The sequence below is a fragment of the Aphis gossypii genome, unplaced genomic scaffold, assembly GCF_020184175.1.
Source record: "Aphis gossypii isolate Hap1 unplaced genomic scaffold, ASM2018417v2 Contig00717, whole genome shotgun sequence".
NCBI lineage: Eukaryota > Metazoa > Arthropoda > Insecta > Hemiptera > Aphididae > Aphis > Aphis gossypii.
The window spans coordinates 1-51,825 of NW_026083246.1; the positions used below are offsets into that span (position 1 = coordinate 1).

The following is a 51,825-nucleotide window of genomic DNA, read 5'->3' on the forward strand; positions in this document are numbered from 1 at the left end:
TGACAATAAAAAATTAAAATGTTTATATTTACCTATATAAATAGGTTTACAAAAATCAATGATTTTGTTTCTAATTAATGCAACTGCTTTAGAGTTTCATTGTAAGTTATACAGTGTTTGAATGTTGACTGATTTATCAGTTTTTGTAAACGACGATCACTAGACACCAGTTCCATTTTTATTCTTTTCCGCATAGACTCCATGGTTTTCCCAAAAACCGCATTATTAAAAGTTTGAAAAAGTCTTTCTCAAAGTCATTTGCTGCTTTTTTTCGCATCTCTGTGTTTAGTGCTATGTATGGAGCCAGCCATGGCGATTGTTAAACTGAAGTACTCTATGAACTTATAATAAAAAATAATTATATTATAATGTAAAATAAAAACATTTATACATTACTTTTTCAACTATGAGCCATTGGCTATAGCTTGTTGGAGGTTTCGGTAATGAATAATATAGTTTTTTTTTTTCGACTGAAGTGTTGCCATGAGTTTTTTAACTTTTGAACCAGCTGGGATACCGTTTTGTGGTAGGAAAAGTAAGTCGTTGTGTTTATATCATGGAGTTCTTTCAGATAAGTAATGTCAACTTCATATATCCGTCCGATGGGTGATGTATCGTTCAAATCATTCAGTCTTCTAGCTTAGGTTCAACCCACTTAAAACCACCATAGGGCATGTGTTGTGACATTGCCCAACCGTACAGATTATTACCTAAAAAAATAAATTTATTTTCATAATATTTAATTATATATATATATCTAATCTTGATAAATTAACCATGATTTGGACTTTGTTGGATCATAATCTGGCGTCTTTTCTAATATTAGCTTTAGCATACCTCATACTTGCTTGTGTCAAACCACCTCGAATTCCTATAAAAAATGTATATATTATATATGTAAATTTTATATAATAATTATAATACACTTTTCAATCATCAACAGCATATCATACTCTGTGAGTAACTCTAATTTGACTCCGGTATATTTTAACATACAATCAAAGGAGAATCCTGGTGCTGTATAGTAAAAAAATGGGTCCAAACAGTATGTGGTTAAACATAGGTCTCTGAAGTTCTCAAACACGTCAGCCAACAATAAAACATCAGTTTTCAGATATAGATCACTGTATTCACCCAAAGTCTTGCATCCAAAGTGATTTCAAACAGTTTTTGCATGTTCATAATCTTCTTCTTGTATATGTGATTCTGTTAGTGTACTGTAGAAATCTGCTTTCTCTGGTAATTGTTTGCTCCAGCTTTTTCAAAACCATCCGTATACTCAGAAGGGTAAACACCTTTACGAGTAACGAGTGGCAAGTCTGCGGCATTAAAAGTTTAGCTGTTTCTCTAAACTTTCGAACCCTGGTGTTAATAAATTTCCGAGAGTGTTGATAAACTTGAAGCCATAAATCTTAATGTGTCGATGAACCGTATTGAAAAGTTATTGGAAACGTGTTTTGAAAATGAGATGAATTTTTCTTCACTGTTTGGTATAACAGAAATTTTTTTCACATCGAGACCGAGTTCAGTTACAATAAAATGTGCATCATAATTCGATAAATGTGAAAAAAACATGGTACAAAATTTGGTGTTTGAAGCTTGAGGTTGCAGGTATTACACAATGTTTGTCGAAATTTACCCGATAAGTGACAGTGATCAGCAACTTTATGGTTTCCCACAGAGAAACCGTTTTTACATAAATTACATGTCTTACATAAATTATGTGCTTGTTGTTGTTCTGCAGTAAAGGTTTTTGTATGTTGGTTTGTAGTAATTTTTCAATGTTTTCTGCTATTTCAACGATACTCTTCACAAAATGTTCACCCACATTCTGATTATCTTCATCGCCACGAAAAATTATAGGTGAAGTTGGAATATTAAATTGTTCAAGCATTTCTGCGGGAACGTCGTTATTTGCTTTAACTAAAACCATAACTCATGGCCTCGGTTTTTTGAATAGCTTTTGTATTATTTCCACATTTTTCATCTGATTTTTTTAATAGTGCTTCAAAATCTGCATATATAACTATCGGATGTCGTTGAGTTTTTTTCCATGCGTCGAATTCTAACATCGATCCAGGAGCAGGGATTCGAGGTAAAATTGGTTTATGTGTTCCGCATATTAACTTGTGTTCTTCAAATCGTATGCGCTCATTTAATTCGTATTTATTAATATTTAGAGGTTCGAACGATGTAAAGCATCGTTTACAAATACAGCACGTCCATTATGTCGGGTTTTCTGTGATCGCACAAGTCGGGAAAAATTAGAGATGTAGGTAAAATGAGAATTTTCATCGTCGGTTATTAGTAAAAGTCGAAATGATCTGTTTTTTTCTCATCTACCACCTTCAGTGGAAACACTTCATATTTTGGAAATTTTTGGGGTGGTTGGAAATGTTTTCAAGTCCTAAACATTGACAGTTACATTAGGATTATTTTTTCAAAAATGTTAACCTGATGTAATTTTGTTGGGAACGTGAGATCAGAAAAATTATATTTTTCTTCGTGCGTTTATAATTTTCAGCCACTTGATTTTTGTTATTTCCCGAAACGTGTTTTGCTAATATAGCCCACTTGAAACACTGTTGGTCTGAGTTTTGCGGGTTGATTACAGCTTTTTTTCTTTTCGATGAAGTCCGGTAACGGAGTATAAGAGGAAGCGCTCATAGGCGTATATTTATATACGCCTGATAATAATCCGTCAATACACTGTAGCGTATAACCACTTCCCTTGCTAAAATATTCGTCTTGCTCAGCCATTAATTTTATAATGCCTTCTTCAACAATTTCCCGTACACCAGTTTCGGAAAAAATTGGTCTGGCTGAGGTCTTAAATGAACGGTTCTCTGTTGAATTATCAACATTCGGAATATTGTACGTAGCTTCCAGCTTTAAATTAAACTTGATCGGATGTTTAGACGCTTGTGATTTTAGTAACTCGATTAATTCAGATTTAATCGAATTAAAAAATTCGATATAGTTTTGAATATTTTCGAAATTTTTCACATAATACCATACGACTTTTCTATTTGCAGAAGACGAAATTTCGATAAAACCGGGAGACTGTACAAGAAGTAAACGTGCTTTTTTAGCATTTGCCGTTTCGTTTGAATTTTCCTTATGATATGAGCGCTTATGACCATTGCGAGATTGAACTGAAAAAAAATTAAAATTGTATTAATGAGAAAGAAAAGATAAATTGTTGTTAGAAATATAAACGTTTTAGTAAAAATACCTGAAGAAAAATAAAGAATTTAAAAATAAAATATTGGTGACGTGTTTATCATATGGAAAATACGATTTTTAAAAATATACATTAATAAAATGAAGTAGGTATATTATCTATTATTACTTACATGTATATATATATATATAACAGCAAAAACAAATATGATATAGACCTCAGTTATAGTAATAATACACAACGTTCTTTTGTATAACATGAAAAAATAGTAACAGTTATATAGGCTGGTGTTCGTAATGGTCTATTAAGATCTTTAGATAAATAGTATGCCTATTCGTCTAATTTCTTTGGGAAAAAGAAAGAGTGCAACACATAGAAAGTAGTAGGAAGAATAATGCTCGAATCTTCTTTGGGAAAGCGAATGAAGTTAAACATGGGTTTAAACATAAAACATCAATGGTTAGGGGAGAAAATGGAAAAATAGCAGATGAGTTCAAAAAAATGTTTAACACACTTTTAAACCAACCTAGTGAAGGGACAATTTTAGAAGAACGTGCAACAGTAGAACAAAACATAGAACCACCATCAAGAGCAGAGGTAGAAGCTGGTATTGAAATGCTCAAAAGCGGTAAGGCAGCGGGAGAAGATGAGATATTTCTGAATGCCTTAAAATGAGGACAACAACTAATAAACCAGCTACACAACCTAATTACTTAAGTTTGGGAACATGAAGAAATACCAAGATCGTGGCGTACATCAGTTTTATGTCCTATTCTTAAAAGAGAGACCCCATGAATTGCAAAAATATAGGGAATCTCCCTTTGAACACGTCATATAAGATACTGTCTAATATTCTACTTACTAGAATTAAACCCTATTTACGAGAAATTATTGGAGATTACCAGGGAGGGTTTATGACAAGGAAGTCAACCCAGGATCAAATATATGTTATTAAGCAAATGATCGAAAAAATTCATGAATTTGACAAAGATATACACCTCCTTTTTATTGATTTTAATGCCGCATGTGATATGGTGAATAAGAGAAACTATGGAGCGCTATGTGCCAATTGGGTATACCTGAAAAATTTGTAAGACTAGTCCGAGCTTGTGTACAAGGATCAAAGTGTAAAGTGAAGTTCGGAGATGCCGTATCGGAGGATTTTGAGGTGGTGACTGGGCTTAGACAAGGTGATGCCTTGTCCCCAGCTCTTTTCATTTAGCATTGGAATCAGTCGTAAGAGATACCCTAGTAACAGCAAGTGGAATAAAAATTGGAAATGACATACAACTAATTCTACTGCTGCCTATGCAGATGATTTAGTGTTAATGGCAGAAAATGAAGAAAATCTAAAGGAGACAACACGAAATTGCTGGAAAATGGAAAGAGAATAGGATTAATTATAAATGAGGATAAGACAAAATATATGGTCGTAACTAGGAATAACCATAGAGGGGGACACTTGGATATTGGGGAATATAAGTTCGAAAAAGTAGATGATTTTAAATACTTAGGAGTGGACATCAACAAGGATGCAATAGCCATGAGGAAATAAAGATTAGATTAGCATTGGCAAACAGATGTTTTTTGGATTGGTCCCGCTATTTAATCAAAGATATTATCATGGAAGACAAAAATAACCCTTTATAAAGTACTATTAAGACCTATAGTTTTGTATGCATGTGGGACGTGGGCCACTACAAAATCGGATGAACTAAAATTGGCCACCTTCGAGCGGAAGATATTAAGGAGAATCTATGGTCCAAAGACAAACAACGAAGGAGAATACAAAATAAGAACAAATCAGGAGATCCAAGACCTATACGGAGAACCGAATATTAACTAAATTTAAAAAGTAGTAGGCTGAGCTGGTCCGAACACGTGTGGAGATCGGAGGGGCCAATTGGACAGGTTATGAAATGGAAGCCAAATACAAAAAGGCCTAGAGGACGTCCTAGACAAAGATGGAAGGATAGAGTGGTCAAGGACTTGAGGGAACTTGGAATAGAGGATGGGGAAGAGCTGGCAAGAGACCGAGACAGGTGGAGGCAAGTGGTTGTTGCGGCAATGGGCCTGAATGGCCTGTAAACGCCTAAGAAGAAGAAGAAGTATGACTATTTATGTTTTTATTGGTATTATATATTAAATGTGTAAATGTTTTTCATAAAAAAAATAAGATATTCATGTTTTATTATTATATATATATTATGTATAATATGATCAAATATATTTATTGAAATATCGGTTTATACTTAAAAATATAATAAATTAAAATTATTATGTATGTTTTAATAGCGTTATAATAATAATCGTATGGAAATATTTACAATTAATATTACTACATAAATTTATCAAAATTTGAACAATTTATGAACATTTTCAACATATATATATATATCATCTTAACGGGATTAACTATAATTATGGGATTTATCAAGATTTTATCTAAATTATTATATGTTTTCCATGATTTTATACAACTTTGTATATTTTATTAATTGTTCTATTTTTATAAAATAAAATAAGAACCTATGTTATATATATATAAAGTATGAATAATATATTTACCATCATGATCGTAAACTTGTGCAGCTGGTTTAAAAAAATCTTGAATTTCTCGCTTGGTTATGGTTGGTTGTTGTTGGATTATAATATTTGAACCTGAAAATAGTATTATTTATTTTAATTTGATTATGAATATTTATCTAATAAATTTGTAAATTTTTATTGTGAAAAAAAGTACTTACGATGTTTTTCTTTTTTATGTCTGATGAGGTTATCTCTTGGCGTGAATATTTCTGAGCAAATACTGCATACGATTTTAGTGGGTGATTCGTGTGACTTGGCATGTCTATGTAGATTTTTGATCAATGTAAATGCTTTATCGCATACACTACACGAAAACATGATTATGTTTAAAACTGAAGAACACTAGTCGAACTCGCGAAACAACACTGTACCCTTCAACGAATATATGGGTAATGAATTATAGAATTATACTAATAAATTATCAAGATACTGTGGTAAAATAAATAACTAATAAGGCGATCAGTGACGGCGCGAGTCACTTCGGCGAGCACAACTCCAAAATATACGGTAGGTACCTATTATTAAGTATACGACAATATTGGACTTCAATAACTCTGTTAGTTTATTTATAACATTTAATTATTTTTCCATATTCATTTTCATAAAATAACTTAATGGAGTATATTTATTATAGTATTGTCAAAATCGAATAAATATAAACCAGTAGTTCTAAAACTGGTAATTATTCGAGGAAATTCTCATAGTGACACTAATAACGGTTTAAAATCATTATTACCTATGTGAAAATAATGAATTTATAATTATAATAATGATAACATTGTAACGTCAAAATATGAGAGTAGAATATTTTAGCTACTATTGCATATAGGTAACAATATTAAATTAATTTAAGTGTATTTGGACTGAACAATAGTAGAATTTTACTTCATATACCAAAGTATCTTCTTAAAATCTAGATACCTGTTATAAGTTAATATTAAGAGGACGTCTCACCCGTAATAATTAGCGGTGAAAACAGATCTGCGAAAAACAAACGAAATGCTATTAAAAAATGGTTTTAGAGTAAAACTACCTATTATAAAATTTATAGAGCATAATATTTAGAAGACAACCTCATCGGCGTTTTTTGAAATACGAATTATTAAAAAAGTAACAGTTGTTTAAAAAATGTAAAAAAAGAATGCTTTTGTGCCTTTTATAGCGAGCTGTTTATTTGATATAGAACAAAATCCCGATGAAGTTGTCTCCGAAATATTGTGATCTATAAATTTTATAATAGGCATTTTTGCTCTAAAATCGTTTTTTAATGATGTTTTGTTTGTTTTCCGTAAACATGTTCACGTTGTTCAATTTAATTTTTCATTGCCGTAATGTGCTGCCACCTGCGTTCCGCCGCGGTGACGGTCGGTCGATGGTTATTGGACGCTTCCAGAAAGACTGGACTAATTTAGTCAATATAGAAGTCATAATAATTATACGACTACTAATATAACTATATAAGTCATAATAATTATTTATGACATTATGATTACTGACTACTAACAGCTGTATTTTCAATAATTTGTACACAAATAAGACGTCATATTCAATTTATTTTCGATTTACATTCTACACAACCGACACAATCATTGCTCCTGGGTAATTCGATGTGGGTAATCACATAATTTCTTTGAGATTTTCGTGTCATCGTGTTCAAATTATTTTTGTGAATTTTTTTTTTTATAATTATTTTTCATTTTTAAACAATGGTAAATAAAGAAAATAAACAAAAACGGAAACGGTCATCAAAAAAAAAAAAAAAAATAACAAGTTCTCTTGCACTACGACGATGCAAACAAATAAAGTAAGTATGATTTATGAATATTATATTATATTAGAAAATTTTAGAAATTTAAATACTTTCATTGTCTGTTTAAACGTTTATAGTAAAATAAAATATAATATTTCAGGCTCTACCCGTTCAATAATTAAATTAAAGTAATTCTAAAACGAAAATAATTCTAAACGGGGGTCAGTAACAGCCCTCCCTCCCTTCACTGTAGATGTCAATATATTAATATATGAACTTCAAATTTCTATAAAAAAAGTGTGAATATGTATTTTAATAATTATTAAATGGCTGTAAGACGTTAAGGTCAAGTTTGTGAAATATTGTTTTGAATTTTCAAGTATTTTGTCCACGCGAATATTTTTGTATCAACATTTATTAAATAATTGTTTTTTTTTATTAACATTTTTCTAATTTTTTGTTAAATTATACACTATTTACAAAAAACCTTCCATTAAATTTTCAATCCTAAAATATAAAAAGTGAACACTATGAATTTTTACAACAAAACCATTTGCCAATGTTCAATGATGAATTTCAAATGCTCATAAAATTTAGTTTGACTTTCCGGTAAGTTTTTTTTTTTTTTAGAAAGGTAGGAAAACCTATGGAGAATATCTTATCAAATTTTCAAATCTTAGACCAACTAAAAGAATTGTATGAATTTCTTAATAAAAAAGTGCTAAATTTCGTGATTTTTACGTATTTTTCCAAATTTCTAACTTTAGACGCTGTAGGTACCTATAACTTGCCCATAAAATAAATTCCAAATTAATCAAATCCGATTCATTATGTACCTGAATTACCCAATCATTCATACAATTTATTTTTAAGTTTTAACATAAGTCATTAACGGTATAAACTATTAATATTAGAATATAAAGTATTTTATGCATTTTATTGTCAATTTCAAGCTCTGATGTCATAGTAAACGATGAGGTCCACAGTAATATACCAAATAGAATTGTGACGCAATAAATGACGCAATGATTTATGAACAGAGTGGTTCTAGCACAAAATATGTAAACAGTAGTACAATAAATTATACAGATGTTTACCAATCGATTGATAATGATTTCCAAAGTTACGAGTATGATCACAATTTATATTATAATATCTACTATTTATTGTTTATTGTATTGTATTAATTTCATGATAAATAATTTGTTTTTATAATTATATAACAAATTAGTTCAACAATTTTGTCAAATGTATTACATGAAAGTAATTCAAGCAATGTTGAAAAAAATTTGAACCTTGATAACAATCGGTAAGTTTAATATTATTTTTTATTTCAAACAGTTTATTTTAATAATTAAATACTAAAATATTAAAAATGATTTTAATAATTAAATATTAAAATATTAAAAATGATTTGTATAATTAAATATTATAGAAAAATTATTGCAGTACTGGTCGTAGAATTATTGATATATTTTATATTTTTCAACAAATAAAAAATGATATTCACGATGGTGGATTTGGGTGCTCTTTTATAAACTCAGAGTTAGTCAAGGAGATTCGTAATGGATATTACTGTGCATGGTTATTTAAATGCTCAATGTGTAATATAACTACCAAAATCGAATCAGAAGAAACCGGGAAATATATTGAAGTGAATAAAGCAACTGTTACCGGTACCATTGGAATTGGAATTGGTTACTCCAACTTAACGAGTTTCTCAGCTATTGTAGACATACCTTGTTTTTCTAGCAATACATATGGTAAGCTATTCGAGCAAGTTAGTCAAAGAATTGAACAGACTGCTTGGGAACAAATGAGATTGGCAGGAGCTGAAGAAAAAACGTTTGGCAATAGAAGCTGGAGATATTGATTCAGATGGTACACCGTTATGCATTGTTGTAGCTGACGGTCAATGGGGAAAACGCAGCTATAAATCAAAATATGATGCGTTGTCAGGAGCTGTAAGTATATTGAGAAATACATTATAGGTATACATTATAGGTACAGACTACAGAGTAATCAATTTAACTGACTACGCTCATTATATCGACAATTATTGACTTTTTCAATTTTTTTTTCAAAATTTTAGGTTTGTGCTTTTTATTTATTAACTATAATAGATATACTGGTATTATATATACATAATAGTTCAATATTACGCGATAATTTTTACTTGTGTGTAAGGAAAAAAGAAAAATTATTAAGCCCCCCCCCCCCCCAAACGAAAATTCTGGGTGCGCGCCTGCTGGGTATTCAAAACACAATATAAATATATTAATTATAATGTTTATTAATTATTGAAAACAAATAGGCCACAATCATTGGTTTTCGCACAAACAAAACTGTTTGTAGGAATAAGAAACCGGTATTGCTGCATTTGTGAAAGAGCTCATGCACTAAAGTTAACTGTCAGAGATCATAAATGTTTTTTTAAACAAGCTTCGACTGGAATGGAAGCTGATGGTATAGCTGAGGGGATCGTAAGAAGTGTCGAATTACATGGTTTGAAGTTCAATAGATTATTGGTAATATTATAATTATTAAATTGTAAATATTAAATAAAATTAAAAAAAAATTAAAGGTGACGGAGACAGTAGTGTTTCGAAACGATTGTTGGAGTTAGTTCCCTATGGTTCTAATCAATTGGTTAAAAAAATTGAATGTCGAAACCACATTTTAAGGAATTACAGTACGAAATTATCAGCGCTGATTAATGAATTTATTGAATACATTTATATATAATATATTGCTAAAACTATTTAAGCTAAGAAGAGCTTAAATTGGTAAATAGATGATCACTGTGAGCTAGGAGCGAGCGAGCCGCGTATTAGTACGTAAGAAATAGATTAGCATTGAGCGACAATCTACGTTACGGTGAACTGTATTGTTATGATACGTTATAATCGATTGTCCTTAAACGAGTAATGTGCCTCTTCCACGATTACGACGCGCGGACCTAGGGGCGTGGCCTGCCGTGACGGCGGCGATATGGCTAACAACGCCATCTCTTGAGCGTTGTATGTCTACACGTTTCAGTAAGACGTCCTCTTAATAGTAATTTTTTTTTTTGTATAGAATGAAAAAGATAGTGCAAATTTAAATGGAAAATCTGCAGAAGTAATTGATCACATTATTCAGGAACTCCAATTGAATGCTGATGGAAATGTAAGTATTACATACTAAATATATAGTTAATTACTCAACACATTTAGGCTGCCGTCACACTATTTCACACTATTTCACCGAAGCGGCAAAAACGCTCCCGTTGTCCGGTTTATCAAAACACATTGTTTTAAATATAGCACATTACATTATTCCGTCAGAAGAGTTACGGTCGTCTGTCGGCAGGTTTCGACCGGATCATGATGCGTTGGAACAGGATGAATAAAAAGGGAAGGGAATTAAAATTGTTATCGAAACACACAATTTCATCGACACTTATCACATTACAACGTTTTTACCGGTGCGTTTCGTCACTAATAATATTGCAAAAACATTTTGCCAATTTTATACGCTGGAGTACTCACCTAAAACACATTCAAAATGACTTTTGGTACTGACAAATTTATTCAGTATATTCAAATTGTAGTAAGCCGACGGAGTCGTCTCACTATTTTTCTATTTTAACTCATTTACATATACTACGAGGTTCTGCACATTTAAATATTTTATTATCATACTCGTAGCGATACGTAATTAAATTTGATGGCAATTTCCAAGAATCAAAGCGTATGGGAAAATACAGCCACAAACAACTTTTTCTTGCCCTTTTGACAAACAAGCCATGCACATAAATCATAGATGCGCACGCCTTGGTATAATAGCACAACAACAAGTCCAATCCAGGGTTAAGTGTCTTGGGCGCAAAACCACTTTTGTAGCTACGATGACAACATTCTATAACACACCTTTTTGTCCATTTCCTAGTCTCTATCATGTACAACCAGGGGGTACAGAGAACCATATAAATACAGGTCTCTGTCCGTCTTAAAATTTAGAATTAGTTTCACATTCGCATAGAGCTAGTCTATGTCCAAATTTTAGTTTAACTTTTTCTCGGGCAGCTACTTAACGTGCTGTCCTCAAATTCTTATACACTTGTTTTTATTGTAACAAATTATAACTTTAATTTTAATAAACTCTTGTATTAACATTGTGTCTTTGTCTCACTTTTAAAACCCGTAATCTTTTCTCAACAACTTGATCCAACTGCAGATGTCAAGCACTCATTTATAAACGATAGTGAGAGATCACTACAAAATTAACAACGCTATATGTTAAACTGGCTCAAAAGTTTATATGGACAGAAACTTACAGCAGAATGCTTGGACGAGTATAGGAAATGGCATGTACGAAAATTGGAATGAATTGGACAATGCAGAAAAAGGTGTTCACAGTAATTTATCACTTCTCATATACAGTGGCGTATTTGATTTAATTTTATGGAAGGGGGGGGGGGGTACTCAATTTACGAGAATTATACATTACTTTAAGTACAGTATTGGTTTTATATATATGCTTATGTTTTTGAATACATACCTACTGGTCCATTTTATACTTGCATCTTTTACACATTGCACATGTTGAGAAAGGTAAATAAAATACAATAATAGTAAGCTCAAATTACAGTAAAACAATATTATATTTATTTCAATATAAAATTAATATCTTTTTTTCGTTTATGAATAATTTTATTCTGTCAATATCTATATATAATTTAATCTAAACCTTTTTAAAAAGTAAAAACAAAAGATAAAAAATAAAGATTTTTTTATTTTTAAAGCAAAAAATATTGTACAAATTATTTTAAGTGGAATTATCTTTTATATATTTTGATTCTGAAATGGTAGAGATCCAGGTCCAACAAAATAATTTACGAAGAAGTCTCTCACTTCAGTGCCTTGAGATCGAGCACCTGTACCTCGAATTTCAATATCATACAAAGTTAATTTCTGTGTCCTGATAATTGCATCCGTCTCTTTTCGTACAAAATTGTGTAACACGCAACATGCTTTTACAATTGAGTCTGTAAAATCTGGTGTGACTTGAATAGATGTATGCAAAACTCGCCATTTATTCGATAAAACACCAAAAGCATATTCTACTGTTCGTCTCGCCCTCGAAAGTCTGTAGTTGAAAATACGTCTTGTATAGTTGATGATAGTCTGGGATATGGCCGTAGTAAATTAGAATGTAAAGCGAAAGCTTTCTCTCCAATAAAAACAAAAGGTTGTGGAAAATCATCGGCATTAGGCAAGCAAGCTGGATTTGGGAGATTCAGTTGTTTAGCATAGAACTTTTTATCAATTGGACAGTCTTTAAAAACGTTTAAGTCTCCTTCTTTGCCATAAGCGCCCACGTCTATAGACGTAAAACATAAGTTGGCATCAACTACTGCCATTAATACTAGGGAAAAATATTTTTTATAATTAAAAAATAATGACCCAGAATTATCGGGGTTTCTGCATCTTATATGCTTTCCATCTACTGCACCCACACAATTAGGAAAGTTTGTTTTTTCAAAAAATACTTTAGATATCTCTAACCACATTTCTTTTGATGGCTCAGGCATCTTCTCTGATTGTAGCGTCGTCCATATAACTTCACATGTTTCCTTCACTAGCATTCCTATTGTATTTTTCGCCACTTTAAAATCAAACTGCAATGCACCAAAACTCGCCAGTTAATACTATAACTAAGTTAATAACCAGTTGATAAATACCTAAATATTAAAAATATTATTTTTCATTTTAAAAAAAATATTCAAAACCAATAAACTATAATATATTCATTATATTATTATGTAAGTTAGTATATTATAAATACCTATAGTAAATACAATTACTTTAAAAATACTTTTACAATACAATTATTTATTATTTGATTTCATTTTGATTAAAGTGCTGATTTATTAAATTTTGTTACCAGCTCTGTATTTTAAATTCTGACAGCAGCAAGAAATGTATTGTTTTTACAATTGTTTTTTTTTTTTTAAAAACATTTTTTGGATTGAAAGAGTGCTCTGATCTTTACGTTTAAGACCACAAAAAAGATATAAATTAATAGTAGATTACATTGGTAGAATAAAAGTGTGAACGGGGACGGTTTGTCAGTCTAGGATATTTAATTAATTAATTAAATTTATTTTTTTATATCTAAAACCGTTTGATAGTAAATCATTATTTTACACCTTAAATTTAGACGTTCGTAAAAATTTTTTAATTGACTTACGCTCGATTTTTTATAATTATTTTAAGAAAAACTTGTGGAAAATCTACATTAAATTAAATTTTCAATTCTTAGAAATGAATACAAAAACATTATACAATTTTAACTATAAAATAATTTGCAAATATTCATGATTTTGACAAATTTTTTCAATATTTGAACTTCAAATGATTATAAAAAAAATGTGCCTATGTATTTTGATATTTTTGAATCACTCATAGAATAACTTATGTAAAACTTTCTATTAAATTTTTAATTATATTTACTAATCCTAAAAATTTTAATCGACATTTTTAAACACATATTATTGTAAAATCAATACATCCATTCAGAATCTGAAATTACCTACCATATTTAATTTTTAAAGCTTGTATAGTTATCATGTGTCACCTTGTACAGTAAAAAATCAAAGCAAAATAACATGTATATTGTATACATGATAGGTAACAACTAACAAATAAAAAACTTTATGATAAAATAGCTTACATATTATAACTAAATAGAAATATTTATCAATGGAAATGAATTTATAATAAATTAATTTAAAATATGAGTCAATGTTACACCTAAATTTAACTTAAATATCATTATTATTATTTATTAATTCAGTAAAAGACATGAAAGACAAATGGCGACATATTCGAGACAATTATTCAAAATACATAAACCAGGGTAAAAGTGGAGATGACGGACGTCCAAAAAAAAAATATGTTTATGCAGACGCTTTAACGTTTTTACAACATACTATTCAAAAAAGAAAGTAAATTAAATTTTGTGTTTTTTTATTTTCTCTTTAACTAATAATAATAACTTATTTGTAAAGGACCTCGGGTAATGTAATAAGTACGGAAAATTCCTTCCAAGAAATACCGGATCACGATGATGTTGATATAGACAATACAGTAGACAGCCCAAGAAACATTTATGAACCTCTTACTTTAAATGCATCTAGTATCTCACCAACACAACAACAAAATTCACCATGCATCTCATTAAATACAAAAACTGCTAGTCAAACAAACAAAAAATTCAAAAATTCAAAAAAATACTCATTTCCAAACACAACTAATAGAACTTTTACAATCAAATCAACAACATCAACATGACAATATGAATCCCGACAAAACACTTTTGCTATCATTTTTACCATAAGTGGAAAAATTAACAAGTGATCAGAAACTCGATTTTCAATGCTATGTTCTTCAGTTTTTCAAAAATATTCAACAAACTCCAAAATTTCCTAATTATAACCAAACTCAAGAAAGTTATTACAATACCTCTATTTACAAACATCAACCAGTACAGTGCCAGCCTCCTCCACTACAAAATCAGCTTCAACCTGGACCACAACAGCTTTCTACTCTGCAACAATTTCAATTTCAATCTTAATAGCAACAGCTTCATCCTCTTCAACCATTAACGGGTATTGGAAATATAAAAACACCTCAACCATTCCACACATTTTATCAGCCATTCCAACAGCATAATCTAGAGCAAGTAAGCTTTCCATCCCAAAACTTTATTCACTCTGACATCAATCAGCAACCAAGTGCATCATCATCACCATCAAATCAATAAATTAACCACACCTTTTTTATTATTAAATACATTCTATACATACTATGTTATTACATAATATACAAAATAATTATTATTTGTTTTTGTTATAAGTATTTTTTAAGAAAGGTCTTAAAATATTAAATATTAAGAAATGTTTCTAGTTTGGTATAACCACATATAATATTTATGATTACCTACTTAATTGATAACCACAAGTTTCAATTAATTTAAAATTTCAACAGCTATTATACATATTTTTTCTTTAACAAAGAGTAAAATAAAAAACAAAATTTATTTCTTATTGAAAAATTGTATTAAATATTATATTTAGGAAGGTTATACTTGTGGACTGTCCTTAAGTAGGTACATGTGATACCACTGATACCTATATTGATTTGTATAGTTATATACTGTTCTTTATTACTGTATAAAAAGTATGACTTATAATATAAACTTACCTTAGCCGCTCTTCAGCACTGATTGATTCACGAAATGATGTATTTTGTTTTGATATTAATAAAATAACTTTGGATAAAAGTTCGTCAAAAGACGGCACAGACATACGATAGAACTCAAACAATTTATCAGGATAGTCCCTTAGATCATTGTAAAATTTAAAAAACTGTTTTTTTATATTTATTCTGTCTTGGTTCAGGTGATGAACCCAATAGTTTCGTTCTTTCGGTTCATCTAATAAACCAAGAGCTTCTGCAATACATACAATTTCCGTATTGTTTATTATTTTTTTTTTTTAATTAATAATTATCCACTTAAGTACAAAATATGCACAAATACTATTAAACACGTCTAGCTTGTATCCGCATGCGAAGTAGTATGAGACAATATTGTTGTTGGAACACGTGGATTACAAAATTTGGTGGTAATAAGGATGGAAAAACGCTATTGTGTGATGTACAACGTCCCGTCCGGTTGCCGCATGCTTACCGGAACGGGAATAGTGTGACGGCAGCCTTAGGCAGTGGCGCAACTAGGGGGGGGGGTTAAGGTGTTGTGACCCTCACCCCTCCCCCCCGAAATTTTTCCGAGGCTTAGTGTTATGTTTTTTAGCCACCGTGGTAAAAACACATAAAAAGGAGTAAAATAAAAGAGGCAGTCTACGACAATTAATCCGCTAGATCGCAGTGCTCATCACCAACATTGCTCTATATTACCATTGTTTTGTGATATTACTCTATGCACCGGACCCGGCCGGCTGGTGACGGGGTACGGTCAATGTTGTACATAATTTGTTTCACTGAAAATGGTCACACTGTAAAAGATAGATGCATAGAGAATAACGATTATTATTATTATCTATGATTGGTAGCCTCAATATTTATCGATACGGCGCCTCTATGATACTCTATGTAAATATGTAATACACCATTCATCACGTCAGATAAAATCAAACTTGATAACAATATGAACCTCGATTGAAACTGAGTACGCCGTGTGCCCGTGTAGTCAGTACGAAAATTAAAACTATTTTATATTAATTGTTCATTGTTTAGTTAAAAGTAAATTATCACAATATCACTTTGTAGCGAGCCTCGGTGTCAGCCGAGAAGCCGATGCGCACAGCGGTGAAAACAAAAAAAAACACGTGGGGAAGAAAAAGAAAAATAAAAAAAAAAACACTGCGTTAGGCAATAATGACGAGTGATCGCCGTGTATTTTAAATCAACAAGCAAAGAATGTTAATATTTAATAATGATAATAAAACGTTTCACCGTACTGTTATTATGAGAACACAAAAAGAAAGAAAAAAAAACAAAGTTCCACTGTAGGTAGCGCTGACTAGCACTGTAACTCCGGGAGTTACTGTTTTATCGAACAAAATACGAAATAGATGAAAAATAAAAAATAATGAACAAATGATAGGTGGTATGGCCGTTTTGTTACGGGCGTGGGGTTTTTCGGTCCGGGGTGGTTTGTGCGTCGGGACGGTCGAAAAACTAGTGCCGAGAGAGTCCGCGGTACCGGCGGTTGACAATTCCAGACGCGCTTATCGCGCGTCGGTGTCGGCCGTCGTCGATTGGCGGTTGGACAGACAGGTGACGGCGCGGGTATCCGCGCAAAGGTCGCTTGTATTCAAGCGACTATTACGCGGGACCGCGTCAACTTATAATCATAATAATTTATAAAAATGGCAAAACGGAAAATAAATGATTTTTTCTTTACAAAAACTCCAAAAATCATCATAGAAACTACCAGTAATATTGTTACATCACCATTCAAAGAAGATGAGTGTGTAGCAGAAAATAGTTCTGTTTCAATGATTGTAAGTAATGTTTAAATTTAATATATAATTTCTCTTATAGTCTTATCAGCTTATGACTTTAAAATAATTATGAACAGTCCAGCATGTAGGCATGCAGCCAATAATATTTTTCAAAGTAGATGATAGACATATTAAATTTTTTTTAATTATGATTGCTTGAATTTTAAAGTACCCTAATATTTGCTAATTATTATTTATTGCTTTGCTTTAAACTAGCCAAGCACTTGTGATGTTAATGCAGTTGAAAAAAATATAGAAAATGACATATCATTTTATGTTGGAAAGAAAGTGTGTATAGTATAATAATGAGTTTTTTGTTTATTGCTTGATAGTACTTATTAAGCTTTTGATGCTTTTTATTTTAGTTGTCTGAAGATGAAAAAGTTACAGCATTGGCAAAGCTTAAGCATCCCACTCCAGACTATATTTTTCCTAAAACTGGAAAAAGAAATCTGAAATGTCAAATTACATGGTTTTTTCAATTTAAATGGCTTCACTATTCATTTGAGCAAAATGGTGTGTACTGTAAAACTTGTGTATTTTTCAGTCCAAATGATGGTGTAGGTAAAGGAGGTAATCAGAATCCAGGAAAATTAGTATTAGAAAAATTTGACGACTGGAAGAAGGCGTTAGGTGATAAAGGATACTCCAAACTTCATTCAGAAAGTGATTATCATAAAACATGTCAATATCGTCATGATCATTTTTTGGCAGTCAAATCGAAAAATGTTGATTCAATAAATATTCAAATTAACACTATGCTTAAAAAAGAAATTGAAGCAAACCGGTTAAAGGTTATTCCAATAGTAAAAACAGTTATATTTTGTGGAAGGCAAGGTATAACCTTAAGAGGCCATAGGGACAGTGAAATGTTATTAAATGCTAGTGAAAATATTAATGAGCCTGAATGTAACGATGGAAATTTTAGACAGTTACTTCGGTTTCGAATAGATGCTGGAGATGAATATTTAAAGGGTCATTTAACTTCTTGCGCAAAAAATGCAACATATCTGAGCTGGAAAATACAAAATGAGATACTTTCTGCTTGTAATAATCTCATTTTACAAAATCTTGTATGTGCTGTAAACAAAGCCAAAGGGTTTTCTGTATTGGCTGATGAGAAAAGTGACATCTCCAATAAAGAACAGCTCACCATTTGTGTCCGTTATGTTAATTTAGAACAAAAAAAAAATAGAGAAGATTTTTTACAATTTGTGGAAGTTACTGATGTAAGTGGCAAAGCATTAGCACAAACTATACTTCAAAATCTTGAGATCATGGGACTCGAACTGAATTACTTAATTGGGCAAGGGTACGATGGAGCGGCGGCTATGTCCGGGAAATTTAATGGAACACAAAAACATATCAATGATAAATATCCAATGGCTTTATATATCCACTATGGAGCACATTGTTTAAACTTGGCTATTTCATTTAGTTGTAATGTAACTGATATTCGAAACTGTATGGGCACAATGGAAGCTATATGTAACTTTTTTGGCTATCCTAAAAGACAAAATGTACTTAAAATATCAATTCAGAATGAACTACATGAATCAAAATTGAAAAAACTAAAAAAGTTTTGCCCTACAAGGTGGGTTGAGCGACATGACGCTGTACTTGTGTTTCATGAACTTCAACCAGCAGTTGTGGATGCACTTAATGAAATATCTACTTAGAAAGATAATGAGACTTCTGCTTTAGCTAACCAACTTAGTTCCTCCATCCATCAATTAAGGTTTCAAGTAGCCTTATTGATATTAGTAAAAGTATTTTCAATAAGTGCTCCTTTGAGCAAATTTCTTCAAACTGAAAACTTAGATTTAGAATCTGCTCTAGAATTTGGTGATATGACTCAATCAACTATAAAACAAATCCGTGATAACGCTAATGCTGAGTTTGAAAAAATATTTAAAGAAGTAGAGGATGTCTGTAGTAGTTTTGATATAACTGTTAGTGTTCCTAGAACATCAAGTCGACAAAAAAATAGGAGTAATGTTATGAATAATAATCCAATAGAATATTATAGAATCTCAACATTCATCCCATTTCTTGATAATTTTTTTGAACAACTACACGGACGATTTCTTGAACATAGGGCCAAACTAAAAAGTTTCAACAGCTAATTACCTAAGACCAGCAAACAAATATCTGAAGAAACGTTTGAGGACTTCAAAATTATGTTCAATTTTATACTGATATATTAAGTGACAGCATCAATTTGTCTAGCTTAGAAGTGTGTTATGGTGAACTTAAACTGTGGTATAACAGTTGTGCATTCAAATCACCAAATTTGTCGTCAACAATAACAGAACTATTTTTCCATTGTAATCCTGATTTTTTTCCTTTAATCTCAAAGTTATTGCAATTATTAATTACGCTGCCAGTCACAACAGCTACTGGAGAGAGATCTTTTTCAACCTTGCGTCGACTTAAATATTATCTCAGAAATACTACCGGTCAAATGAGATTAAATGGATTGGCAGTCCTCAATATACACCAAGATATTATTGTTGATCCATCAATGATTATAGATGAAATGGCTAAAACTTCAAAACGAAGACTCAATCTTAATTTATAAGTGTTTTTTTATTCATAGTATGACTATTTCTATACTTAAAACTTTATTATTTTACTTCTTGTTATTTATGATGATTGAGAAATATTAAGTATAGGTACATTATATTTATAAATAATATATTAACATTATTTATGTAATAAATTATATAATTAACCATACAGGATTTTATCTTATGTATATATTATATTGTACTAATGTAAACCCCCTCCAAAAAATTTTTTTCTAGTTGCGCCACTGGCCTTAGGGCCGTGCCACATTATGCGTTTTGGCGGGTCCGGTCGACCGGAACAACGAATCGCTTAAGTTCTAATTGTAGATGTCACATTAGAGCGTTTTGTTGGGACCGGTGGATTCCTGACGTTTACCGACCGCAACATTTTGCGGTTTGGCAGGAACCACAGATATATAAAAATACTAGATAGCCGACTTGGGTATTATTATTGTCGCCAGTAAAATGGCCGCCATCCTTATCTAAGAGGTGAACGTTTATTGTCTTAGTATTGATAAGAACGATGTTATTATTATTTATTATTTTATACTAGGTATGAACATTTAGATTTTAGAATTAAATTTATAGTGAATACTTAAAGCTATTATTATTTTGTGTAACATTTTAGAAAAGTTTTTGAGTGGAATTAAATTTTTCTATATGTCTTATACAAGGGAATTGTCATAAAATATTTTGTCTGTGTTCTTGAAGATGAAGTTTTAAAGATAAATGTAAGTTTATAACTACCTACTTATAACATAATTTATTGTAATACAAATACTAGTACACCTAGAAAGTATAACATTTAAAAAATGATCAAGTGCTTTATTTATTTAATCAGTACAATACAACTTTAATAAAATAATATATCATATATTAAAATAAATCTTGATTTCTTGTATTTATCAAAATGCTTAAATAATGATACAAAATATTAATAATAACAATAAAAAGATTATAGGTATTATAAACTACACGACATACAGGTAAAATAATTTTATTGATTCATAAATAAGATTTGTTTTGTAAATTTATGGCGGTTACTAATTGGATTTAAAATATCTGTAGAATACATTTCAAATACATACAGTAAATTATTATATTATATTAAAATATTGAATTGTTTATACAGTGTAAAATATTAAATGGTTCCAAATTTCAGTTTCAAGCAAAAAAACATTTTCTACAATAAAAGTTACCAGAGCTTATAATATTCAGACAAGAAATTTTCTGAAGTTTTTCGTTCCTACAAAATTTAAAATACTATATCCCTACAAAATAGTGTCTTATCATTTATCATATCAGTTTAATTTGTAAACAGTCACCTCTTAGATAACGATTATCGGCCATTTTGTTGGAGACATCATTTTGTATGTATAACGTATGGTAGTCGGCTATCTAGTATTTTTATATATCTGTGGCAGGAACCAAGTCGACGGGAAGTATATACAAAACATGTTATATTATATTGCGCGTGTCACACTGTGCGCTTTAGCGGCTGCGTTTCTTTTGAATTTATAAACAATTTATTTTGAAATTTTTGAAATTTATTTCTTGTATCTAAAACAATCCATCAATTTGGGAATTTGGGACAAAAGATTATATGGATAGAAATATAAAAGAAAAAAGTTGGAACACTATTGGGGAATATGTATATGAAAATTGGACTGAAAAATCAAGTGTAGAATAAAAAACACAGGTAAGTAAGAACCTTGTATATTATTCAATTATTATAATATTAATATCTTAATAGTTAGGAATAATAATTTTAGCACAGAAATCTAAATCTAAATACAAATAAAAAATGTAATACTGTTTTATATAAAAAAAAATAAGTACCTACTTAAAAATTATGATACATTATTGTTGGTCTCTTAAAATCTGCAGTTAATTAAGTAATATTAATTATAAACTAAAGTACTTTGTACTGAAAATCTACTGCTCCTGGGCCCATAAAATAGTTAGCGAAGTAATCTCTTACACCAACACTTTGTGAACGAGCCGCCCCTACTCCGTGAGTTTCAATGTCGTCTAAACTGTTGTTTTCAGAATCTTCATAATTGATACCATCTATCTGTCTTACGGACGAAGTTGTATAGAATACAACAAGTTTTGACAATTTCATTCGTAAAATCTGATTCTACTTGTATCGATGTATGTAATACACGCCATTTATTAGCAAGTACTCCAAATGCACATTCAACTGTGTGCCTTGCTCGTGATAATCTTTAGTTAAATACTCTCCGAGAATCGTTAATATTACACCCTGGATAAGGCCTTAGTAAATTTGTGTGTAACGCGAAAGCTTCGTCTCTAACAAACACATAAAGTTGAGGGCTATTATTTGTATTTGGTAATATAGTTGGTTCTAGAATATTCAATTTCTTGGAATATAATAGTTTACCAAATGGGCGCTCTTTAAAAATATTAGAATCTCCTTCGCGGCCGTAAGATCCTACATCAATTGAAATAAAATTCAAATTTGCATCCACTACAGCCATCAATACTATCGAAAAAAATTTTTCGTAATTGAAAAACAAAGATCCTGAGTTGTTAGAATTTTTACATCTTATATGTTTTTCATTTATTGCTTCGAGACAATTGGGGAAATTAGTTTTCAAATAAAAAATTCTCGATATTTCCATCCATTCGTCAATAGTTGGTGCAGTCATTTCTATTAAATTTAAATTGGTCCAAATCGCTTGACATGTTTCTTTTACAATAACTTTGATTGTACTTCTTCCTACTTGAAAATCGAATTTTAGAGCGGCAAAGTACGTACCAATTGATAAATATCTTGAAAAGATTTAAAAACAATTAAAATATTATTATCATGTTAATAATAAATATCTGGTTGAAGTATGGCTTCTATGGCCTTAAGCATATTGCTTTTGTTATACTTAAACCTTGGTTTAGAACTCTTCTTACTTAGGTATTATTTGAGTCGGTTAATCAGAAAATCTAAAAAAAGTCAAATATAAGTTTACAGACTTTTTACACCATTAAAATAACAAAGTGGCATTTATTGGATATTGTGTAATAACCAGTATATACCACTATGTGACATACACTAGGTATGTAGAGTTAACCAGTGAATAACAGTGAAATGGCATTCACTGGATAAAATGAAAATTTTGATCTAGTAAATGCCAATAAATATAAAATTATCATTAACCTGTTTTTTTAACCTTTAACACATAAAGCATCGAACAAATCGACTGCTTTCGTCCTGACCAATCTAACAATGCATTGATAATATAAATTGTATTAACACTCACCGAGATTAAAATTGATAAAGAATATCCGGTTCCGCTCGCAGCTGTTATTTTTTTTTTAACAATTCATATTGTGGTGGTATCATACATAAACATGATAACGAAAAAAAAATCTTACAAAAATAATTTTGAGGTTATGATTATTATGTTAGTATCAATATTTTTGTTATAATTTCCTGAATGATTAGGTTTAAGTGTGATTATTGTATGTATTCAGGGGTGCTTAAAATTAATGTTAGTAAATACAAGTGGCATTAATTGGTATGCTGGCATTCACTGGTGTCTTTACCCTAGGTAATTTAAAATTTTAATAAAAATATAAATTGGAATTTTAAAGGTGCTGACTTTGGAGTCTGTACAAATCAGATCTAAAATCTTACAAAAAGCAGATCTAACTATTGGTGACTTTTATGGATGTTGGTGGAAAGTTAGAAATGGATTGTCCAAAGTGAACACAGAGCTATCTAAAGCAATTCAAGTTTCCATGATAAAAAGACAAAAGACACTTATGTTTAATGATATGTTTGTATCAGGTATAAATTTTATTTTACTATCATATTAGTTTTATGGCTTGATATAGCTATATAAATCATAATTTGTAACTTGAATTTGTATACCTGGTTGTTTAACCATTATAATTATTGCTTAGCTTTGGGTTAATGACCATTTTAGTATGTTAATGTATGTTAATGTATACTTATTTATATTGGATAAATATTGTTAGGTTTGAATACAATTTTTTTTTTAAATTATTAATATAATGATATACATTTATTTTAAAAAGTTGTAAGATATAAAATTATAAAATAACCAAATATTTGTTATCTTAAATACATTTTAATTCATATTTTACTATAAATATTAATGGTTTTAGATTTTTAAATATTTAATTATATGTCTTTTTTAGCTACGAGTATATAATATATGGATCCTCGTTTACAAATACTTCTTGTTCCTGAATTTAAAAAAAAGCATAAGATCATATCTGCAAATTATGGAGTTTGATATGTGCTTTGAAAAATGTTGGCCGACCCCAAGAAGTGTGTACAATAAATGAACCTGAAAATGTTACAAGTGTTACATCTGTTGATATTGAAACTGATATAACTGATGACTTGTGAGTTATTTTTGAAATATAAAAGTGGTAGCGATTGTATTACCGCCAACAGTACAATATTACAACCTAATATATGTGAAATCATATGATGGTGTCCAAAGAATCCCATATGAGTCTGATATTAGAGAATACTGGAGTTTGAAGGAAAAAGAAATGCCCGAGTTATATGAAATTTCTCAAACTTTAATGTCCATACCAGCCACACAAGTAAGCTTAAAAGATTAAGTCATTTTATATTTTCAATGATTGTAAGATTTATACTTAAACAAGAATTGTTTTCAGGTTAGTGTTGAAAAGACTTTCTCCTGCACTTTTAGAGAGTATTTTAATTATAAAATGTAACACACAATTCAGATTAGCAGGCTTAAATATATTATGGTTGCATTAGTGTTATCACTTATCACTTATCATGTTCATTATTATAAACTTTATTGTTAAAAGTTAACATTTTATAATTTTATATATGTATTTTGAAGTTTTAGACTTTTTACAAAAGAATTAAAGATAATTTTATTTGAGTTGTCTTTTTTAATTTTTCGAATTATCATTATTTATCGTTATATCAATTAAATATTGTATTGGTATTGCCTAAAATTGTAGATATACTGTCTTGTATTATACTGTCTAATGTCTATAACTAATATATCTTTTAAATTTGCCCTAACAATTAAGAATTGACACATTTTTTTATAAGTATACAATATTTGAATATTTGTATAGGTTGAGTGCTGTACCTAGTCTGTAAGTGTTGTTGAACTTAAATCTTAATGGTTTGAATTTTGAAACCGTTACCAGTAACACTCAAACAAATAATAGGCGTGTATATGGTGGCAATCTAGGGTGCCTGGGCTGCCACTGATATTTTTGAAAGGCGCCGGTCAACCAAGTTTTAATTCAGAAGGGTTACAACTTGTATTTAACAAATAAAAATTTTTTTTTGTGGTCTCGTTATAATTACTATTTAGATGCTTACTAGTGTCGCAAATAGGTGGGGGTCTTGGAGATGCTTAGCACACCAAAAATCACTCAAAGCCTCCTCAAAAAATAATAATATAATATATATTATTATTAAAAAAAATTTTGGGGCTTGAGCCATGGAGTCCCCCTCTTAAATATTTTTTCTATTTGGGACACTATTACAAAGATATGTTTGACAAAATTAGGTGAGTTGTATCTTTATTTTGTTAATTAAGTCAAACATGTATTGCCTAATTGATTTTCTGACTTCTGAAAAATCTACTATAAAGTATAATGTATAAAGAATTAAGACAGACGACGATGATACTCGTTTATTATTGGATATTATTGTAGTATTATTTTTGATTTGTAGCTAGGTGGGGAAATATGTAAATGTTAATCCAGAGCTGTACATGAATATTTCTAAAGTTAAATTACTGGAATTACTGTACTTATCTAACTGTAAATAGATAGTTCCGACTTATTTTTGAATCATCTAAATATTTCGTTAGTGAGGGGGGCCTTAACAAATAAGGCCTTTATTTTGGTTCATTAATAAGGAAGCGCCGGTTATTAGCTAGGCTGCCACTGCGGATGAAGTTTAATACTCTAATCACGCCTATTCAAAACCCACAACAATTTAACCCGGGTTTTAACACGAAACCCGAAATCCGCAAAAAATTTTATCTGGTTTTTAACACGAAACCCGAAACCCGCAAAAAATTGTACCCGGCTTTTATCACGAAACCCACAAAAAATTTTCCCCGGTTTTGAACACGTAACCCGAAACCCGAAATATTTTAACCCGTTTTGACTCCCTGCATTTTACCTCACAACTAACCTTACCTATCTTGTCCACATATACATCATCTACATCAGATTCAACGATAAATAAAGTACCACCACGACAGGCTCAACATTCTATGGAATTCCCTCCATTACATTACTCTAGCTCATATTTATCTGCAGACCAAGCTAATGCCTATACAATTTCTGATTATTACAAAAGTTATCAGTAATATCTATTATTATCTTAAGATTTTTTTTATAATTTCGCATACTAAAGTGATTGTTTTATTTTATTTTTTAAAATTTTATTGATGTACCTACTACTTTTGTTTAAAAAATTACAAAAATATTACATGGTAACTACTAAGTATTATCTTAAGTATTTTTAATTTTAATTTTTTTTTTGATTTTGCTACAAAAAAAAAGTACCTAACTAAAGAGTATATTATTTTCATAATTGATTGAAATTAAATTTACAACTTAGTTCATAGTTAGTAGGTAAAGTGCATTAGACATTAATGTGCATTATATTTCGAATTTTCCGACATCTTTATCATTACCCAATCATATTTTATTTTTACCCAGTTACCAAGTTTGTTACAAGTTACAACATATAATTATTTTAATTTGCATTACAATGTGTTAATGTATAATATTATTTAATAATTTTATTTCAATTTTTACTCATGAAACGCCAAACGCATGTTTAAATTTTAGCTAACATACCTCAAAGTAATTGTAAGCCGTTCTTCAGCACAAATTGGATTACGAAATAATGTGGTGGTTTCAGTTATATATGGACGTAGAATTTCTAATAACTCATCAAAACTCGAAATTGATATGCGATAGTATTCGAAAACATTTTGTGGATAACGCCTTATGTTTTCAAAAAAAATTTTGAAATGTCCCGTTTTTTCTCGTTCCACATTGAGAAGATAAACCCAGTACCTTCTTTCTGATTTAATTGTATCCAATAAACCAAGTGCTTCAGCTGCTACAATGACTTGAACCTTTTTACGATTCATTCTAACAAGATAATAATTTATTAATTATTATTAATAACAAATCACTGAAATGAACAAATTATAATAATATACTTACTTGTGTAGAATAATCAAATATTTTAATTTAATACGTTTGAATAATATAAATACGCACTTAATAAATAAATCGCTCACTGTAATTTATTGAATAAAATAATTTATACTATAGTAAAATTACTAATTACATTCAGAACGATGTTAGAAAAGTAAGTAGTTGCAGATACTTTGATTGGTATTTTCGATACCACGTCTATCGCGTTATTCAAATAATTTGACCTACGAAGCAAACTGAAGGAACGTTTTTAATAAGTAAAACACATAGGAGTGGCATCTACGCGTCATCTAGTCGAAAAGCGTACGGCCAAACCGGTCTCGCCAAAACGCATAGTGTGGCACGGCCCTAATTGTAAATCAGAAAAAAATGAAAAAAAAAATTAACTACAATAATTTGTTTTGTAAAAAACCCACCGAAGTGGGTCATTAATGAGTCAGGATTGGAATATTTTTTGAAGAATCAAGTAACAACCAATTTCCAAGAGATACAATTTAATAAAATTTTTCGGAAAATTGGCAAGTACAATAGAAAACTACCACGGGAAACATTTTATAGAAAACTATTTAATGGTGAATACAAATATTATGATTGGCTATTGTATTCCAAATCTCAAAATTCTCTGTTTAGTTTTTACTGTCTACTTTTTGCTCCGTGTAATACTAAATTTAGCCATTCTGGTTCTGGTTTATATAGATTGGAAAAATTATTTGTTAAATGTACCTCTATATTTTATTTGTATATTCAATATTGATAAAATTAATTTTATAGTTTAATTTTCTTCAAGCTTAAAAAAGAATTATTCAAATTATAAAAGTGTTATGTGAGTTTATGTAAAATATGATGTGCAGAATAATAATAATAGGTATATAAAATATAAAATTCGATATCGGTTCTATGCAAAAAATAAAACAAAATATTATATTATTCTGCCACCAATATTTAATTGTTTTCGTATTGTGTATAATAATTATTTATAGACAACGAGCCAGGCGCGATCTGAAAACCAGTTTTGACCTATGGTGCGGTATGGCTGAATACGAGGTGTGGCTATTAAATAACGAGATTATCTACTTAGCAATAAGGCATGAGTAGATAAGGGTATAATGGTAGTATATTTGTAATCTATGAATATCACTGCATCGAACAATACCAGTTTAGTCAGTTTCCGTTTTGTAGTCTATGTGTAAGCGTCGTTTAAATTGACCTCTTACGTGTTGAATGTCGAAATCATGCCGGACGAAAAAATTGAACAACGTATTAATTTAAAATTTTTAGTGAAACTTGGAAAATCTGCGACCGAAAGTTTTAATTTATTAACTGAAGTATATGGAGATAGTGTTCTATCACGACCACGTGTTTTTGAGTGGCACAAACGATTTCGTGAGGGTCGTGAAGAAGTTGAAGACAATCAACGGGTGGGTCGTCCATGATCCTCAAAAACTAACGATAACATTTCAAAAATCAATGAAATTGTGTGAAAAGATCGACGTCTGAGTATTCGAATGATAGCTGAGATGGTTAATATCGACAAGGAGACCGTTAGACAAATTTTGCACGATGAATTAAACATGACAAAATTCTGCGCCAAAATGGTGCCTAAAAACCTCACTCTGGAACAGAAAGACGGTATGCGACAAATTTGCGTTGACATTCTTGAACGGATGGAAAACGAACGAGATTTGTTGAAAAAGGTGATAACATGCGATGAAACTTGGATTTTCCAATATGACCCCAAAACTAAGAGACAATCCATGCATTGGAAGACTTCCGCATCACCAAAATTGAAAAAAGCTCGAATAAGCAAGTCGAAACTGAAGGCCATGTTGATCGTATTTTTCGATATTAAGGGTGTAATAATGACAGAATGGGTACCTCAGGGACAAACTGTGAATCAACATTATTACCTTCAAGTATTGACAACACTCAGAGAACGAGTAAGAAGAAAGCAGGCCTGAGTTGTGGGAAAATGACTCTTGGATCTTGCATCAAGACAATGCGCCGGCTCACAGTGCCTTATCTGTAAAGCGATTTCTAGCTAAAAATCGAACTCCAGTGCTTCAACACCCCCCATATTCACCAGATCTCGCTCCATGCGACTTTTGGCTTTTTCCAAAACTAAAAAGTGCGTTAAAGAGCACACATTTTGAGTCAGTTGAAGTTGTAAAAACAAAAGCGACAGAGGTGTTAAAGACATTGCAAGAAAAGGATTTCCAACACTGTTTCAACCAATGGAAAATTAGAATGGAGCGATGTGTCAAACAAGGAGGGGAAAAATGTTAAACCATTAAAAACATAAATAAAAAATTTTTACAGAGAAAATCTCGTTATTTATTAGCCACACCTCGTAGTCCGCAGGGTGATGGTATAAACGTAGTTCTCGAACGCTTCCGCTATACTAAGCAGAGCAGCACATGACTATACATTTCTAAATTTCTTACCAAAACATGCTTTCGTACTTCCTATTTTCCTCAGCTCTTATTTATCGTAGAAACATGATTTTTTCACCAAAATAATCCTTAGAAGTTCTTCTAGGTGACTGCGTTCCAGATTTTTAATTTTTTTTTTTTAAACCAATTATATTTGCAGTTGAAATTTGTATTTTTTTCAAATTTTTGAAAAATTATATGAAATAGACAAAAATAGATATCTAAAAACTGGAACGCAGTCACCTAGAAGAACTTTTAAGGATTATTATGGTGAAAAAATCATGTTTCTACGACTAAAGAGAGCTGAGGAAAATGGGAAGTACGAAAGCATGTTTTTACGGTCGAATTTGGGATACCAGAACAGCCTCTTAATGTTTTTTCATCAGAAGCAGTTTTCTAGTTGAATCCAAGAAATCATAATAAGACATATCGGAAACAATACATGGTTCACCTTTTACTTTGGCACATCGAATTAATGTGAGCCATTGATTAGGCATGTAAATTATGGTTCCCCCTCAAAATATCCCACGTTAAAAAGGCTGTATGTAAACTGCGGCAAAAAAGAAATTAAGGTTATACAAACTGCGACAAAACCGATAAGGTACATCATACATTCATACAAACTACGGCAATTTTTTTATATACTTTCTATATTTACTACATGTATAAACATATCGTTACGATAATCTATATAAGTACACGTTTATTGTTTAATTAGGTATAATACCTATTACGTGTTATGACAGGTATTAGTATCTCTTAGAGTATTAGGCTTAAATATAAGAAAACCAATTTTTAAAATATTGAAAAGTATGTTATTATTAAAAATTATTTAAAAAAATCGTATAATCAAAAAAAAAAAAACAATATAAAATAATACGTATTACTTGTTATGACAACTATTGGTACCTCAGATCTCTTATTAGATTTTTTAAAAAAGGTTAATTAAAATTTTGTCGTTTATTCTTAAAACATACTTTTTTCAAAAATTCATATCTAATATAAAACTGTTTTATAGTTGACTTAAAGTCTAATTTAGGATTGTTGCTTATTTGCAACATTGCACACGAACTTTTTTTTTATTAAACATGAGTAAATTTTTGAGTGATACAGAAATTGGCTATTTAGTTGCCAATTGGGATGAAAGTGATGACGATATTGAATGTTCTGATGACGAAAATAAAATTTTCAATAATGAAAATGAAATTAATCATAATGACAATGATATAAATGATAATTTTGAACCTGATATTGAGATTGATATTGATAGTTTACCGATTGTTTTTGACGACGAAGGTGAGTATATAACTATTCCTAACGATGAATATTTCAATAACACTCAAACACAATTATTTAATAATGAGGTTGTGGGTATAGATGTTTGTGAACCAGGTACCTCTTCCTCCTATAACTTTATAGATACATCTACAAAAAGTAATACATATGATATGACCACCAGTTCTAGTCCTACTGTAATACAATCGGTTAAATCTAAAACGCTTCGTCCTAAATTTTCACGTAAACTAATAGAAATAACTGTACAAAATCCTGCACAAAAAAACCAAAAAACAGAAGAATTAAAAAAATTAAAATGGAATTACTTTTGACAACACTAGTTAGTACCTACTTACTAAGTGTTTTATTAGGTGATGTCACCTAATAAAAGTTGTTAAGAGTTTTATATATTTTATTCAACGTCATGGAATTTTCAACAATGTTTAGCCAGAATGGCAAGGTATTAACAGTGTTAAACGATTTTAAATTCAAATTTAAATATGAATCAAAAATAAATGGTAATAAAAATTGGGAATGCACTAAAAAAACATGCAAAGCTAAATTAGTCTTCAATAAGGAAAACACTGTACTGTAAGAAAAATCAGTTTTGGATCATAGTCATGAATCAAATTCTACAATTACGTAAATAAATACAACAAATAACGTCAAATTGTAAATGATAGTATCAAATGAAAAATATCTGAAAGCAATATAAATGAAATGCCATCTAAAATAATTAGAAAAGAACGTCGTAGTTTAGAAAACGATACACAATTACTAACTAATGATATTTCATATATTCGTAGAAATGTATATAATAAAAAAACCAAATATCACCCACCACTTCTCAAAGATATTTTAATGAAGTACATAAAGTTCTAATAAATATGAATATTATGACTAACAAAAATGAAAATTTTTTGCTAATTAATGATATGGAAACAAATATAATGGTATTTACATGTCTCATAAATTTAAAATACTTATTTTCTATGGAAAAAGTTTTTATGGACGGAACATTCCAGTTCTGTACTAAATTTCAATCAGTTTTTTGTACTGCATGGCTTTCAAAATGGTATTTATACGTCTCTGGTATATGCATTCAGGGCCGCAGCTAGGGGGGGGGGGCTAGGGGAGTCTTTTGCCCCGGGCGGCAAATTTTTAGGGGCGGCAAAATATGTAAATTATTGGGGCTGAGTGATGGAAAGAGAGGCGGCAAAATTAGAGCTTGCCCCTCCTAGAATAATGTGTGGCTGCGGCCCTGTATGCATTGCTTCCTAAAAAACATACATCGACTTATGAACATTTATTTAAAAAGTTACGTGATGCATGTTTGACTGAAGGATTTGTACTTAACCCAAGTATGTTTGTAATTGATTTCGAAATTCGAATACACGAAGCGGTTCACAATATATGGCTAACCAGTATTATTCGAGGTTGTAATTTTCATCTCGGCTAAGCGTGGTTTAGAAAATTACAAAATTTGGGTCTAAGTAAAGTTTATATTGAAGGAGATACAGATGAAGGAAAATTTTTAAATTATATTTTTGTTCTTCCGTTCCTTGAACCTGATGAAGTCGAAGATTTTTTGTTAGGTAGTCGCGATAATCAATAAGTACCGAAATATGTAACGGTCTTTTTTATTCCCTATAATACAAATATAATCATTAAGGTGTTTTTCGATATTTGACATTTTTAGTATACTTAACTACAAAAGTAATATGATGTGTTAAATACATATAATACATTAAATACATGCAATTATATAGGTAGGTATTATACTTAGCTATTATGATTTGATTTTATATGCTTATTTTTTGTTATAGTTATTATAATTATTATATTATAATATAGGAAATATAGGAATTTCACGTAATTTAAATATTAAAATATTAAAATAGTGCGTAATATTATACTATGCAAATTAACTTAATATATTTTAATTATAGTTTTAATATTTCTTCAGGCGGTCACACTGATTGCTAAATTATGATAAGGACTTGTAATTTTTTCGGATATTTTTCTCGGACCCAAAAATCATACTTATAAAACCCATATTCTTCTAATATTGATAATTTTTCATTATAATCATGCTCAAATTTGTTAAACAAAAGGACTTCTTCATTATCATCACAATGCATGTCACAAACTGCATCTGCATATTTACTAGAGCAAGTGCCAACAAATAAGATACTAGCATAATCAAGTTGTGGAGAACAATTGCCAAACCCCGATCCTTTTAATTCATGCAGTACGAGTAGAGGTTTGTATGCTGTCCACCCTACCAATGTTTATTTAGTAATTTCTTCTTTAAAACAAGATCTGAACGATAAAATTTGACCGAAAACGCATTTGCAACAATTCACCCCTTAGTTATGTTGGCTTCAAATATTTAGCCAGTAGCTCTATTCATTACATATCATCTAAGCCTAATTCTGAATTCATATCATACTTACATATGTATTATCATTTATTATAAAGATTCCTCACTGGCCTTATTTTCGTCGGCGTGGTAATAATCGGGTGACGCTATTAGGCGCTGCGGACACTTGACTAGTTAGATCGGATAACGTTGTGATCGCTAGTAGTAGTCTAGACGGCGGCCCGCAGACCGCAGTGCTACATATCGCATATTCGCATTATTTCTCATAATATTATTATGTTAGATTCATTACTAATTAGCAATTACTTATTTCACGAGTTATTTCATGAAGTTGAAAGTTGCGACTCGCAATTTACAATACGTGTGTGAAATTGGGTGACCAAAGCTAGGTGACTATTTTTCAGACGACTAGTGATAAGAATCATCGCATACTCGATTGCGTGTCGGTATATTTAAGGCGCCAGACCTTTAAATTTTGAACTATCTTCCAGATAGCGCCAAGATAATCAAAAAACCTCATTAATTATAAACTATTAGGTGTAATGGAGATCCAGGTGACTAGTACGGCATGTTAATTAGTATGCACGCGTGGTTTTTAATTTTTTTCACCGTGTTCCGGAACGAGTCGAAGGACTTAACGTACATAAAATTAAAGCTAGGAAAATTTACAACGAGATGAAAATAAATTTGGGATGTAGACGGATTTTGGTCACATAGTAATCAGCGTCCAAACTCCCAGGTGACGCACGGGCCATATTCAACTCATTTTGAGGAATGAGCAGGCTGTCCGCGAAGTGAACACGTTTTCCACCGGAGAGATTACTCTGTAACACTTCCCGATCTTTTCTACCGGACACTTCACCGGACACACCGGACCGGTTACCGGAAACTCTGGATACTTCCCGATTTCTCGGGTTTTCCCCGGCCAATCTGCTCCGTATGTTCCCCCAACGGCTCTCAAAACTCACACCTTGAGTTTTGACCGGATGATTTTGACTTTTGCCCGGGCACTTTTGATTTTCTCCGGACAAAATGCTGGTGGAGGGTTTGGGGGAAACCCCACGGTATGCGCAACTTGCTTGCGCCACCCGTTCGGTCGACCTAAGCTTTTCTTCGGCTAACCCCCGCTCCAAGCGTTCCACGCTCTCGCTGAGAGTAGCAATTGTTAACTGCTGCTTGTCGACCGTTGTTCCAACCCCTCCAGTCTATCAAACATCTGTTCAATAAAGTGGTTTATCAAATCTCCGTCGGTTTTGCCCTCTTCACCACTGTTCTGGACCTCCAATGTCTTCCAATGTATCTTCCAGTACCTGGGATGACGTCCCGTCAGTTACCCCAAACCGTACTGATCTTGGATCCATGTTTTCCTTAGACCTAATATACTCCTCTAATGCTAGGAGTTTACAAAAGAAGAGGTCAAATCAAAGTGCAACCTACATCTATAAGTCGCCAAAAGGAAGGTATTACTAAAGGCTCTAGAAGAATAAATTCTGGTAAAAGACCAAATAATTAAAGCTTAAATATAAACCAAAAAAGACCTCATAAACTTAGCTACAATATGGCTAAAAACCAGTTGAATGCTAAAAGTCATGGGAAAAATCATTAAGTACATTTTGTCTAATATTTTAATATTTTAAATGAGTAGTAATTTTTTTTTTTCTTTATATATTAGCTTCTAGTATCTTAACTATTTAGCCCAACAGTCAATAATTATACAAAAGTGAAAATAGTTGTAATTAATAATTATGAAAATATAATAATATGTTTGGAGATTATACTTTTTCATATTCTGTAATTAGTATGAGAACCAATATCAAACATTTGATTTTAGACAACATTCTTAAACAATATAAAATAAGATAAAAATAAACAACTTCTGTCTTGAGTAAAAGACATTTATAAATTATAAAGAATTCTTACTTCACTTTTTGTTCTTAAAAATTTTAAAGCATCACATGAGTCAACGGTATGATTATGAGTCCATACAATTTTGATTGAAGCATTTAGTGGAGGCGAATACTTTAAATAATCATCATTCTTCCTAGTATTTTTGTTATTTTTTTTTAATAAAATATCAATTGAAGATAAGCAACCAGTATTACGTTCAGTAATTTGGTTAGTACTTTTTTTTTTTTTGAAGTATGGTGACAGATAAAATACTTGTGGGAAATTACCCTTGTTGCGTGCCAGTATCAGATTTGAATCCAAATGGTTAATTTGAATGAAAGTTAAACTTAATAACGTAATATGTTTTATTGCATACAAACAAAATACATGTAACAAATTAAATAAGTGGCTGAGTGACGTGAAAGTGCTCAGTTGTTGATAGCTTTGGTACATCTGCCGTTGCTGGTCTTCGGGCTCCCTTATATATTGTGGTGCGTCTCTTGTTTACGTCGTGTTTTCGCCTTCTGGGTAAAACCAGGTGTCCTTGTTGTTGTTGTTGCAAATTCGGACACGAATTTGAAAATGTGCAATAACATCTCAAATGCATCATTAGTGCACTGTAATTATTGGTGCGCTTACTATCCCGACACGTGTCATGGTCATAGTAGCATCCGCATTACCCTTGACACGAGGCATGGTCATACTAACTTAGCCTTGTAATCTCGTAGATATCTTATAGATATCTCGTAGCCCATAACACCTCCCCACAAAAAAAAAGGTTTATGTCTGCAAGACAGAAATCTTTACAATTTTTCTTAAATGCACTCAGTTACACTTACAATTTCAGTTTTACATTGGTAACTTAATAATAATATTAGTTATATCAAATTTTAAATCAATTAAGAATACAATATAAAGTATGTTAGTACAGTATATATTATTAATATATATATTTTTTAATATTTGAATCTCCTTCACCTTGAATAATACAATTAAAATAATAAAATAAATTTGTGAATAATTAATTAATATTACACACGAACGTTACGTTCTACCCATATACCAAATTAAATGACTGAATAATTAAACTTAAACATAGGATATAACAATATTTATATTCTAAAAATGTTTTATTAAATTCTCGTATTGTTGCTTTTTTAACACATAGTTGAATATACACTTGGTATATTCCACATCCAATCTCGGATCATGTGCATACGTAGTCTTATGTTTTTTTATACATATTTTATCATGCGTTTCTACTAAATTCAACAATCTTCCTGTTTTATCAAATTTCCCTATATCTATTTCAAAAATAATCTCCCTATTGTTCAATTTCTCAAACTGGATAAAAAAATTCTTATTAAAATACTTATCATAACATGTAATGTTTAACATTGGATAATTTATTTTTATTTTTTATTTTTATTTGTTATACGGGCTTAGCCCTTTTTGACATTACAGTGTATATTTTATATGATGATGAAATTTTACAATAAGACAAAACTAAATTAAATATATACAGCTTACATTAATATGAGATACAATTATCTGATGACAATAAAAACTTAAACATTAAAACAAAAAACTTTAATTTAAATTTGTATATTAAAAATTTAGCAATTCGTCGAAGGAAGGTTCTGCATTGGCAGACGACATTAGGCGTCTTAAAGGCTCATTAGCCATATAGTTAGTGGTGGCGTGCGGGACATAGAAGAGGGCCTTTGAGCGGGATGGAGAATCTATATTATTATTTAAAAGACCCGCTAGGAATTTAAGACCTGCGACACGGCGACGTTCGGCTAAGGATGCCAAACCTAGATGAATAGCAACCGGTGTATAGTTATGAGGTGCACAAGGTATCTTAAGGATATGACTAGCATAGCGTAGGAACCGGCGCTGAACACGCTCAATTTGCCTTGCATTGTCTGCAGTATGAGGGTCCATATTCTAAAATGGGGCGCACAAGCGCACAGAAAAGTGTTTTTAATGACGATTCAAGCCGAAAATCCTTTATTAATCGGATGACTAGACCAAGGGTTTTTAAAGCTTTACAACACACGTACTCTATGTGAGCAGTTGGGTCAAGATTGCAGCTTAGCTTGAAACCAAGATCCATGACATAGTCCATAGTACGAGTAATAGCTATATTATTGATGAAGTATGGGGACATTATAGGAGAACGTGATCTAGTGAAGGTCATAATTTTGCATTTATCGAGATTAAGTGCTAAACCTAAAGTGTTGATCCAATTTGAGAATCGATCTAGGTCGGATTGAAGTTTTGTACAATCATCTGGCGTGGTTACACGCAGATATAATTTGATGTCATCAGCAAAACACAGAAATTGACAGTGATGTAGCACACGATGGAGGTTGTTTATAAATAATGAAAACAATATTGGCGACAGATGACTCCCTTGAGGGACACCCGATGAAGCCAAGAACAGATTAGACTTAACATCAAAGACTTTAACCCATTGATACCTGTTACTAACAAAGGATCTTAGCCAAGACAGAAGAGGTTCGCCAAAACCTGATTCTTTGAGAATATGAATAAGTACATTATGGTTGACCGAATCGAAAGCTTTTTGAAAATCAATGTAGATTACATCTACTTGAGTTCGTTGTTGAAAAGAGTCGAAGACATAGTTATTGAAAACAAGATTGCATGTGGTAGTAGACCGTCTTGGGCGAAAGCCATGCTGTTCCTCGGCTAGGATAGAATTAACGGTTGGTTGAATGGCGTTTAAGACTATGTGTTCAAACATTTTTGAAATATGCGATTGGATGGAAATAGGTCGATAAAGGGAAACAACGGAGGGGCTACCAGATTTAGGAATAGGGGTTACAGAACTGAATTTGAACATGGAAGGAAAAACGCCTTCATCAAGCGACCTTCTAAACAGAAGCCATAGCGGATAAGCAATAATAGTTCTTAATTCATATAAAAAGTGACCTGAGAGGCCATCTGGGCCAATTGACCACACATTTTCCAACGAAGATAGGCCATGCGATACATCTTCTACGCTAAACGTAGCATTATTGGGTAGATCATATGTAGAAATATCTATTTTTTTGGCATCAAAATCTACTCGTTTAGTAGAGTAAACTGAGGAAAAGTAGTCAGAAAAGAGATTGGCGGTCTCTTGTTCATTACTATAAGTGAGTTCGTTGTATGACACTTCCTTGGGAATACAAATCTTAGCACGGTTGTTCCTAACAAATTTCCAGAAATCATTAGGCTTAGTGCTAAGGGCTGTTTCAGTACGGAGTATAAAGTTTCGGTAACATATTTTTGTTTCATATTTAAGTTTAGCCCTGAGGAGAGAGAATTCTCTATAATCATTAATGCTTAAAGAAGACTTATAGTTAATATGAGCCTTTTTTTTCAAAAAAATATACTTTTAAGATTTTTGGTAAACCAGGGTGGGTATGTTGATTCATTAAAAGAGACTTGGGGAACGTGATCAAGGATTGATTTATGCAATGCGTCGTATAAAACATTTACTGCTGAGTCAAGGTCGTATTGAGAAAGTGTTGAAGACCAGTTAAATGTAGACACAAAGGAACGGATATTCCCATAATCGCCTTTGCAGAAATTGTAGAACCTGCGGCCTACCGGGAGACTAAATGGAAGTAAAATATTTAAAGCTGGGTGATATTTATCTATAGGAACTAGCGAGTCAAGCGACTTTTCAACGATTAAATCTTTATCATTGCAAAAAACTAGGTCTAGAATCGAATTGGTTGAGTTATAAATATTATTTTTTTGAAAGAATCCGTTTGTTGTAAAAGATTCGGGAATACATGGGGCACGGGCAGGTGAAGAATATGAGTATACAATACCATAATCATCATTGTCCCACTTTGTTTCAGGAATATTATAATCCCCACAAATAATAAATTTGTCATTAGGATAAGTATTAATCAAACATTCAATGGAAGAGACGTGAGATTCATAAATTAAAGGAGGAGGGAGAGGCGGAATATAGACACCACCAACTATGAAACTACACGAACCAATAGTAAAACGGACAAAAACATGTTCAACATTTAATTGAGGAACTTTAACATAACACGCAGGGTAATCTTTACGAATGCCAATGAGAACACCACCACGGACTACATTTGCTATTAGAATTACATCGGTCATATCTAAAAATATTATAATAATAAGACCAAGTTCGGAATTAGAGATATTGCTGTGTAGCCAAGTTTCTGTTAGTACAATAAATATATAATTTACAGATGATGCATTACATTTAAAATTGGTTAACTTAGTATTAAGACCCCTACAGTTTTGGTAGAAGCCGGATAATAAAGTGGAAGCTACTAGTTGATTTGGGCGTTGGACTTTGGATCGGTTAGTCGCCGAGGGTGAACACCGTTTTTTGACCCATCAGAGATCACTTTCGGAGAACCGTTAACATACTTGATGGAAAGACCAGATTCGCCATTGCTAGTCCTATGGTCAATTTCCAAGTGACATGATCTTAGTAGTTCCCGTTGGAGTTTGGTCTTGTCCTTGACAACTCGGAATCCCTGCGTAATTGATACACCTTGGTTTTTTAACTCGGCAAAGGACATAATTAGTTTAGTTGCATCTTCTTTTGAAGTATAAATAACTTTGAGAGGGCGGACATAATCAGAACGAGCTTTACCGAGCCGAAAATATTTGGAGCCATGAGAGGGCCCAATTGAATTTTCTTCGAGTAGTTTTTGAAAAGTTTCCTTGTCGTCTTTAATACGTTCAGCAATATTTGAAGAAAGTGACTCTGTGACACCATAGGCAAGTACATTATAAGAACATCTCTCACTCTCAAAAGTCTCCTGTAGAACTTGTGAAACGGTATTAGAAGCAATGTTAGTGGTTGAACCTGACTCAAGTTTCGCAACTTTGTCCATAAGTGAGTCAACATCATTTCTTAGCGCAGTATTTTCGGCTTTAAGGTCCGCAATTAGACATGAAAGTTTCTTAAGATCGCTTTTTAAGTCTTTGAATTGTGATGTTTGGGCGGTAGATAGCTTCTCATTGGAAGCTGTCAAGTCGTTCCGAAAAGAAAGTAGAGTCGACATCACGTCATCAATGGTTGAAGTACTTGTAACCGGTGAGAGAACTTTTGAGGAGGTAGGTTGGGTAGTAGTAGTGCGCGTACGAAGAACACGGTCAGAAGAAGAGCTATTAATTGAATTTTTTCCTGAATTCATGACGAGTATGGATGGATTGTATTTAAGGTAGTAGAGGATGTACCAGCGTTAAAGTTACTGGGTAAAAGCAGATGGAGGTACGGTGTGTAGTGATTCGGAAACAATGGCAACTACCGTTAAAGTCTCCGTAAAACAGCTGTTTGTGGTTGTGAGAATCGAGTACAAAGTGATAACAACAAAACAAAATTCAGTACTCACGAACAAGCTGCCCCAAGAAAACTTGAAAAGAAGCACAAAAACTGAAGTAGGTGGGCTGCATCGACTTCTAAAGCACTATGAGTTGGCATAGAATTGTTAAGTTAACAAGCGAAAGCGAAACGCATACAAATTAAATTAAATTTGACTTGTAACGAAGACGATATGTACACAGAGATTTTATCAAAGCAGTACTACTATTAAATTTAACCTTTGTAAAATTGTTTTATCCGAATGCCCATTCCACACTACTATTATATTATTTTCCTTATTCCCTTGTTTGATATAATGATCAATATACTCTCTCGTTAGATTATTTCTTGTTGAATTTAAACTCTGTTGTAACTGATCTAAACACGCATCTCGTAACTCCGTTTTACACATAAATATTCTTTTTATCTCTTTAACTGCTACTTGCAACTCTTTCTCAATCATAGGTCTAGCTTATTCGTCAATTGGTAGTAATAAAGGTCTACCTTCTAACTACTAACCTCAAATCTCTCAAGCTATTTGACATAGCACCAGAGATAACTACTATGCTCGTTCGTTTTACCATTGAAAATTCAAAGTCCATGATTATGAATTTATGTGTTTCTTTTCTAAATAATATAAACAATTCAATATTAGTTAATTATATCCTATGTTACATTTTATATATATTTATTGATTATTATATTATACTTATTTTTATATTATTGTTATTATTTATTATTTTTTTTTTTTTACGAATAATAATGAATTATTAATATTAATATTATATTAACGTGGTGATGATGGTGCGCTAAATGGTACTTCATCATATATTTCTGAAGCAAAATTTCCCCTTCTTACATTTCGTATTTGTGATCTATAGTTAGCCAATCTTCTTGGTATATCAATTACTTGGCGATTGCTAACGTATCTACATTTTAATAGTATGTATATGGCTATTATTAATATAATAGATAGTATAGCCAAAATTATTGTAACATACAAAAGATTTGAATGTATGAACTGGTGTTTTTGACTTTGTTCTCTAATAACTTCTTCGTCTATCATTTGCTGAATCTCATCAAGTGATTTTGACACACTGTGCAGATCTGTTAATTGTATTTTGATGTATTATTCCATACATCGCTCAATTTATATTTATGTATATGTTCAGGTATTTTATTAAATATATTTTGTATTTTAGTATTAGGTACAAAATCTTTATAATTTGTACTCGAAATATCCTCTATAGGAGTCAACACTGCGTCACGTGTGAATACTTGACAATTTATGTCTAATATAGTTATTGCACCTGAAACCTTAACTTCTGAAAAAAGATTCGGGTAAATCTGTGCAACTTATTGTCAAAGTATCATCTCCAGCATGTATCCATGTGTTTTTATTAAGAATTCTGTGGTAAATGTTTCTAAGTAATGAAAATTTGTTGATAGTACATCCCGTTTGAAATGCATCCGGTGCTTTAAATATTTGCATTTCACATGGTGTATTATCATTGTTATCTAACATTGGCTGTGTAGCCTTGCATATTCTGTATATTGCTGTTTCAATGAAATCTTTTATCTCTTTTTCCGTGTAGGTAGTAAATTGTTTTCTATCCTTAGTTATTGCAACGTAAGTATATGTATTTGTGGACATATACCATGAGTCAACTCCATCTTCAACAATTTTTATTGGTAAAGGTATTATATTATATAATGAAAGTTCTATGTCGACAACCAATGGTATTCTTGTAATAAATACCAATTGTTCATTTTCATAGTATACGCTTATTTTTGTTTTTTTAAAAATTCACTTAATTCTGATGCTTCTGTTCCCATAGGTATGGCATATTGTTTTTTAATTGTTCGTTCTGCTGTTTTCAATGTTGATGCAAGTTCTTGTGGTGTCATAAGACTTGGATGTATTAACCCCTCTCTTGCAGCTGTTATTATCTGTTCCAACGTTGAGGTTTCATACGCATACTGATTAGTTATTATAGTGTATAGATTATGGACTTCGTCAGCCATTAATAAATCTAATACGTCATCAGTTACATTCTGTAATTGCATCATTCTCTCATGTATTTTTGTTCTTTAGTTGATATTTCTTTATATAGTGCCTCTGTTTGATTTAGTGAACTAGCAATCTTTTTAACTGCTGTTTTTACTACCGTTGTTTGCGATTTCACTATATGTAAAATATTAGCTCCTGTTTCTTCTGTTTGTTTGATTGCTTCTCTAGTTTTCTTTGCACATTTATCATAACATACACCAAATAATGTATACATTGCGTTACCCACAAAGTTTATTAATCCCCTTTTGTTTCGTTTATTTTCTTGATATACATCGGTTTGATTAACTCTACCTCCTAATGACATATACAATCGTTGTTTTTGATAAGTTATTTCATCATATAAATCAGTTATTACTATTTGATATTTCCCACACAAAACTATATGACGTTTGTCAGTGCATATATTTGTTATATTTTTCATTTTCAAACCTAATAAGTCGTACTTTGTATTATATTCCTTAAGTGAAAAATACGTAACCAGTTTATACTCTGCTCCTATCACCTTAGTGGGGCCTAAATTTTCATAATAAAAACCTTGGATTGTTCATAGGGTACATATGTATATATTCCGATGAATTTATTTCATTAGCACTGTTAAGTCCAACCATCATCACCAATCTAAAAGTAAAATTATATCTTCATTATAGTACTACTTAATAACATTAGTTATATGGTTTGTTAGTTATTACATATCATTAATTATTATTTTTTTTTTTTTACAAACTCCCTTAATCTATTCATTTATACTATATATTTTAATTAATCATTGCTTTATCATTATAATACCGTTTTACATTATTTTATGTACGGTAATGCCTCGTCGGCCACGTTCTATAACTATATTTTCATCTCCTATTACTTCAATTACTTCATATGGTCCTAACCATAGTGAATTAAGTTTGTTTTTATGTGCGTTATCTTTTAAAAGTACTAAATCTTTCACGTGTATATTTACAGGATTCTCATTTTTGTCATATCGGTCCTTACTTTTTACTTTGTGTTCTATTAACTTCTCTCTCGCTAATTTATGCGACACTTGCATACTCTGTTTCAAATCATATAAATAATCATCATAATTATATTGTGGCTCTGGCTCGGATTTTAATTTAATTGGTATTTCTAACGTACGCCCATACACTAACGCGTATGGTTGAAAATTAGTTGATGTATGTACCGTTGAATTATATACAAAAAATGCATATGGCAACAAATGATCCCAATTATTTAAATTCTTATCCACATAATGTCTTAAGTACTCGGCCAAAGTTCTATGTGATCTTTCGAGACCTCCATTTGTCTGTGGTCTAAAAGGACTAGTATTAACTTTATTTATTTTAACAGTTTGCAAACTTCCGTAAATGTTTTGCTAAGGAAATCCGTTCCCTGATCTGTCAATATCGTTCCCGGTATTCCATGTACACACACGAAATGTATAACAAAAGCTTCCGCGACCGTGTTTGCTTGATGATTAGGTATTGGTCCTAGCGTGTATTTAGATAAGTCATCTTGCATTGTTAAAATAATTATTACTAGACAAGGTCGTTGGTAATGGACCTACAATATCTAAAAATATTTTTCAAATGGTTTTGAACTTGTTGTGATGTAATAGCCATTGGTTGCTTTACATGCCGATTTGAAATTTTATTTATTTGACACGATGTACAATTTTTTACGTACTTTTTAACATCATCTTTCATACCCTTCCATCTAAATTGCTTCTGTATGCGTTTAATAGTTTTATTAACACCTAAATGACCTCATAGTTTAGAATCGTGAAACTGCTTTAATATAGTTACTTTCTCTTCTTCCGTATATTCTACGTTCGCACATACCATATATTTCGATCTTAGTGTTACGAAATATGTATCTTAACATTGACCTTACTTTTTCCCACTGTAGATCATCATTCATACCTAGTTTATTCATTGCTATTTTGTCTAAATTATTTTCCTCACAAAACTGTTTCAAGTTCACTAACGCTATATACATATTCTCGTACGTTGACCTCTGACGATCTTTATTTTTCGTTACTAGAAATATTTATGCCGGTCATTCTGTACTACATACGGCGTATCGCCTATCACTTTACTAACTGGTAAAAATGAAGTAATTCCAAACTTACGTTTTATTTCGTAATTTATTCCTGATGTTAAATTATATTGTTTCGCTATTTCTGTCACTATATGATACTCTACTGGCGACTCCAAAAGTGTACCTATAGCTTCTTTTACATTGCTATTAGTAATTAACTGTGTTTCCATTTTCCCAAGAAATTTCTCGTACGACTCGTTTTTAATTTTTTGTATCGAATACATACGACTTAACGCATCTACGTTAGAATTTTGCACCCCAGGTTTATATCGTATCTCATAATCATATTCTTCAAGTTGTATTCGCCAACGTGCTAACTTCGATAATGGATTTTTTAAGTTGAAAAGCCACGTCAAAGGGCGATGATCACTAAGTATTATAAATTTCCTTCCATATAAATATGGTCTAAACTGTTTTACCCCAAAAATTATAGCTAGACATTCTAACTCGGTTGTGGAATAATTATTTTCACTTTTATTCAACGTCCGTGACGCATAAGAGATTGGTAAGTCTTGACCTATTTCTCCCTGAGATAATATTGCCCCTAGTGCTTTATTACTCGCGTCCGTAGTTAATATGAAAGTCTTAGTGAAGTCTGGATATTTAAGTATTGGTTCAGAACATAAAGCTGATTTCAATTTATCGAATGATTTTTGACATTCATCACTCCATAAAAATTTAATGTCTTTCTTTAAAAGATTAGTTAAAGGTTTCGCAATTGCACTATATGAATTTATAAATTTCCTATAATACCCACTCAAACCTAAAAATGATTTTATATCTTTACATTAGTTGGTTTTGGAAAATTCTAACACAGATTTCACTTTCTTTTCATCAGGTTTAATTCCATTTTCTGATATTACGTGTCCCAAATATACACATTCACGTTTTAAAAATTCACATTTATCTGGTTTTAACTTCAAATTGTTAATTTGTAATCGCTCAAATACTTCTACTAACTTCTCATTATGATCATACAAATTTTCCCGTAAACAATTATGTCGTCTAAATAAACTAAACATTTTATTCCTATTAAACCAGCTAAAGCTGAGTTCATAACTCTTTGAAAAGTTCCAGGACTAGTAGTTTCATGCCTTGAATCATGCGTTTAAAATGCCAATGACCTTGATTGGTTGAAAAAGGCTGTTAATTCTCGTGATTCTTTTTCTAATTTGATTTGATAAAACCCACTAGAAAGATCGAGAACAGAAAATAATTGACATTGTCCTAACTGGTCCAATATTTCTGTAATATTAGGCAAAGGATGGAATTCATTTATGGTGACTTCATTTAATGCTCTAAAGTCTACCACTATTCTAAACTTTTGTTTACCTGAACTGTCAATTTTCTTTCGCACTAGTAAAAGAGGAGAGTTCCAAGGACTCCTTGAACTTTCAATAATATCGTTATCCTCAAGTTTCTTAATTTGCGTATTTATCTCATCTTGTTGTGCATGAGGAAGTCTATAAGGTCTTCGGTATATAGGCGGTTGGTCGTTTTTTAATCTTATTATATGAGTTCCCGCGTTGGTGAAGGTTAGCATGTCCCCTTCCATATGAAATATGTTATTATACTTCTCGCATATTTTATAATAGATTTTTTCTCATTCTCATCCATATGATCAGTTCTTATTATTTGTCTCAAACGCGTTATACGTTCATTATAATTATTTTTTGTTTCTACCGTATATATCTCATATTCACTATCATAATTTATCTTATTTATATCGGTTACATCTATGTCTTTTATCTCCTCAGATATATTCAACATACTAACTATTGCTTTCCCTTTATTCACAGTAGACACCGTACTACTGCAATATACGTCATTTGTAATTTGTTGTTTGTGTATGTATATACTTTTACTTTCCACGACTGGATCAGCTATTGCTATTTCTACGACGGTTTCCGTACGTGGTTGCAATTTAAAAACAACAGAACCGCAATGTTCTTCGTGCAAGGTTGCTTCATCATCTTGAATAATTAACCTATTTTTGGCTACGTCCACCATTACTTTGTTTTTTAGTAAAAATTCATGTCCTAATATACCGTCCTTGGGTATAGGAAATAACATTCCCACTACATAAAATTCTATGTCTATATTCTTGTTATTTATTATAACTGGTATTTTTATCTTGCCTATTGTTTGTATTAACTCCTTATGAATGCCTCTTAAATTAATTTTTTGTGTTTCATCTATATTTAATTGTCCTTGTAAACAATTTATTTTAAGTATATTCACCTGACTACCTGTATCTATTAATAAATTTAACTCGTTTGTTTTGCTCGCAGGTGATATACATGTTATGTGATTGTTTTCTAAAGCAGCGACGATGTGGTAACATTGTGCATTTCCTCCGCGATTATTTGGTTTATCGAACGAGTACCACGGTCCTCGCCCGACACGTTCACGTTTCCCGAATTGTGGTTCCTACTTTCATTATTACGTTTTTATAACATGCACTTATATCATGGCCACTTCGTTTACAATATGCACATGTGGTTGCGCGTGCGTTATAATTTGTTGGTGGTTGAGTAAAACTATTCCGATTAGATGGACGATTATTATTACTTGCAGGTTTATTTCTACATTGAGCTGCATAGTGATTACCATTACAGTTATAGCATTTAATAGGTGGTCTATTAAAATTATTTTGCTGAGTGTAATTATTTGTCCGTCCTTGATAACTCGGTTTACTAAAGTTATTTGGTTGGAAATTCCTATTACGACTATTCGTATTATTATTTCTTGTATTATTCACACGTTGGAAATTATTATTATTTTGTCGTGAAGCATTATAATTGCCTTTATTAAAATCGTTCCTGTATCCGTTATTTTCTCTTTCTGAATTATATTCTACTTCTTCTGCTTTTGCCAATTGCTTAGCTACCTCTAATGTTTTAGGATTTCGTGCCTTTACAATTGTTCTTATAGGACTTATTAATCCTTTTATAAAAATATTCAGTGTTTGTTCTTTTAAAGTTTCGTGAATTACTTTTGCTTCTGATTCTTCTTTATTAAGTGTACACGCATTACATAATTTATAATACAATTTTTCTACTCTATGACAATAATCATTGACGTCTTCACCATGACGCATCTTAATGGAATTTAATTGTATCTGCAAACTTGAAGCAGTTGTCGTATCTTCAAAAGCATCCGATAAATAACTCTTAATGTATACCCATTTAGCAACATTTTTATATTTTATCATTTCTAATGCTCTACCGGATAACCTAGTTGTTATATATTTAACTAAAGTCGGTGCGCATTTTTCTTCAACCAAATTTACTGCCATATCACATGCATTTATGAACGGATAGATATCGTCTTCTCCCGTACACATAGGTATAAGCTTAAATGCTTCCTCTAATTTTATGGTAACCATTTTCTTAACACGCGGTTTTCTCCCGAACGTTAACTCAGTATGTTCAAAATCGTCCGTAACCTTGCTACGTGTAACCTTTTTATTGTCTAAACTTAAACTTCTCTCCAAGCTGTGTTTTATTTTCGCGCTCTGGCGTTAACTTGGGTTTCTAAATAAACTAGGGCGTTCTTTCGGGCTTTCAATAGGGCTAGGGCTTTCAATAGGGCTAGGGCTTTTACTAGGGCTAGGGCTTCTACTAGGGCTTCCCAAATTAATCAACTGTTGGGTTTTATTTAATACTTCTAAACTCAAATCTGGAGTTTCTAAAGACGTCTTATTCGATGGATTAGCTACTTCCAAAGGAGATGTACCTGTGTTCTCCATAAATTGCTTTCACACTCATTTGATACGTTTTACAATCAACTATAATAATATAACTCAATAATAAATCTCAATAATTCAACAATATGCCCTCAAAAATAATTCTCAATAATAATCTCAATAATTCAACAATATGCCCTCAAAATAATTCACAATAATAATCTCAATAATTCACAATATGCCCTCAATAATAATTCTCAATAATAATCTCAATAATTCAACAATATGCCCTCAATAATAATATAATAACTCAATATTTCTCAATAATAATTCAAATAAATCAATTGCCCTTTAATAATCAAAAAAAAATTCCTAAAAGTTTTTTTTTACGACCTACTTAAATATATTCAGTTACTTAAATGATATTTCTTAGGTTTATATTTTTGTAACATATATCCGTGTAATAATTTAATTAACTATTCACTCACAATAATGCGACGTTCGTTGATGTTGTCATCCTGTCTGATACTTTCTGCAACGTTGAATTGAATGGTCTTCTCTTCTGGAGTTATCAACGAGAAAGAATGATCAATCTTCCTTGTTGATGGTAGCCTTTGACAGTTTGCCTCCTTGAAAAGTGAATCCTACCGACTGCGCCAAATTGTTGCGTGCCAGTATCAGATTTGAATCCAAATGGTTAATTTGAATGAAAGTTAAACTTAATAACGTAATATGTTTTATTGCATACAAACAAAATACATGTAACAAATTAAATAAGTGGCTGAGTGACGTGAAAGTGCTCAGTTGTTGATAGCTTTGGTACATCTGCCGTTGCTGGTCTTCGGGCTCCCTTATATATTGTGGTGCGTCTCTTGTTTACGTCGTGTTTCGCCTTCTGGGTAAAACCAGGTGTCCTTGTTGTTGTTGTTGCAAATTCGGACACGAATTTGAAATGTGCAATAACATCTCAAATGCATCATTAGTGCACTGTAATTATTGGTGCGCTTACTATCCCGACACGTGTCATGGTCATAGTAGCATCCGCATTACCCTTGACACGAGGCATGGTCATACTAACTTAGCCTTGTAATCTCGTAGATATCTTATAGATATCTCGTAGCCCATAACACCTTCACAAATAAATATTGTTTAAATATATCTTACACTTTTTAATTTGGATTTAAATAATATTTACTGGTTGGATTTTGCAATTCAAATAAATATATATGATGTATGTGTTACTGTTGTGAACAAATGTATAAACTTTTTGGCAGATCATTATTCTCAATATTTTGCCCTAACAATATATACATTAGATTCTACATTACTTTTCTTTTCATCGATAACGCACACAAAATTGTCTTTAAGTTGACATAGATACTCATTTAATATGTCAAAATTCATTTTTCTAGTAAAACATTGAAACAGTTTTAATTGAAAAGTTCAAACTTTTAACTTAGGTATATAATAATAACCTTATCAATTTAAGTATGTTAGTATTATCAATTTTGTATAATATTTATGTATACCTATTCAACTTAAAAACTAATAAAAATAATATTCATGCTTATTCAATATGATATAATCATATAATAAATTAGATAATAATTAATTATGTTAAGACTTAAGTTATAATGTGTAGGTACAGAGGTACTAGTCATAAACTTAACTGTAATATGGCTAAAAACCAGTTGAACGTTAAAAGTCATTGGAAAAATCATTAAATGCATTTTTTCCAATATTTAATAATTGTAATTGTTAATTACCTAACGTTAATTAATAACTGTGTAAATCAAATTAAATTTAAAAAAAACTGTTCTTGTTATTGATTACAATTGAAATTCTGATTAAGGTTTTTTTTTTTTTTTGTTATATGTGTAATAACAACAAATACATATTACTTAGGTACATTTTACTATAAAAATATTATAGTTACTAATTACCTATTGGTTAGTAATATTAATACCTATACCAACTATTTACAATACATAAAACAATTAATAAATTTCATTTTTTTTTTTTTTTTTTTTTTATGATACTAATTTGATACCTAATAAAAATGTTGAAAACATTGAATAACAACATAATCTATAATCTAATAATTTGACTTGTAAGTTGATTTTACTGTGACAGTAGGCAAAGAGTATTTCTCTTTGAGAATATTGAATCATGCTCATAGTAGACATTCAGTAACTAAAAGATTGTATAATAAATTATAAAGTGTCTTTCAAAGTTAACCCCCTTTCTTTTTGGGAATTTTAAGAAATTAGTGCTGTACTGCTGTTTATTTATTTTTGCGAGTTAATATTTTTATATTAACGTTATCAATAATATTATATTTGATAAAAGAAAAACATATTTGCTCGGTTTTTTCAAATAAACCAATGAAAATAGCGTATTTGTATACGGCGCTGGGACTCTGGTCGGTTTGGCAATACGCTGACGGGCGAGGGTCCGGACGACGCGGTCGGAGGTTGGTCAGCTGAATGGGCAGCCACCGCTTCGTTCGGCCGTATACGGACAAGCCCAACAGCTTGGGCGCTATTCGAGCGTGTTTTCGCCGAAGGACGACGTTCCACTCGGGAGACCACCCCTCAGACCGGGGCAAGGACGAGGGCTGGACCGCCAGGCCGAGTGCCACCCCGACGGGTGGTACCGGCGTATCAACGCCACGACGTACGGGACCGTCAGGGCCGGTTCCAACGACAACGTCAGCAGCCCGCACCGCAGTCACCCCCACCGGCGGTACCAGCCCAACCACCAGCTACACCTCCAATCCAACCAGCCCAACCACCAGCTACACCTCCAATCCAGCCGGCCCAATCACCAGCTACACCCGAGGCGTAGCTTGTAGTCGTGGAGCGGTGGATTGAGGAGATGGAGGTGACAACAGAGGCGGACGCGGACAGCTAGGGCCGAGTAGGGTTGTCGCATTTCACGGACTTGGGGGGGAGTATGTCACGGTTGTATGTCTATTATCGCAACGACCGCGGCTGCTCTATTCTCGTCCGCGATAACGCGACTGGACTGGGTCGCGCGGCGACCGGTGACAGGCTAGTCTCTCTCGTACAACGGTCGCCGGACGTACACTTTGTAATATATTACGTGGTTTGTTAATTTGTAATAATAAAGTTCCGTCTTAAGATTACGCGACGAGTTTTTTTAGTTATCCCAGTCCTACACCTACAAGGTTAATGGAAGCCCATACATATTTAATTTAATAACC

At 31.5% G+C, this 51,825-nt stretch overlaps 7 protein-coding genes and 1 pseudogene across 7 annotated transcripts; 4 read left to right on the top strand and 4 right to left on the bottom strand.

Annotated features, from left to right (window-relative positions):
• Nucleotides 1-10,321: 10,321 nt before the first annotated feature.
• LOC126555130 (uncharacterized) lies at nucleotides 10,322-15,358 on the top strand. The gene is made up of 5 exons (XM_050210093.1): nucleotides 10,322-10,543; nucleotides 10,602-10,691; nucleotides 11,742-11,913; nucleotides 14,364-14,514; nucleotides 14,578-15,358. The coding sequence occupies exons 3-5, from the start codon at nucleotides 11,826-11,828 to the stop codon at nucleotides 14,858-14,860; spliced, it is 522 nt and encodes a 173-aa protein (XP_050066050.1). The 5' UTR covers nucleotides 10,322-10,543; nucleotides 10,602-10,691; nucleotides 11,742-11,825; the 3' UTR covers nucleotides 14,861-15,358.
• Nucleotides 12,494-13,188, bottom strand: LOC126555131 (uncharacterized). The gene has a single exon (XM_050210094.1). It carries the CDS (start codon nucleotides 13,150-13,152, stop codon nucleotides 12,628-12,630), a length of 525 nt encoding a protein of 174 aa, XP_050066051.1. The 5' UTR covers nucleotides 13,153-13,188; the 3' UTR covers nucleotides 12,494-12,627.
• Nucleotides 15,359-17,460: 2,102 nt separating the features above from the next.
• LOC126555124 (52 kDa repressor of the inhibitor of the protein kinase-like) lies at nucleotides 17,461-20,176 on the top strand. Its single transcript, XM_050210088.1, has 5 exons — nucleotides 17,461-17,595; nucleotides 17,961-18,261; nucleotides 18,367-19,211; nucleotides 19,275-19,587; nucleotides 19,983-20,176. The coding sequence occupies exons 1-5, from the start codon at nucleotides 17,461-17,463 to the stop codon at nucleotides 20,174-20,176; spliced, it is 1,788 nt and encodes a 595-aa protein (XP_050066045.1).
• Nucleotides 20,177-22,077: 1,901 nt separating this feature from the next.
• Nucleotides 22,078-27,328, bottom strand: LOC126555125 (uncharacterized). The gene is made up of 3 exons (XM_050210089.1): nucleotides 27,030-27,328; nucleotides 22,406-22,961; nucleotides 22,078-22,305 (listed from the first exon to the last, which is right to left on the bottom strand). The coding sequence occupies exons 1-3, from the start codon at nucleotides 27,326-27,328 to the stop codon at nucleotides 22,078-22,080; spliced, it is 1,083 nt and encodes a 360-aa protein (XP_050066046.1).
• Nucleotides 27,329-28,915: 1,587 nt separating this feature from the next.
• On the top strand, nucleotides 28,916-29,356 carry LOC126555126 (histone-lysine N-methyltransferase SETMAR-like). Its single transcript, XM_050210090.1, has one exon. It carries the CDS (start codon nucleotides 28,916-28,918, stop codon nucleotides 29,354-29,356), a length of 441 nt encoding a protein of 146 aa, XP_050066047.1.
• A 2,170-nt stretch (nucleotides 29,357-31,526) lies between these two features.
• LOC126555128 (uncharacterized) lies at nucleotides 31,527-32,561 on the top strand (annotated as a pseudogene).
• A 1,589-nt stretch (nucleotides 32,562-34,150) lies between these two features.
• On the bottom strand, nucleotides 34,151-39,527 carry LOC126555127 (uncharacterized). Its single transcript, XM_050210091.1, has 4 exons — nucleotides 38,883-39,527; nucleotides 37,439-38,754; nucleotides 35,406-35,526; nucleotides 34,151-34,690 (listed from the first exon to the last, which is right to left on the bottom strand). The coding sequence occupies exons 1-4, from the start codon at nucleotides 39,525-39,527 to the stop codon at nucleotides 34,151-34,153; spliced, it is 2,622 nt and encodes an 873-aa protein (XP_050066048.1).
• Nucleotides 39,528-39,706: 179 nt separating this feature from the next.
• LOC126555129 (uncharacterized) lies at nucleotides 39,707-40,603 on the bottom strand. Its single transcript, XM_050210092.1, has one exon. It carries the CDS (start codon nucleotides 40,580-40,582, stop codon nucleotides 39,707-39,709), a length of 876 nt encoding a protein of 291 aa, XP_050066049.1. The 5' UTR covers nucleotides 40,583-40,603.
• Between the last annotated feature and the right edge of the window lie 11,222 nt (nucleotides 40,604-51,825).

Coding starts and splice junctions, on each gene's coding strand:
- LOC126555130 (XM_050210093.1), top strand. CDS start 11,826: ATGGACAGAAACTTACAGCAGAATGCTTGGACGAGTATAGGAAATGGC. Junction 11,914..14,363: donor ATTGGACAATGCAGAAAAAG/GTGTTCACAGTA, acceptor TTATTAATTCAG/TAAAAGACATGAAAGACAAA. Junction 14,515..14,577: donor CATACTATTCAAAAAAGAAA/GTAAATTAAATT, acceptor TTATTTGTAAAG/GACCTCGGGTAATGTAATAA.
- LOC126555131 (XM_050210094.1), bottom strand. CDS start 13,152: ATGCTAGTGAAGGAAACATGTGAAGTTATATGGACGACGCTACAATCA.
- LOC126555124 (XM_050210088.1), top strand. CDS start 17,461: ATGGCAAAACGGAAAATAAATGATTTTTTCTTTACAAAAACTCCAAAA. Junction 18,262..18,366: donor CTCCAAACTTCATTCAGAAA/GTGATTATCATA, acceptor TGCTTAAAAAAG/AAATTGAAGCAAACCGGTTA. Junction 19,588..19,982: donor AAGTCGACAAAAAAATAGGA/GTAATGTTATGA, acceptor TTACGCTGCCAG/TCACAACAGCTACTGGAGAG.
- LOC126555125 (XM_050210089.1), bottom strand. CDS start 27,328: ATGAATCGTAAAAAGGTTCAAGTCATTGTAGCAGCTGAAGCACTTGGT. Junction 22,962..27,029: donor CGGCTTACAATTACTTTGAG/GTATGTTAGCTA, acceptor AATCTTTTCAAG/ATATTTATCAATTGGTACGT. Junction 22,306..22,405: donor ATATTAACGATTCTCGGAGA/GTATTTAACTAA, acceptor CGATACAAGTAG/AATCAGATTTTACGAATGAA.
- LOC126555126 (XM_050210090.1), top strand. CDS start 28,916: ATGGTTAATATCGACAAGGAGACCGTTAGACAAATTTTGCACGATGAA.
- LOC126555127 (XM_050210091.1), bottom strand. CDS start 39,527: ATGACCGATGTAATTCTAATAGCAAATGTAGTCCGTGGTGGTGTTCTC. Junction 35,527..37,438: donor GACCCAACTGCTCACATAGA/GTACGTGTGTTG, acceptor CAAAAATACTAG/GAAGAATGATGATTATTTAA. Junction 34,691..35,405: donor TTTTAAGAACAAAAAGTGAA/GTAAGAATTCTT, acceptor GATGTTTGATAG/ACTGGAGGGGTTGGAACAAC.
- LOC126555129 (XM_050210092.1), bottom strand. CDS start 40,582: ATGAATTCAGGAAAAAATTCAATTAATAGCTCTTCTTCTGACCGTGTT.